At 42.6% G+C, this 69,316-nt stretch overlaps 1 protein-coding gene and 1 long non-coding RNA gene across 3 annotated transcripts; both read right to left on the bottom strand.

Annotated features, from left to right (window-relative positions):
• Positions 1–10,943: 10,943 nt before the first annotated feature.
• LOC142078231 (uncharacterized) lies at positions 10,944–12,513 on the bottom strand. Its single transcript, XR_012672161.1, has 2 exons — positions 12,469–12,513; positions 10,944–11,295 (listed from the first exon to the last, which is right to left on the bottom strand). It is a non-coding gene; the product is annotated as an uncharacterized LOC142078231 (long non-coding RNA).
• A 16,082-nt stretch (positions 12,514–28,595) lies between these two features.
• Positions 28,596–60,171, bottom strand: INO80C (INO80 complex subunit C). 2 transcript variants are annotated; one of them, XM_075142351.1, is made up of 5 exons: positions 59,896–60,171; positions 38,751–38,861; positions 35,787–35,898; positions 34,018–34,085; positions 28,596–29,311 (listed from the first exon to the last, which is right to left on the bottom strand). In XM_075142351.1, the coding sequence occupies exons 1-5, from the start codon at positions 60,028–60,030 to the stop codon at positions 29,180–29,182; spliced, it is 558 nt and encodes a 185-aa protein (XP_074998452.1). In that variant the 5' UTR covers positions 60,031–60,171; the 3' UTR covers positions 28,596–29,179. The 2 variants fall into 2 exon arrangements, with proteins under 2 accessions (XP_074998452.1, XP_074998455.1); XM_075142354.1 differs by lacking the exon at positions 35,787–35,898 and having other exon boundaries at positions 38,747–38,861; positions 59,896–60,134.
• Between the last annotated feature and the right edge of the window lie 9,145 nt (positions 60,172–69,316).

A 69,316-nucleotide genomic window follows, 5' to 3' on the forward strand; every position in this document is an offset into this window, starting at 1 on the left:
AATAATAGTTATATGCTTGGACGCGAGGTCTTCGCAGCAGCTGTGGGTACAAACAGAGAGGTGGTGATCTCAGTTAGGATCTCTAGATAACACCGCCTTGTCTCCATGTCCCTGCCTGGGACTGGCAGCTGTGGGCTTGGGGAATTAGACCCATTAGGACTCTGGCGAGGGAGGAGGCCGCGTCGTGGCTCCCAGCTGTGGGCAGCCAGTGGCTTTTCTGCTGTCCCCAGGGTGTGAGGAGGAGCTGCTGCTTCTTGCTAGGGCACACAGCTGTTGGTTTTGGTGTGTTTTCTTAGGCTGCGAAACAGACAGGAGGGAGAGGGAACACAATCAGAGAAAGGTTTTGAAAACATGAGGAAGGAATAGGAACAGCCTTTGCTAGAGATGGGAGCAAATGCTTCGATCTAGAGAGGAGTTTGTCTCTGGCATTAAGGTCTGACGTGGTGCCACCATCTCCCCTCTGCCCACAGCGCTCCGTGGGGCAGCACCGGGCGGCGGGTGCGTGGTGCTGCCCACAGGGTCTCCTCGCACCCTCGGTGCTCCGAGGACCTCCCAGGGTTTCCACCAGCCCTTGTGAGGAGCTTGGGCTTGCAGCATTTTTGAAAAAGGAACCGAATGGCTGAAAACTAGGTCTCGCCTTCTTTTGGCAGCTGTGCTGGCTGCCAGTGTTGTCCTCTTAGTATCACCCTGCTCCACCCCAGCACAACATCCAACCTAAAAATCATGAAGCTCCAGCTCCATGTTTTGTAAAAAAAAAAAAAACAAACAAACAGAAAAGAGAGAGCTAAGGCTTGGCTTTTAAAGTTTTTTTTTTAATGTCACTCCCAAGAAGAAGAGAAAGTTTAACTCAGAGGTAGATAATGTTAATGATTGCACAATTACATGAATAGCAAAGTAGGAGCCCATAAGATGTATTATAATGTGAATGTTTATCTGGAAAGAATGTCAGGATCTTACAGGAAATCTGTCTATGACAGAGTGTTTTCCCAAACTGGTAAAATTCAAGCAATAACTAATAGCATTTTCTTTTTATCTAGTGTTTACTTATACCACGAAAATAAAATATAGCACAGGCAATATTGACTGTTCAGAAACATATAGCTACAGCCATCAATATAGGAAGAAAGAATGGCAGGAAACTTCTCCTTTCTTGACTGTGAGCTTTGAGTGGCTGGAAGATATTTAAGGATGTTGACACTCAGATGGTCACAGTGAAGCTTCAGCGTGAATGTCTTCTGGAGATGGATGAAGCTGCTTATGATTCAGAAATATTATTTCATAATATGATAGGTGCTGTTTTCAGACACCACATCAATTACACCTTTTCTCACAATAAAGATTTTCCTCACAAGCAGAAGTGTAAAGATTGCACAAACTATCAACCAAAAAAAAAGTCCTTATATTCCGAAAAAGAAATAACAGTGCCAAATGAAGGGGGGAAAAGAAAAGTTTACAGAAGAGTTTTATTTTACTCTGGATCAAAGTTTTGGTTAGCTATAATAAATGCTGTGCTAGCAAGTATTTGGGGTTGTTTAGCCTGGAGAAGAGGAGACTGAGGGGGGACCTCATCGCGCTCTACCCACCGCTGTAGTGAGGTGGGTGTTGGTCTCTTCTCCCAAGTAACTGGCGATAGGACAAGAGGAAATGGCCTCAAGTTGCGCCAAGGGAGGTTTAGATTGGACATTAGGAAAAATTTCTTTACTGAAAGAGTGGTCAGGCCTTGGAACTGGCTGCCCAGGGAAGGGGTTGAGTCACCATCCCTGGAGGTATTTATAAGACGTGTAGATGAGGCGCTTAGGGACATGGTGTAGTGGGCATGGTGGTGTTGGGTTGACGGTTGGACTCGATAATCTTCGAGGTCTTTTCCAACCTTAATGATTCTATGATTCTAAGTATATTCTCTGCTTTCCTGCTGACACTGTCTCCCCTATTTTACTTCTCTGACCTTCAACCTAAAACTTTGTCTGTATGGTTTTGCCTTGTTCTGTAGCTGCTCCAGGTTGTTGCAGAAATTGTGTGTCTGCCTATTTCTGCTTAGTAATCCTATGCCACGTGGAGCAGGTTCACTATTTATTTTTTGCAATTCTTATTGTCTGTTTCTTTATAAAAACCAATTTACAAGTTAGTCATACAAAACATGAACTTACGTAAAATTTTTGAAAGACAGTGCCCTGACAGCAGCAAATATCCATTGTCCTGCCCTGCTGACTCAGTGTTACTCACCGGTGCAGGAGGGTGTGAGGTTTTCTGAAGAAAAGGGGACATGCTGCCTGCGACCTCCACCCCAGCAGCCGCTGCCGGAGGGCTTCAAGGTGCTCATTCCGGGTGTGTGGAGGAAAGTTAGACTCCTAACGGCTATGAAACACTGTAAATGTGGTGTGAATATGGCCATGTTGCAATGGGAATGTATCTCTCCTTAGGACAGTTTGCCAAGGAGGAAAGCGGTGTACAGAATTGCCGGAGCTGGCATGCACAAGAAATGTCGCTTTGAGGTATGCCATGAAAACCTGAACTGAGCAGCTAGCCTGTCTGCATATCACAGAATAAGCAATTAAGGTGCATTTTGTTTTCATTTGTCTTTTTCTGGGTATTCCATTTGGTTTTTTTTACACAATCAGTGCAGCTACAAGGGATTGTATGCTGATGGTCGATGAAGCCGTATTTACATGATTACTGAAATTACTTATTCAACAGGAAGGCGACCTAACCAATTCATCATTGTTTAAATTTTAATTCAGTGAAAATGTAACCTCTGGAAAACACTGTTCGCATTTGTAATTAATAGGTTGTTATGCGCTGTAGTTTTCAATTTGATATACTTTTCTCAAACTTGGTGAAGAAGTGTTTCATGTGATCTCTTTCTGAATTCACAACAGATGAAAATGGCCTGGCTGGTTTCGTACAGGGAGATTCATTTGCAGGGAGATGCAGATCCAGCTTGCCGTTTGCCGTCTAATACAATTTAGGCAGAGCAGCGCAGTGCTCCCTTTTTCTCCTGACAGTGATTCTCCCTCCAAAATGAGGTTCTGGCAGTCTGCTTTCGTACAAAGTAGACACAAATGTAATTATGCTGCTATGACAACTTAGTCTTATAGCACTCACAGTCCTTTTTCTTCTCATCTTTGTAGTGCTCCTACGGGTAGAAACTGATTCTGTTTTTTCTTCTTCCAGTATAAATAGAAATGCACGTCAATGAAGTCCAAGTTGTACTGGTATAAGGTTGGGGTCAGCCCTACTATATTAAACACTTCTCTCTTAAAAATGGAAGAGTGAAAAGAAGGAAAAAATGTAAGGTGCTCGGTCCCCCAGCCCTCACTTAATGCAAGCCATGTTACCTACCCCTATCTGCACATTGGCACGGGGAAGGAAGCCTTCTCTGTTTGAGTCTCCACACTCACGTGGGAAGAGAGCAGCCACGGCCACATCTCTCCCCTCCTCACCTTCCCTCGGGAATAAGCCACATCATTTCTTCAGAGCCCCTCCGTGCAGTGTTTAGTCCTTGCAAGGGGGTCCTGTGCATGCTCTCACCCAGGCTGCTCCTGGGGCTGGGGTGGCTTACAGCATGAGAGCGAGTTACTGCCATGCAAGGAGGCCTGCACTGAAAGAAAACAAAACCCAAACAAACTTTCCTGGCCACTGCACAGTGCCTCTGAAGGAAGGCCGACCAAGGGGCTGGGCTGCGTATGGGAAGAGCCAGTGAGGGGAAGCTGGATGGAAGGACCGCGCTGGTCATCCAGGGTGCTGGAGGGATTAGCTGCTCTGGTGGGAGAACATCACGGGAAATGTTCGATAGCTGAGGAGTGTTGTGTAGAGGATGGGCACCCGCTTTCTGTTCCCTACTGCCTGTGCCTAGTCCTTGTATGGGGTCTCAGCCTGCTGCCTCCTGCTATGAAAGCAGAACCTCTGTTGCAACAGGTTTTAGCTTCCCCTTAGATCTTCTCGTCCAACCTTTGAGGCAGGCAGTAGAAAGTGTCTTTGGAGGGTCACTTCAAAATTTGGAGCCTGGCGCAGGCACGCTAACGCAGAACGCCCAGGGCCAGCCCTGAGGGATCGTGCGGTTTCTTCATGAAGACGTCTCCGTTAATTGCTACCAAAGCCAGAGGTTTTCCATGTGTTTACCTTTGATGAGTTATGTTCAGCAAAAAATTGTAAGTGTAGCCAACATAACTTAATTCGCAGTGACACCCAGGGAGCTGTGGAGAGGTGCCAGAGGTGTGATAGAAAGCATTTGAGTTTCATGTGGCTTCCTGAAGCTCCCCAGAGCACACTGAAAAGAGTCCAGCCATTTTTTTCTTTTTATTTAAGGCAAAAAATGTTCCCTTTCCAGCTGTGAAAGCAACTGCATAGGCCAGAACAGAAGGTGTTTGCGGTAAAAAGACACACAGGCTTAGCCAGACTATTTTGATCTTTTTTTTCCTCCCTGAATTCTCCAGGGAGGAGAGGAGCCGGCATCAGATGGCAGGAGAGAGACCCAGGACTTCTACTTAATTTCTTCCTTCTGACTCGTGCCCTGAAAGAAGTAGGTACTTCTGTCGCCTGATGTCCCCTCTGTCACTTAGCCTGAGACCTGAGGTCAGAAAAAGACTGCTCCTAGTCGGCATGGCTGAGACAGCTACCAGTGAGGGGCAGGAGGGAGTTTCTGGGTCACTGCTTCTGAAACAGGCTCTCGTCTAGAAGCGATGACCCACACCTTACCTGCTCCAGAGCCCCTGATGCCCCATGGCCCTCACCCCCGTGGGCTCCCTCCTCGCCGCCATGCAGTCACCTTGCAGTGGAGATGTCATTCCCCAGCTCCTCCTTTCCCGCCGCACCCACCCAGCAGCTACCATTTTCAGAGCTGGGGGTAAGCAGGGTGAGCACACGGGGTCTTACCGGGTCGGAGGAAGCCACCTCTACAGCCGCCTGGGGTGCTGCAATACAGCCTCAAAAACAAGCTAAGGAAGAGCGTTAACGGTGAAGAAGTTATGGGCCTGTGTGAACTGTGTGGATTGCCACCTTGCCTGCGCAGGACTGTTTCTAGGTTTAACCCTCTGAAGCCCTGGAGCAGAGGTGGGACCTAGTTCCCCAAACGAGGGAACCGTGACAGCCACAGTGGGTCTGGACTTCTTCTGACATGCTCCACCACCCCGAGTGCTTGATTCTGGGTGATTCTGGGTGATCCTGGGTGCTGCAGCACCTGTGCCTCCTTCCCTGGCTTCACCCTTCAGCAAGGTCTGTCAGAATAGGCATCGCCTACATCCAGGGGTGGCCTGGAGCCCTGTATGTCTGGTAAAAACAGACACAGAAAAGCTGCTTTCAAAATGGCATCTGGCAACCCCCGTCTCTTCCCCTCTGCCCCTGCCTCAGAAACAGAGAACAGACACCACCGAAGGTGTTTTCCCTGTGTCGCTTCAGCGTCTTTGAAGTGGCAGCCTCAGAGAGATGTCTTTTCTGTGAAGAAACGCCTCCTTTTCCGCTTGCTCCTTGACATTTCCGTGGATGAACTAAGAAGGTTCTGGCCTCTATTTTAATCAAGTAATGCAGATTTCATGTACAGGCTGGTCGCCCTAGAGCTCACTACAGCATATGAGAGATTTCTTGTGGAGACCTAAACCCAGCACTGACTTCACAAACACGGTTTGTGCCTCAAGCCCCACATTTGCTTGTGCTCCTGTTTCTGGCCAGCCGTGATGCTGTCTGCTAAGCACCTCGTGGCCGAGACCTCACCTTTTCTCTGGTGGGTGGCTCCTTTGCTGTCTTGCTGTCTAGACTTCTTGTGTCTTGCAGACTAAAAGTTTGTCTGAGACTCTCACGAAAGCCGAGGCAGATCCCTGACAAAGTAATATTGTTTGCGGGACTTGTCTGTAGCTGAGTGAGACGAAACTAGAAGGGGAACTTTCTGTGTTTCCATTGACCTACTGGTAAGACGGTTGTCAGCTACAGCCTTCCTGCTGTAGAGGTTCCTGGGGAACCTTTCCTGGGGGCAAGTCTTGCATCTCCATATGCATGGCAGCTGTTCTCCTCTAGGCAATCAGAGTGTTCCCAGGCTGATTTTATGTCATGTCCATATTCCACGCAACCTCTCTCCCCTCTTGCACATACTGCTCCCTACACCTCCCTATTCCCAAAGGATGTCCTGCTGAACACCAGTCTGCTTTATCTCTCATCCTCTGGCTCTGAGGGTGCTTGTCCTGTTGCGCGCTAGGTCTCCCAGCTCGGGATCCCTGTGTGCCTCCACTCTCGGTAGCAGGTCACTGTCTGCTGTACTGCAGCCGCCGGCAGCCCTGCACATCAGCCCCGGGCATTGGCTGCTTCAGCCGGTTCGCCCAAATGGTCCTTCCCTCGGAAGTAAAAACCCTGCTCCTGCTTCTGTCTGAGATCAAAATACCTGAGCACGTTCATTACTAAAAGTAAGCCATGTTCACAAGAAAAAAAGGCGTATGAAAGCTTTACGTTCTCACAGTCTTGATTCTTCCACAGTAAACTGTCTTGTACCATCAATCATATCCCTGCAGAGAGTGCAAAACAATGCCCAGTGCTGTCTCTTGTATTTACTTTGTGAAGATGCTAACGACTGTGGGACCAAAATGAAGTGGGTCTTCCCTAAGGAGATAATACCATTTTGTTCTGAGAGGCAGGTCGTAACAGACGGGATGTATGTGCATGTACTTTCTCATTTCTTCTTTCCTGTTTTCTTACAGAAGCGAAGTTAAGAGTCACTCATATCAATTGATTGTTGTCAGCACGACAAATATTCTGTTTTGAGGGTTTCATAAGAGAAGAAATGGGAATCACACTCTTTCCTCCTTCTCTGTAGCTCACATCACAGTCTCTGGAGAAGTGGTGGCTTTCTTCCAGGTGATGCTCATACTTAATTTTAACAATAGCAATTTGTGATCAATAAATTAGAAGTCGAGTGATTCAGCACCATAAAAAGAGCTTGGAGCTCATTGGGATTCTTGTTTCATTTCCTTTGTTGGCTTATATAGTAGTTGGACAAACAATGTTTCCTGGTTCTGATTCCATATTAGATTCTATGGCTCTGTATTTCACAGCTACCATAAAAGCAGGTACAGCAGTGATGGGAGTCATATAAGTACGTAGATAGATGATAAAAATATTTTTGCTGAGCCCTTCAGGGTGTGCTTTGTGAGAGAAGACACTTAATCTAAAGAATAAGGGATTGTTAACTTTTACTATATAGCATATGCAATGCTAGAATTTATTAGTCTGTTGTTCAATACAGTAACTGATGTGCTGTTTAAGTTTTTTTTGAGATACAAGAAGTTCCCAAACTCCCTGCCTCAGTTTTCTTGTTTGCAACATGTGAATGCTGGTGATACTAAGTGAAAGTACAGTAAATTAACCACCAGTATACATATATAGCACACAGGTTGAACATGATTCACGTGTGTCCTTGAAAAAATTTGGCTTTTCCCCAGATCAATAAAGGATCGATTTCTAGCTTAGCTACAGTAATGTAACTGTGTAGAGTGGACACCGCTTACAACACTCCACACTTGCTGCATCTGAGAGCGTCCAGGAGAGCTGGTCAGGGTGATATGCACTGTGGCACTCTTCAAGCTGTCTGTAACAAATAGTTAATGAAACGCTGTTGTGTGGATGTCCAAAGCTGTCCCCAACAAAATAACCTGCATGAAGGATTAACACAATCCCTTTTTGCGTTTACACAGACCCTCAAGCGGGCTAGACCTCATGCACTGCCAGGTGTGGTCGCTGCTGCGGGGAGCTCACTGCTGCGTGTGCAGTGCAGTGACGAGGGGCAACAAATAGAAAGAAAAGAAACATAAAGGAAAGAAGGTGGTGTTACCGCTAAGTAATGCAGTCTCAGAGAGCTGTACATTCATTACTCGCTGTATGTAACGGTAATTAGTAGAAAGTATTGCCAACCTTTTTTTTTAACGTATGTCATCCAACACATTTTTGTATTTTTGCATTTACGTTCAATTTCTTTTTTAAGCTGAGTATGAATTGACAGCTTTAGCCCATAGCTGCTTTCAGCGCGCTGGGGGGGGAGAGTGCCATTTCTTTACCTTTCTGCCATTTGAGGGAAAAGCAGTCATTCTTTACACAAAATCTGCATCAGTGGCAGCTTTTAAAGACTTCCTTGCTTGATGTCTGAATTAAGTTTTTAAAAATTTTGAAGTGCCAGCTTTTTCTGCATAAAAGCTGCTTATCCCTCAGTTGCAAGAACCTCCAACAGTTTGCTGACAGCATCTAGACAGCCCCAACTGAAATAACGTGAGATGGTTATAGCTTCTTTTGGCAAGTGGGGGAGATTAAGAGCAAAATCCTACGGTGATGAAGATCGTTACACTGAAGTCCCTCTCTGCTGTTGATCTCTACACATCTTCAGGCACGATCGCCACTTTCCACATTTCCCCGCCTTGCAGTGAGCGGGCACTGCCGCTGTGCAGATCCAGCTGCAGGAGCAGCCTGCCCCTCTGTGCTCTCTTGATGGTGGACCTCGGCTCAGCCAAGAGGCAGCCTGTGCTCCGCAGTGGTGCTTACACATGGCTGGTGGTTGTCTCACGCTGCTTCATGCTAGTTTGCAAAGCCAAAGTGGCTGCTTCATCTATTTCAGTGTCTGACATTAATTCATCCCTCCTCCGTGCCTCCAGAGTAGTAGAGGAGCACACTGCATTTATGCTTTGTTAAATCTGCACAACAGGCAGTGAGATGCATTTTAATTATTTTCATCTGGATATGTGCAGCATAGAGGGACAGTGTATAGATTTTTCTGTTTATTTTCCCATCTCTGAATGAATGCTTTTTGCTCAGCAGCTGTAGGCTCGTAACCTCAGGCTCACCGCTATTTGTCTTTTCAGTTGACTCTTCCTTCCAACTTTCACTTACCTGTTGCAAACCTTGGGGATCCACCTTTACTCTACATGCTGCTCAGAGACATAAAATTAAGGTATACATTGATACCAGCCCCCTGTTTGCTGGGATCTGAAAGGAGAAAGCCATTACAGGAATAGGGGCCCTCAGCAGTTAGGAAGCTGACCCCTGTGACGGGCAGCGTGTACAAAATGCCTGGGTACCTTTGGGAATACGAACCCTGGTGTCTGTGTAAATGGTCTGCTGAGTATCAGGGTCTATAGCATCTCTGTCTGTCCATCCGCACCCAATTTCTACTGGAACAAGCAGAGGCTACATAGGTCAGTGGATCTGGGCAAGGAATTTTTTACTGAGGGCTTTTGGATGCAGAGCTCCACGTATTAGAAGAGAATAGGGCCTGAACTGACATAACAGAATTCCACGCGGCAGGTGCTGTGATCCCTCTGTGCCTTACCATCCTTTCAGCGGCTCAACTCTGCACGCGTGCACAGGCAGTGGGTATCAAACAAGCATTGCGGGCTCATGGCAAGCTGTTTGTCTCCTTTTTAACATAGTGCACTGTACGTCTAAGGAAATGGAAACTCCTTTCTAATAACTGGCTCAGTCTCAAAATACTGTTTGTATGGATCCCCATTTTAGGAACCACATTTTCACCTGGCTTCCGGGGAAGGCTGCTTTACCACTGCAGGTGGAATGAAGACAGACAGCTTCACAAACCTCATGAAAATTTTACTCAGCAGGCGGATCAAGGCTATCACGGAATACAGAAAATATTTTTTGAAAGGAGTAAAAACATATCTGCTGGTTTTTGTGCTCAAGCTGATAGGCTAGGCTGAGAATAGCTGATGGTCCCTGCCTGGCTCTGAGGGTCCCTGCAAGCTCCAGCAGCCTTGCTGCAAGCTGTTGCTTTAAACCTGGAGGAAACCAGCACCTGCAGCCTTTTGGGGCTTATTTTGTAACAGCTGCTCTTTGCTGGGGCTCTCTCTCTTCCAAGTTGCAAGTACTCCTTTCCTTTTTTCCCCCCTGAGGTTACTTTGGACTCCTTTCTTCCTCCCTTTTCATGCCCTCTGTGATTTAAAAGAACTGGTCATGAGAAAAGTTGGGTGGAGGACTCCATTGACTTTCTTCCCAGCACACCTTTGTGTGGCAGCATGCTTGGAAACCTTCGTGAAGCCCCTTAGCCCTGTCAGAAGGTGAAGATTTGTAAAGCACCAAGTCCCACCATGCTCCTCTGCTTTATCTTCCTCTACCCTGTGCATGCCATGAGGTCTTTGGTACGAAGGTGGGCCCACGAGCAAACCCTCTTTCCCTTTCCCCCCTCTTTGCTGACAGCCCCACATGCAAACGTCCGCAGGCACAGCTGCGCCAGTGCCACCACAGGGGAAATCTCTGCGCCGGCAGAAGATGGTTCAGCAATGGCTTTCCTTGCCAAGCCCCTAAGCGTGCCAGTCACTGGTGGAAGTGAGGTTTTGATTTGCTTTTCCTCTCTCTCTGCCAGCTCAACATATGAGATGGTGGTACTTTTTGTGGTATTTTAGTAGTTAACCAACATTATGTGCATGCTGTGAGAAAAAGCCTACACTGAAATGAGATAGTGTGTAATGTCTTCAGTTACAGCACCTTTTAAATGATTTTTTCTTTTTTTAAGAAGCCTGTGAAACTGGAGCATAACAGAGGAAGACAGGACAAGCTGAAAAGCAACAAGAGAGAGGAAAATCTTCATGTTTCTGGCTATCAGAGCAAAAGGCAAAAAGGTAGGATTGCATCTATGTGGTTGATAATCTTTCACCCACTCGCGCTGGCTGTAAGGTAGCCCTTGGCTCAGTTTGTGCCACTGCCCATATACTGTCATTGGACCCTCACCTTCTAAAGGTGGAAGGGGACATTAGAAAGCTCCAGAAGATCAGGGAGATGGGAGCCAGATTAAGGCAGGCTTTGGCAGGCTTGTACTCCAAATGGCTTAGCTCCAGGCAAGTGAGAGAGGGGTTGTACGGCTCTGCAAGTGAGTTGGCCCTCACAACCCCTTTTCCCCACCCCAAAGTGTCACTGCCTCTTTGAGACCAGCCCAATTTCACCACCACCTCACACACAAGTACATGAAAAAGAGTGAAACCTGGGTTTATTTGCTGAAGCAGCTACCTGCTTAGTGTTTAAAACCGTGGTTTCGTTTCCATAGTATTATATGGCAGCATCATAACCTTTAACAGTCCATGAATCAAAAGTTGTCAGCTTTTCCCCTTCTGCCATGAGCCTTGTGATTCTTGCCGTGTGCTTTAGTTTCTTGTGGTTAGCCGAAGCTTGCTTGCAAATTTTTCCGGTTTAGAAATGTCCATCATTTCCTGTGCTCTTTAACAACAGAGGAATGCCAGCCAAGGCAGGCAGCCTTTCCACGCAGCTCCTCGCTCGTATGCATCGAGGGTGCTCTCGGTAAGCAGGGTCACTGCCTCTCCCTGTCTTGAAGCGGACCACAGCGAGACTCCGCATTATGCCTTTCTCCTGGCGGGAGTGCGGGATTGGGAGGCTAGAGGGGGAAACTGGCCCGAAAATGTCAAAAAACAAACCAAACCCAAACCCCAAACAACCAAAGAGAACCCCACAACTTTTTTTCCAGTTGTTGAAAAAAGTCTTACATACTTACATGGAAATTTTCCTATTATTGTTATTATTTCAGCTTGTAGTTGGCCATGGGAACGTTTCCAAAGAAACCAGTACTCTGGGAAACCTTTTGTTTTCCAGAAAGGCTGTTATTCAAAAGCAATTAACATAAAAACATTAAAATTGTCTAACTTCAGAGACAGAAGAATGGAGGAAGGAAATGTGAGAGTGTGTGTGCACGCAGGAGGGAACATGGCAGTCTGGGGTAACGTGAGAGGCAGAAGGGGGAGACGGGGGGCTCAGGTCAGCGCGTGGACGGGCACAATTGCCGAGGAGGGTCGGGATGGGGAGACCGGGGGATGCAGGAGCAGGGAGGACAGGAGGGGGCTGCTGTCACCTTGGAGGGTAGGACAAGGCGAGGAGAGGTGCAGGGCCGAGGGCAGCGAGAGCCCCAGGAGTGAGGGTGGAGATGCCCAAGTGTCTCTCTGTTCTTCAGGCCAGGTATGAAATTTGGGTTACGTGTTTTGGCAGCTCTGAGTGCCTGTTGAGATGAGGTGCAGCTGTGGTTTCAAAATCAGGCTTGCGCTCTGGCAGCCCGGGGCAATGCTCCCGAATCGTCTCGCTTCCCACCATCAATGCTGGGCGAGGGCACCAGCAGCTACAGTGTTGGTGGTTTTATTTTACATAGGTACGGTGCAAGTTTTCTCCACCAATTCTCCAGTGGGTTTTGAACCAGCTGGCTGATTTCAGTCTCACTTGAGAGGGCAGGGGGTCACTAGATATTACGGTACTGTCTAGTTGTGTGGAAATGGAGGTCGACCAGAGGTAGTGTCCAGCTGCCCCAAGGCAGGTCTCTCTGCCTTTCTCAGAAAAGCACAACTGTTTTAAAGTGTGAGCCGCACCATATGCAGCCTGAAGTAAGGCACTTTCTTTTGCAAGAGGGTGCAACAGCTATAAATTCACAGATTATCTCTTTAGGCCTTTCAACCTTTCTGTCCTTCCTTCCTCCCCCGATTTTCCCTCATCTCTTACCCGGCTCATGTCCACACACGTCGCTCTCAGCCAGTCGGCGATGCGGAAGAGAGCTCAGTCCTCCTTGGGGGGGGCCTGGAGGACTTGGGGGGCAGCCAGAGGTAACGTTGCAGGCAGGAGACCTGTGGAAAGGAGAAGTGGCAGTAAATACTGTGAAGGCTGAGATCACCGGGGATGGGAGACATGAACTGGAGTCACTGGGCTGGAAGGGAGGGACGTGGGAGTTGATTAAATATCCCAAACCAGCCGGGATTCCCGAGTTCAGCAACGCTCGGAAGAAACTACCTGTGTCCCAGAAGCACATTTGAAACAGAAATCCACAAAGACCTTGGCTGAAATAAAAGTCTGAAATGGGAAAGCTTGTTCTAAACTAGACAGTGGTCTCGCATTCTGAAAAACCCAGAGAAATGGGGCAATAAGCATTGCACAAAAAGGCAGAAGGCGTGTGAACGGCAGGGCCGGCAGAGCTGGAAGTGACTCCCAGCAGGCGGAGGCTGGAGGGAGCACGGTGTGCCGGTGGCATGGGAGGAGGTGTCCAGGCCTGTTCTCCTGCTGCAGAAGGAGGCTTTGCAGGTTTTCAGGGCAGTGTTCCTGTGCTGGTGTTTTCCTGCAAGCCTTCCCTTGCATTCAAAGTGCAGCATAAACTTTTAATAGATCATCAGTAGCTGGTACCGCAGGGTCCCCCCACTTGCATCCTTCTGTCTTGCTTCAAGATCAAATTTTAATTGCAACAAGATGTGGCAGACAGGATGAGTTTCTATAAATAGGCTTTAAAATGTCATCTTAAGAGGAATGTGTGTGACCCAGTTCAAATACCGGTATGAAGGAAAAAAGTGTTAAAACACATAGCCCCATTAGACCCAGGAAGGTCTCCTTGTAAATTGTTTTATTCTTTGGCAGGTATTTATTTAGGCTGGTTCCAGCAAATGATAACATATTTTCTGCTTTGGTGCCCGGTAAATGTATTTTGCTAACAGTTTCCATTCATATTACACTTTGTATTGTCATTGAATTTGTTGCACAGATAATGTGCGCTCTTACTAGTTTCTTCTTCTTTCACAATTTCTAAAGAGCTTAATTTATGTCATCTATTACCTGGTATGCCGAAGAGATTTTGTTTGGGTTTTTAACCAAATCCTCATTTAAAATGTGTAATGTTTCATGCTATAATATTCTAGGATGACCATATGATTTACCTGAGAAACCATTTAGAACATTGTAGAGGTGGTGATGGAGGGTTTGAAACCCACGCGGGGTGTTTAAACTTCCAGTTGCATTTACGTAACACAGTATTTAAGTTCTGAGCCCCCCCCCAGAAGATTACCTGTATAAGTAGCAGAGGCAGCCAGGATTCAGCTTTTCTTATTCAATCTCTTTTCAACATATGAAGTGCTCTCAAACAGCTGGTTACGTAAGTCAAGGTTTGGCGAGGTTCTATTTTTCAGTATTTGACTCTCTGCACTGCATATTTTCTCATTTGGTTTGGGTTTTTTTGCCTCGCTTTCTGCGGGGTTGCGTGTATCATCCTTATTGCTGAAGTTCTGCAGTAGCATGTATATTTTGAGGAACATATATATTAGAAGAGTAAATATGTTTTCATTATAAAAAATATAAAGCTAGAAGTGGCTAAAATTAGAGCCCAATGTACATTTTTTAAGCATGCTTATGCAAGTTTAAATAAGTGAAACATAGACTTTTAAACATTATCCATACTCACTGAGCTTGACACAGTATTACTATAGATAGTCAGCGCTCAGAGCCAACTACCATTTAAAGACCAGTAACAACAGTACTGTGTTTCTAGGGTTATATTAAAATGAACCACTCCTTATCTGTTCCATGAAGTTAAAACAACCTTTACCCCATACAGCAGTGCTAGCTGTTTATGTACATGCTGCAGAACTTTTCAAATATTTTGAAACCTGTGTTATATCTGTGTGAAAGCCATTTATATTACATCAAGAAACAACATAGTCACCAGTCATAAATGCAGAGTGCAGGCCTTCACATTCAAAATATAGGTGCTTTTTTTCCTTCTTTTTTTTTTTTTTGACTGGTGGATTTAGACATAACACTTACACTAATGGAAGTTGTGAGTTTAAATATCCTAGGCAGTCTCTAGCATGAGAAGTCACAGAGCTTATATTACAAAATGAAGTATAAAGTTGCCTCAAGCCACAGACGCAAGCAGTTTGTTTTGATAAGGTTTTTGGGACAGGCTGACAGCTTAGTTCATTGTGACACTGCTATTGCTTGAATTTGGGCATTAATCTTGCTGTCTAGTGGATACATCTTAAAATGTGTTTTCAAACTTGTTAGCCTGAGTACCAGGGTACAGGAAAGCAGGATAAGGGGTTGTGGTTGTGGAGGAGCAAAAGAGAGATCCTCTGCCTAAAAGCACATGGTGTGTCTCCTCTCCCTCGAGCACTGAACACACATTCTTCAGCAGCAAAATACCGAGGACAGACACCTCAGGAGAAAACAGCGTGCTGGGCACAGGCCCCCTGTTTGGCTTTCTCGCCAGTTTGGAGACTCCTCTCTGGGAACAACATCAAAGGACCTCAATTGCTTCCATCTCATCGTAGTTCTTTGTGGTGGCGATAGAGGAGGACTTTTAGCTAGGCGAGGCCTGAAGTTCCCAGGAATCAAGAAGATCCACAGGCTCCTGGACCATCTTGTGCCCTTTACACACCTGGAGTGCTGTACTTAGCCAGCCACACCACGATATAAAGCAGACACGACCCATTCATCGAACCAGTAGGTATGCGAAATAATATGAGGTACGTGCCATATGAAAGTAAGCATCTCTGTGAACCTTCAAATTGGCATTTAGATTTGAAAGCAGTAAACTGAGCCAAACTTGAGACCTGTCCACACCTTTTGCAATAAAAAACTCAAAGCATACGTGCACAAGGCAGGACTTGGTGTAGATGTGCTGAGTAAAACACCGTCTAGACATGTCTATCTGCAAGTGGAGAAAGAACACGGGTATTTTAAAGTCTGAACTGCACTTCTACAGCCTTATATGAGGTACTTTCTTTTGCAAGAGGAGAGAAGATTGCTGAATTTTCTAAATTTGCCTCTCTCCCTATATCCCCTTTCAATGCCTTTTTGATTTTTTCCAGATAATCCTGGCCTTTGTAGGAATCTGGTTAGGGAATAGAAACCATATTGTTCAACATGGGTGACCAGTCACACAGCATATTTGAATCCTGAACAAAAATACTTGGAGATATTGGTACCGTTCAGCAACCCATAGGCAAAAATTGCTTTCATTGAACCTCTTCACTACATAGTTATAAGAAAAGACTGAAAATGTTATCCATTTGTGGTCAGAACAAGTATCAAGTACAATAAATCACTCTTACTGAATACTTCAGTAACTGTAGTTGGCAGTGAATTTGCTTTAACTTCAGAAAAGCATTGCAGAAGAAATCTTTAGTAGAGGTGCAAACTGATTGTGCAATACTGGGCTTTCTGCTCCTCACGCCATAGTCTTGCTCACAATCCCGGATTCACTATGCCTACCAAGAAATATATTCTATTGAGGCAGCAGAAAATTTAAGCAGCTTCTAACTGCAGAAGCCAGCATAGCAGCTGAGCTATTTGGGATGAGAGCACCATGAGACAACTGCCTTTCCAGCAGGATTTGGCTCGGGGATCGTGTGGGAAGCCTTTCCGCTGCCAGACCAGTGATGAAAAGAGAGAGGGGGTGAGGGTGACACGAGCTCCAAGTTGTGAATCACCACTCGTGCTGGCCCGGGAGCCCGCAGACGGAAAGGGGAGGGAAGCGACCACTGAAGCCGAGCTCTGTGGACTCGCCTCCCCTGCTCCCCACTAGGAAGAACTGCACCTTTTTTCCCCTCTCTGAGATATATGCCTTCTCATACGGCATTCGCCGACATTAACTGGAGTATCTCCCTCCTTGCATCCTAAGCAAACGGTGCTGACACTGCAGAGTCGGTGTTAGGAGCGACTTCTGACATGCTGGCCAAGGCAGCCGGTGGGTTGTTTGCCTCAGGCCTGGCGGGTAGAGGTCTCCATCTAATTTTATTTAGGATGAAATGATTAACGGCAACGAAGCATGTGCAGACTGTCCAGAAAAGGAAGGAGCCTCTATGGTTGAGAGAGAGATTGACTCTTGGCTTTTCTTTTCTCCCTCAAATACATTTAAAATGTTGACTCTTTCTCCCACCGGAGCAAAATACCACCAGTAAAAGATGGCAGTGAACACGTTAAAATGGATGTTACACCAAAAATCAACAAGAGATGAAAAAAACAGCTGAGGAAGAGGAGTTTAACGTCAAAACTGCACGCATCCTGAGATGTCCCTCATTCTAGCAAGTACATCTTTCAGCCAGCTACTTTGGAAGTGATTTCCTACTGCCGAGGACAGGTACCCGTCCAGCTCTGTGCCAAACCCAAAAGTCCTGCAACTGACTCCACTCGTTGGCTGGGAGTGGGATTTTGGCCGACTCTGCAGTGGAAACGCACGTCAGCCACAAAGTGACTTCCAAGTCTGGGTCGTAATTTTCCCCAAATATGGTACAGAAGTGAGATTTTGCCTCTCCCTGTTGTTGGGGCCTGGGCTGATTTATCAAGAAACGCCAGGGAGCTGCACAGGTACTCATGGAGTGAACTTTAATATAATTTAATTCCAGCGAGGGGCCTGCTTTTCACCTCGTTTCCTGGTCCCTAGGGAAACAACCGGGGAAAGTAGGACCCTTTGCAGCAGGCTTGACCCCGTGTCACAATAGATGGAGCCACCTGTGTCTGTGTCACTGTGCCCGCGTCCAACTCAAACAGCTCGCTTCCTGGAGTCCCCGGCCGGAGGGGAATGTCGCGGTGCGTCACCGCTTGGAGCGGAAAGCGGATAGTGCTGTGGGGAGCACAGGCTGTGACCGGCTGGGATGTAGGCATTGCTCCTCTGAGCTCACGGCAGCAGATGGCTCGTTCCTGTACTTGATGGCAGGAGAGAGGCAAGGAAGCGGGAGGGGGGAGGGGGGGCAGTTTTTCCCCGGAAACCTATCTGTCTGGCAGATATCAAGCCCAGCAACTGTTGTGTCCTGCGAAGTTCGGATAGACGTGTTGCACCGCTGATCCAGCCCCTGAGCTCCCCAGCAGCTTGGCTGGGCGGATAGTCCTGCATGAGCCTGTTGCAAAAGTTAAAGAGTTATTTTCTCAGCTCTTCGCTGTTCCCCACCCCCTGCCGAGGCACCAAACCTCAGGTTCCTTTCTCAGAAACTAACTACAGCTTTGTTCCACTAAAGCTTGGCCACCACGGGGAAAAAAGGTATAAAAATATAACGGTTAATATAATAAAATGGATTTTCTCTAAGAAATACGTTACAGATTGGATGGCAGTCAGGTTTCTTTCCTTTTTCTGTATTTCTCCCTTTTAGCAGTGCACACACATTTCCTCTGTGGTGGGGTTCCCATCACTGCAGTTTCAGGCAACCTCCGTCGTGCAGCACTGTGCTGGGGCTGGGCTGGGGCAGCCGGCAGCAGGTGAGCCGTCTGGGACAGGAGCTGGCCTTTGCCTTCCCCTTGTGGGGGGGGGGGGGGGGAAGGGGGACGACATGCCTCTCTACTTGTCTAAATCAGCATATAGATGGTGATAGATAACGATAAGGCACGCTGAAGAAGTGTGTTAAGTCTTTTCATGCAAGATCACCGCTATGGCATGTGCGAAATAGTGGCTTTAATGAGCTATGCTGGCTCTGGGTGGAAGGCAGGTTTTGCAGTACTTCTGCCTAGCCCCTGTTCTCACAGCCTGGCTCCCCACCGGGTCACTTGTTTTCAAGGTGTAGGAACAGAGATGCCACCACCTTCCTCCAAAGCTCAGTAGCTGGCTGATTGCTTTTTTAGCGTGAGTGTTCAGAAAAACATTCTTAAACCATGGTGTCTCCAGAGGTTTGTGGTAAGAAAACAATGTTAATTTGCCCAGTCTAGAATCAGAAAGATGAAAACAGAGTAAAATACACTGCGTTCTTTGTTCCAAATACCTGGAACTAGCGTCCTTATTGGAAATAAGTGCCATAGTAGTTTTTTTTCGCTTATTCATGGAGCAATGCCATATTGCTACCACAGCACTGGTGCACTATACAGCACAATCCACCTATTTTCACTTTTTAATGAGCAGTGACTCTAATTACTGTAGATACTGCATTGGGTGTGCACCCATGCTTTATTGCATTTTCCAAAGGGGAGTGCATCATACCAGCTTCTAGAAAAGTTCAGGATCGCTGCCTGTGTCATGGAAAAATAAGACTTGATTAACAGAGGATGTAGGAAGCCAAAGTAAATACTAGAAATGTGTAAAGCAGTTAAGGTGGTGTAGATTAGTACATATGAAGGGATTTGTAAATCTGAGCGCTTGACATGATTGATTTTACATTGAAAGGGAAGTCATTGTGTACATTTTTAGTTGGAGGTCCCTGCTGACGGTGTTGGAGCTATTTCAATGTCCCACTCAACTCAAAATCTCAAATATCTTGAAGATTTAGACCTGCATTCAGGTCTTTCCTGACTTGCAAATATGGAAGGACGAGTAATGAGAGAGGAAAAGTGTCAGCAAAAAGCGCTGGTGTGCACACACGGCACCTCTTGGCTGAACCGCATACCCAGCGTGTAAAAAAATCCCTCCCCATGAAAGCCAAAGGTGATGGTAGCCGGATAACAGGACTGGCTAAAAGGCAGGAGGAGCGCTTTGCAAGCCTTTGAGTCTCGCCTCAGAGCTGCTCTGACCCCTTTTTGTGGTGGTGTTAGTGGGCTGACACACACAGCTGCAATAAACATCCTGCTGACAAAGAAGCAGGTGAAAAGCTGCAGTTATTTGAATCAGTCACTGAGACACATCCAGTTAACTCGGTTATGCAGAAAGCATGAATTATCATGTTCTTACCCTGTCATTTAAAGACAAATGTTTTACAGCAACAAACCCCATCATTATGTATGTGTACATATAAAAAAATAAAAAGTTGTTTTTTTCTTTTTACAGCAATCATAAGACTTTTAGACTTGCTAAGAGGTGGGTCCAACTTGTGGTTAAATCCTGCAGACGATAGTCTTGCTGATCTCAGGATTTTCCAAAGATTAAAACGCAGATGTCTGGATTTCTCAAAACCCCACGAAACTTCAAAAACATTAGACCCATTTCACTCTTCCCCAGATATCCGAGATGGCCATAAACCGCTTGAGCATCCTGGCAAGATTTCCTGTAATAGACAATCTGTTGAATAGCTCTTAGTGGCTTATTAGCAATTTTAGGTTTTATATTTTAGCAAACGAAATCAAAGTTTATCCCTTAGCTTTTGCTTAACTACGATGAATTATTTATAAGGTGCACCCCCACGTGTGTGCAGGTACAATTGTTTTTCCAGTTGTGCTATTTTTATAACAGAGTACCATTCAAAACGCATACATGTGGGGGTTGTTCTGTACAGAGATACATATAAAGTCTGAGCCAAGAAAAATAAAGCCATCTCCCAGTAAGCCCTGGCACTCGGGTGACGGTGATCACCGTGCCATGCCCAGCGCTGCTCACGGGTCCTGCTTCCTACAAGGCGTGGAGGTCGGTACCTGCCCCTGCGCGGCCCTGGGCGTGGGCTCGTCTAGAGGAGAATTTGTGTTAGCTGAATCAAATGGAAGTCATTAGCCAGAGATAAGCCTGAAGTGCTCACGCGCTCTAAGTTCCTGGCAAAATCTTTCCAATGCATATATTTACATTAAGGGTTTGTAGATAAAGTTACAGTGTGGCAAATATCCGTGATCTAGACAAGTTGGCAGGAAAGAGGCAGTATTAAGACGAGAAGAAGTGCCCGCGTGCCTGCCTGAGTGAAATCTGGAAGGTCTCAGTGTGTGCGTGTGTCTTTTTCATTTACTTAAGTTGTTTTAAGTTTCTCAAGTGGTAACTGCGAGCCTTGGGTAGCCATACAGTTCGAGAAACAGAAATACGCTTGCTGATGGAAAACGCTTTGTATATTGGGATAGCTGGCTGGCTCCCTGGCAAGCCAATTTTGTTTTTTGGGTGAACTCATTCCATTTTAAGCTTTGCTTCAATGGCTCTTTTGAAGAAGGACGGCTGTAGAGGATGCTTTTGGTTTTGGCCCACCCTGGGGTTTCAGTTATCCTTTGCAGAAGGCTGCCTTTTTGGCAAGGTGGGCCATTAGTTTTCCTCTTGTCGTTTCAGCTTTTCTTCTTGCTTTTCCACTTGGGATTTTTCTTCTTCCAGTGCTGCTTTTTTGTTTTCAGTAAGCAGTTTCTGCAGATCTCCAGGTGAATTCTACTGATTTTATATAAACACCTTCCTTTGATTAACTTGGTCATTTATTTTTCAGTCCTCATTTTTACGATGGATATCACAGGGCTGTGGTGGTTTGAGGAGTTTTGGTGGGTTGGTTGGTGGGTTTTTTGGAGCAGGGAGGGGAAGTGGGACGTGGAGGGAAATACATCTTCCAGGGAAGGTGCTGTTACTAATTATGGCTTGGAGATTATTTCTTAGTGGCTCAGATATAATTACTACTTGATCAAACTTGTATGTGCTATTTAGGACAAAATAAAGCCTCTCCTTCTGTATGACCCAAAAACCAAACTGTTACTTCAACTACTCATTTTTAAGGGGTCAGGAAACTGCATCTGTAATTCTTATGCATCCTACAGACCCTGAACCTCTTCCCACAGAGGCCAGCCCTGCAGCCCCCCTCCTACCAAAACCTTGCCACCTACACCCAGTACAGAGGTGCAAAGGAGGACTTTTAGGACACCTGTTACTGCTGGATTCTGATTATCTTTTGAGAACTGCTTAGAAATGTATGTTGTAGGACAGGATTTTTAACCTTGTCCAGTGTCTTGGCTTGAGCTTGTGATCTAAGTTTGGAAAAGCTGGAGGTTGACAGTAGTGTTCAATAGGTCATGAAGGTAACAGAGACGTGGCCTGAAAGGCAGAGAAGTTCTGGGAAAATGACAAGAGGACCCCTGTCTGCCCTTGATTATTTTTTTTTTTTCATGGATGCTCATGCTTTCACCACTTCAGATCCAGTACTGGCAGCAACACCAGGTACCTTCTGGTGACAAGCAGTACGTGCTATGTGAGCTGGTCAGATGATGCGGGTGTTGAGTCAAAATCCACTGAGTTGGTAAGACTCATTCCAAAGTCTTCCAAGAGGAAGCAAAGGAAGAAGAGAGGAGCAAATCCCCAAAAGGGATCCAGGCTGAGTTTAGACAGTCTATGCCCAAACCTGCAGTCCTCCGTATCCTCACACAGCTGCTGACGGGATCCTGGATGATTACCCAGACATCTGAAGCTCTGCCTTTGAGCGTGCCCAGAGGCATGTCAGCCTCGACAGAGCCGAGCAGCTTGGTGCCAGCCTCCTGCCCACGTTCTGTCCTGCAGCAGCAGATGCAGCGCCCTTCCAGATCGCACTCTGCAAAAAGGCTATTGTAGGCTATTGCCTTCATTTGAAACACAGCCAGTACAGGGATGCTGCTGCAGTTCCTGCTCTCCTTATCCAACCGCCCAGGGGTGAGGATGCTTCCTCTCTGCTCTTTGATATGGGCTCAGGCTCCTCTTTCACCTAACAGATTCAAAGCACCTCTCCCATTCCCTGGAGAGTGTCCGAACTACCAGAGCCATGTAACTGTTTTGCAGTGAGTGCGATCCCGTGATTCGTAGGGCTGGAGGGATTCATTGAGAGACTGTTACGTGCAGTGAGCAGAGCATGTGTGTGAAAGGTGGAAGCGCAGGGTTCCGCTGCTTGTTCCAAAAATCATCCATGTGACCTATGTGTATTTTTTATGAAAGATATAAACAGACCTTGGGGTGAGAATCGCTGCCCAAAGGCTCCGGAGAGGTCTGCGTGTCCCAGTGGAGCTGTATACAGGAAATGTACAGGATGAATGGCTTTTGCATCCTCTGTCCTAGCGTGATCTTTCAGGACTTCTCAAGGTCCACGGAGAATTTGGCTTCCAATTCATTATTAGGTAAATTGTAAGAATAGTCGAGAGAGCTGCTGAAATAAACCGTTTGCAGATGGGGTTTCACGGTGGGGTTCGATGTGCCATTTCCCAAGGGTTCAGGACGCATGGGGCCAAACTAGGGTACCGGCTTGGAACATCTTGTACTTCGCTAAAATGGGGGTAATAATTCTCAATTTACAAAGCTCATGGGAAGGGCTCACATGCCACTGGAAAGGAGTTGCTGGTATTTATTTCTTAGCTCTCTGATTTTCCACAGCCTGGTACAAGAGATGAAGTGTGACAAACAAACAAATTCTTGCTTGTTAGAGGCTAAAAATATTTGGTTGATTGTGCTTTGCCATCAGCTTCAGTAACAAAAGCGCGTTTAATATGAGGAGAACAAGGCTTGTGCCTATTAGCTGCTGTCACTTGTGCGCGTGAGACTGATGGCAGCCATTGACTCCACATCACCAGCTATGACATACCTTCCAGAAAGGCACAATTTGAAGTAATGAGTTATGCTCTATTTATGTTCTCTATTCCAAATATAAAACCACTGTAATGCCAATGTGTTAGTTCAGACGATTAAGAATCACCCACAGAGCGTTTTATAAATTATTTCTCTTCGGCATAGCCTTATATTGTCAGGGCAGTTGCTTCTGCAGTCCCAGTTCCAGTCCTCTCACCTTACTCTAAGTCCAGCTCTTGTTGAAATTCCTGAGATTTCCTCTTTTATTAAGGTTATTATCAAACCCCACGCTGCCTCTGTTGTCCCCCATGCAAGAACTGCTATTCAGGCACACTCTTAGAGGCTGCGGGCTGTTGCCAGTTGTTTGAAAGTGGGTGCCTGCATTTTGGCCCTGAGCTGGAAGGCAGACTCCCACCATGAGATTGCCTGCACGTACTCACCACGTTTGCTTAGCCAGCTGGTGAAGGATGCAGCTGTAGTCCCAGGACAGGGGAGAGGCACGCTGTACAGCCAGCCCTCCACTGTCTGGGTAAGCAGCCATGGCCTGAGGGTTTCACACAATTAACTGCTCTAATTGTTTGGGTGGAGTTCAGACCACGGGAACACTCCTCCGTGCGGGTGGGGTCACTCCTTCACTCCCTTCTGTGAGCACGCAGGGGTTACCAGCATCCAAGTTACCTAAGCTGGAAGATGAGAGAGGATTTGGGCCAACAGACAATTACATTAAAAGGTCCTTAATTCTGTCCCCTCTATGTCGTCTTGATGCATTAGTCATGAAAGTAATGACCTGACACACAGTGTGTAGGCAATGCACGGGTGTGTTTATGGTGTCGTTTTAGAGGCATCTCCTTCTCCTGGGAGAAGAGAATCAAGAGAAGCTGTCTTGTAAAACAGACAGCTGTCCCTTGGGATATAAATGAGATCACAGCCAAAATTCAGACATTCCCTATTACCCTCGCATACCCAGAGCCCAACGCCTGCCAAGTACTGACCGAGCAGACCAGGCCTGCATCTCTGCTCATACGGGTTTATTGCTGTAGATTTATCAGATCTATACAGAGGCACTGAATGTGCACAGATACCAACTTATTTTGATAGGATGGGGCAGGAAACGCTTTCTTCCCCTGAAAAGGTAGGCAGCTGTCTTCAGAAATTCCAAAACCTTATTGCTTGTGTGTGACCTGTGCTGAAACAGAAGTACCCACACAAGGGGCACCTATTCTCCTTTTACACAAACTATGCTTTGGATTCAAGACTCTCAGAGAAAAGAGACACCGTTCCCATGTGCTGTGCATGGTTAGTGGCTTGTGCTTAACACAGGTGACCTCATAGGTCATAAACCGTGTGCAGTTACACAAGCACTACTTACCAGCAGTTGAAACAGTGTTTGTTAGTTGTTATTCTCTCTCCCAAGAGATTACTGCCATTGCTGTCTGTAGGTTGTGATTTACAGTAGTGTAATCGTCTGACAAGACTGGATTTGTTAAGCTTCTCAGATAATACAAAACCAAGTCAAGGAATACTTACAGATACCAAAAGGGCTTAGACAAAATGTTTTTCTTCCCTGAAGATGTATTATTTTATTGTGTCCCACCCATCCACCCTCCAACAGGCAGAGAAAAGTGGTTTTTAATTGGGGGACACATACTAAAATGAGAAAAATACGAAGGGATTTCTGTGAATTCTAGTATTAGTGGTATCATCATCTTAGTGTGACAAAAGTGTTCAGTAACAATACAGATACCGCTTGACTCTTCTTGTTTAGAAGAGCACTAAGTCAGGGTTTTTCTCCCAGAACCTGACAGCAAGCCTGTGAGTGTCTTCTTCCCTGAAGAGATTCAGAAAGAAAAACTGTGTGCTATTCTGTCTCGAGTATGTAAACCATGTACATTGTTAGAGATTGTAAGAGGCCTTAAAACCTGCTGGTAAGTTTTCTAGTAATAAATTGTTGTTGTATTAATTTATTAAAAATTACTTAGTCCTTCAGGAAAGATTGTAATCATGCAGGGAGTTTGAGCTTTTTTCTTAACAGAGTGGACTTACAAAACCTTTTTAACCTTATACTAGCTTATTTTTACTTTGATATTCTTCACCAGTAAAAAGCCCTCTCCTTTGCTTACCTTCATTTCCTTGTGCTTTGGTGGGGTTTGACACTTACAGGCCTCTGTCAAAGGAGATCAAGGCACATCTCCCTGCATGTGCCTGCTACTCCTGTCCTCCATGGAAACCTATATATAGCAACTCCATAGGGATCCAGAACGCTATGATGGGAGAAAGCTGGGAAATAGAGGACAGTGAAATGCAGGGGCTCTGAAACGAGCTGGCCCAAGGCCAGTCACCATCCCTGGAAGTATTTAAAAGACGTGTAGATGTGGCGCTTAGGGACATGGTGTAGTGGTGTTGGGTTGACGGTTGGACTCGATGATCTTAGAGGTCTTTTCCAACCTTTATGATTCTATGATTCTATGAATTGAATTTTGTTGCTTTGCAGGGGCCAAGGTCATTCCTAGTAGAGAGGCAGCAGAGGGCAGGGCTGGGGCAGCAAGTTTCCATGGGTACAGCCCTGCTGTGGGCACCAGCGGTGAATAGTCAAGGCAAGAGCCCTGGAGCTCCAGCATCCTGCTCTCCCATCCGCTAGAGAGGATGGGAGGGTGGAGGCAGCAGCTGCAGCTGTTGAGAGCTCCGCTCCTCTCATCGCCCCCAGCACACCCCTTCCCTCGGGAGCAGCTGGCCCCGCGGTCCTGCAGCCCCCGCCCCAGCTCAGCACAGCGTCCCGGCAGCACCAGGGCTGTGGCCCTTCCAGGCCGTTCAGCCACGGCAGTTTTCCTGCCCTGGGCCCGACGGCTGCAGAGGCAGTTGCCTGCTTTGCCCGGGCCTAGAGAGCAAGTAGATCCACCCAAAGCATGGGGTAAATACAAGCTACTGCAGCATTAAAAAAAAAAAAACGAAAACCCCCACGGTAAACTGGAGGCGACCCCCCACCAGCAGCTTGGGGCAGGCAGCTGCGCAGGAAAACAGGAGCCTGGCCTCTGGTGAACATCCTCATTCTTTCTGAGGGATAGGACAGACGAGGCAAGGAAAATACGCTTTCCACCCACCAAAAACACTAAGGGTAAAGCTTCGCCAGTTGGACTGTACCTTGCGAGCTGCTGGACGAGCTCACTTCCCATCAACGTCAGTGGGACTTCTGTGGGAGCTTAGCAACTGGCGTGCCGCAAGCTGCTATGGGGGTACCGTAGGGGGATGACGGGAGCATATTAATGCAAATGCATGTGAGGCTGAAGCCATCCGTGGGCTGTATTAAGTAACGCATTCAGGTGATGCTTCACAGATAGTAACGGTTGTACTTAACCAAATTAGTCCTTGCCCTAACTGCTGGCTTTCTGCTTTACAGATGTGGCAGTACTATTAGTCAAAATACATTCTCCCCAAGTCTGAAATGGTATTCGTCTCTGCTTCTCTTTTCAAATGCCTTTCTTTTGTCCTCTTCGCAGTTTGAATTCAAGTTATTTATGTTTATCTAGATAACATCCTGTAAGTACTTTTAAATACAAATGTACTCCTCGATTTTCACTTCTTCTGAAGCTGGCAATAAAACATACTTTAAAACTACTCCGTGGCACAGACTAGCTCTTCACTATCCATATTTTCTCTTATACGCAGCAAGGTAGGTATTGCTCAGTTCTCTCACAAAAGGCATTGATGAGAGGAGCAAGTCCACATGCTGTTCCCAAAAAGAACCTAGTTGGACTGAACAATGATGTCGTACATGTTGGCTGCTAAATCTTTTCTGTCCTCAGCTTCCTCCTAAAACAAATCCGTTTTGATTGTTCCACATAGTAAACTGTTGTTGATCAATGTAAGGCTGAATGGTGCTGGTGGCTGACTCATCACTCGGCTTGACTACTGCACAGCCTAATGAGTAAAAGTGAGGTACTGCCGACTAAGAAAAAAGGGCCAGTAGCTAACAAAGGAAGAAACAAGGAAAGAAAAGGGAATCTAGCAGCCATCATATGGACAGAAAGCATTGAGAGAAGAGTCACTAACATTTTTGCCAAATCTAAGCTGTATTTACTTTCCTGATGCCGATTGATTCAGTAGGACACTTCTTAGGTTTTGAAAATGGAATGCATAAATACTGCACGGTAGAAATTAGCTGAGAAGCAACATCTTAATATACAGCACAGGAGTGCATGGAACACTTCTGGGTTCCTAAACTGTCATTCCCAAAGAATGTTAAAAACATTTGTAGGAGAGGACAAGCTGGTGAAATATGGTTTTCTGAGCTATTGTCTACTTACTTAAAGCATAAATGATCTTACAGCAGTTCTATGTGTTTTCATATCAATGTTAAGCTTATCTTATAAACACATCTTTAGTATGTAAAGTAAGTTAAAAACATCCATTCTAAAACTCGGAGGCAAAGAGAATGTGACTTGGATGCTTACTGGCATGAAAAGAGATATCCTATCTTATTCTTTTTTGTTCTGTGATACAGTTGTAGCATTATCTGGTGTCCAGGGCTTTGAAGGATCTATTGTAAGCATGTCAAAGTCTTTTTAAATTACTTTGGTTTTGTAAATATTAGATCACAAAAACTGAGGAACAAGTCCCACAGACTTTCATGAAACAATGTGTCCCATTATTGTTTTTCCTGTTTTGGAGTTGAAATTAAAGTAGCATTAGAAACACTCTGCATATTTATTCTTTCAATGAGAAAAAAATCTGTTCTAATAATTATAATTTCTATAGAAATATGCATTCAAGCTGCAGCTTAGACATTAACTAGTCACCACTGCCTGCCGCTTGTGCACTCAGAGAGACGAGGTGTCTTGCACGAGATCCCAATGTCCACGATGGAGCTCAGGTGAGAGGGGACTGCTGTCCCGAGATCAGTGTCCCACCCCCTTAGTGACCTGGGCAAGCCAGGACTAACAAGCTATGGGACAAGTCTTCCACTTGGCAGTTTTGCCCACGGGAAGAGAGCATTCCCACACCAAGTGGTGACTCGGCTAGCCGCCTTTCTGGCTAACACCCACTGGCTCAGGGAGCTAAGGGAGGTAAGTGCCACAGCTACAGGGCAGTTGGTGGAGTATGGGCATGAAGGCCACATGGTTGGAGGCTAGGAATGGCTGAGCCTGAGCCTGGAGTCCAGATTAAAACTTGACAAAAGTCTAAGGGGCTGGGACAAGGACGCGGAAGTGAGAAGACAACAAATCAGCAGCTTGTCGTAAGAAAGAGGACAGAAAGAAAGAATGGCCAGAAAACCCTCTGCCCCCTTGCCCCTTTCAGGAAATCATGGTCATTCTGATGTTGGCATGTACTTGTCAGTCCCCCCCAAGCAAGAGTCCAAACTCTCCTTCAGTCTCCTTCCTCTAAAGGGTGACAATGTTCAGTTGCTATAGGTTATTCTTCTGGTACCTCATGGTGCAAGGGTCAGTGTCCTGACATAGGAGGTCTTGCCTTGCTGAAGACCATCTGGGTGTCAGAACACCACTAGACAGTGGAATTCCTGCCTTTTTTAGCATAATTTTTAAAAAGTCTGGGAAATTAGTCCTTTTTTGTACTAATTAGTACTAATATTGTACTAACTAGGAAAGATAGAAGTCAGGTTGTGAAATGAAGCACTCAAAAACTACAAAGTGTCATGATTAAGAGTTACCTGGTGATTTGATTTGATCCTGTTACGCATATTCATTAGGATATTTTAAAAACAAGTTTGAGTCCAACTTTATTTATGCTGACAGTTCTTCAGTGCAAATACTTGTGTGAAGCTGTTCATTTCTACAGTGCTCAGGACCATAAACAGTCATCACAATAGCAGCACTTGCTAGGTATTTTAGCTTCATTTTACAGATGGGACAAACTTGTTCATAGCCAAGTGGCAAGCACATCTGGCACAGCAGGTTTATAAGTTGGGATATCTTGGTACCTTTTCCTTAATTCAAATCATTGTTTCTTCTGAGCCAGAGCAGTACATAAAATATACAAGGTGGAGATGAAATCCTGTCTCTACAGAAATTAATATAACTCAGACATTATGGTGCAGATGCGTATCCTTAAGGTCTAAGTTACTCTGTTCACCAAACCAAATTGTTACAAATTGGCAAACTAACAAATATCAGCATTTATCAAAATTAAATCCATATGTTCTTCAAATCCATGTATCATCAACTACTTCCAGATGTAAATATCCATGGATAGTTTTAAGGAACCTCAGTCCCGCAGTCAGTTTCCATCATGATTCTCAAAATTAGCACTGTTCACAAGCGATATTTGGTCTCTTCAGGAAACAATACTTGTTGCTTTCCTTAGAGCCAGGTATCCCGTAACCACATCTGAAGGGAGCATCCGAATATAGGCAAATTCTTCAATAGTACTAAATCTCAGCTTGCTCTGGGGATCTGTGTAATTTGCCTGAAAAAGAAACAACGGCAGAGACACTATTCAAAGAACATCTCGAAACAGAATACTAAAAAAGTGGCTAATTATAAGACCACAAAATAGTGAATTTCTTTTCCCAGTAACAGCGCTGCTGTTCTACCACGTGACCAAAAGTTTGTACTTTTTTCTTTCTCCTCATGTCAGAACTTACGAGGAGTTAACAGACCCCTATAAAATCACATTAGAAATGCATTAAATGTAACAGAGGGCTGAAATAATAGTTTCATACAAAACACCGCGCAGAAGAAATTTCTCAACTCTCTAAACTCACCCTAGCAACACTGTGCCTTGTGCAGTCTCTCACAAGGCAGCTCTCCAAAGTCAGGCTGCTGCCAATAAATTACCCACAAAGAGGCTGAATTATGGGTGCTCCGATAGCTGTGGACTGATTTTCTCTTCCTGCATACAACTTAGCTTTTAATTTACTTTAAAGTGGTTGTTAAAGCAGGGTGTCTCAGCTTATGGTTCTGTGACTGAACTGATAAGAAATTTGAACTCAGCGTAGTGCTCTGCTACAGACGCCTGCTTTCAGGATAGCAGCCTGGCCAGCTAACCCCGGGCTACGCTTGTATCCTCTGCTATATTTGGAGCCTGGGTGCCTGGGAGCGGTGCCAGTTTCCTTCCATCCTCTCCCCTTCCCTGTTGCCACAGAAACCTTGAGCTCAGATGAGCTCCGGGGCAGCGCAGGAGGCTGGGCTGGAAGAAGGCAGGCTGCGGGGTATCGCCTCTCCACCTTCAGCCTCCGGGACAATCACCACCCCTTCAGCGTTGAATTGCCTGCCAAGGCTCTGAAAGTGTCTTCTGAACCTTTCTTTAACAGGAGATGGTGGCAGGCTGCAAGGCACAGGCAGTTGAGATCCCTTAAGACATTGCTGCTAAAAAAGAAAAGGCCAGGAAGGGCTGGAGCATTCCCCCCATCCACGCTGTTGAAGTGCAGAGCCCTCTACCATTTCTATGTTGGAAAGGATCTGTTGACCATGGTAACAATCCAGTTAATCGTCTGGCCTGATAAGACTTAGCAGAAAATTAAGTGTTATTTGTAGCTTGTTTCTTTAGAAAGAAATGCTACAGGGTTAATTAATTAAATGTAGTCAGCTAACAGTCAAACCATCAATTCATTTTCAAACAAATGGCAAAGTTAGGACATTAGGAGTAAATTATCCCTGGTGGTTACTTCATGGTTATAGCAGGTATAAATCTATTTTTATTTCACACTTTAAATCTGGCCGCATGTATCTTAAGAAAAAGCTAACCAAGTAGACTGCTTTTCAAATGTGCATGATTCTGTAACAAACTAGCCAAGCAACATCTGCAATTTGTGTTGCGCATCAATCTAGGTTAAAAATACTATGGCAGTTCTTCACCATTCTGATACTTCGTATTGGGCTGTACTGTTTGCACACACTAATGTACGGTAACTAGTCATTTATGCCATGACTTCAATGTGAAAACAAACTTCACCGCTAGTTCAGCAATAATTAAAACAGATTAGAAAAGTGAAGTGAGGGGATTTTGCAAAGAAAAAACTCTGTCGTGTTTAGGAACTAAGTCAAAGGCCACTTTTCAAATACAATAAACTAGTTATATCAATCTGTTTCTATAGTAACAAGGCTGATCCATTTCAGAAAAGGAAGAGAAATACAAACATTTGAAGGTTTGGGGTTTTTTTAATCTGCTTTACAATAAATTACTTTGTTTTGCGTGTTAAAATACCTAAATACTCATCTTGCAAGTTTGGAAATAAAGTCTTATTTTGCAATGCCAATATAGTAGATAATAGCTTTTGAATTCCAGGCTGCCTTACAAACATAAATCGGCTGCCCTGCTTAGACCATTGATAAATTTAATTCCACTTGTGTTACACACAGAAAGAGAAGAGGATCAGTAGAACTTAATTGTGGCATTTAATGTAACTGCAGGTATACTGACGAGATTGTTTTAATACACTTTTCTTTTTTAGTACCTGTCAGACCATTTAATTCTTCCCTAAATGGTAATGCTAAGGAATTTATTTTACTTTTTTTTTTCCATGAGGAATCCAGCATTCCCATAGAAAATATATTCTTACACAAATGCTTTCAGATTTTACACAGAAAAGACAGGGACGATTTTCTTATACTAAATTTCTAAAATATTCTATTACCCTACATATCTTCCTACTAGGAAATGATCTTGAAAATAAATTTAGTGCTTCTTATGAAACATTTCTGGCTTAGCAATTTAAAGGACACGCTGCCTCAGTTACGTTCATAAAAAAGATTATTTTAAACATGGTATTTTTATCATAGTCTGGAAAACCTTGCAGGCCAGGTAAAATAGGAAACTTGACTCACAATGCAATTAGAGAATGGAAAATTAAGGGGAAAAAAAAAAAAAAGAAAGTGGAAAGACAGAAAAGGAAACAAAAGCAGCACCGAAGGGATTCATATAGAAAGGAGAGTATTTATACTGAGCTAGAATAGTTAAAGTACATAAATCACTGATGGAAAGGAGGAGCTGGTAAAGAAAAACTGAGGAACTGAAAGGAAGGCTCTTATTTTTATGGCTAAACTGACCCTTAGCTGGCAGGGGCACGGTCTTCACTCACATCTATAACCTGCATCATCATCTCGCTCCAGGTGCAAGGACTGACTAGTTTTGAAATGCATCAAAGGCCATGCTGGAAAGCATGATTTGGTTCCTTGGAGATGGGGCAATGGAAGGGACTTACGCCCTTACGCCATCTGCCCCACATAAGCCCCTCACAGGTCACAGATGTTGCTGCAACGCTAATAACACCCGCTAGGAATGCTACTAATACTTGCAAAGCAACTCGAAGGGGAGAGGGTAGGAAAGAGGTGAACACCATTAAGTGACCCAGTATGCATTTTTTGCTATTTTGGTGAAACCTACTCATTATTATTTCACATGTCCACCTATCCCCCCCTTCCTCCATCCACTGCATCTTTATATAGAGTAGGGGTCCTTATGCAAAGTTCCTTATTCAACTGACCCCTGCTCCTTGTCTGGAAACAAGTTGCTATTATATCAAAACAATACTCTCATGAGTACAAGACTGTAAGTCTCCCTGGGTTTGGGAGCAGTCTCTTCCATCTGCTGTCTGCCAGATCATCTGCGAGAGAGATGTTGCCTTCCCATTCCCTCTTGAACACTGAGGGTTACCAGCCTCGAGCCGAGCAACCCACTCCACTTCCAGATCATGTTCAAAGGCACAGGCTGGAAACCTCCTAGGTGCCTTATTTAAATGTGTTACTTAAAAAATAAAAAAGTCAAAGAAAACATACACTGCCAAATCAAGAACTCAAATGTTAGGATGTGCAGGATTACAGCTGCCGCTATAGCTACTCTCTGATCCTTTGCACTGTGTATCCACTATAAGGCAGTCCTTAATTAAGGGCTCACCCATTTTTTTTTCCCAACAGGGACTTTCACCTAATTCAGTGTATAGAATGCAAGGTGCTGTGTTAACCTGCATCAACATAACAAATATGTATATTTACAGGCATCTCTATGAGGTGATATCAACCCTGTGAGGTGGGCTACTGCCCTATGGATGAGAAACAGATTAAACTGGGAGAAGGGCCCCAGAAATTCTGTCTAAGGCTATGTGACATTACAAAGTTTTCATTATTGTAGTTAGTTAGTGTAACCATTGCTTAACCCTTTTTACAGTCCAAAATACAACATTCCCATTCATTTCAATTGTAATAAATGCATAAGCTTCTGCAAAATAAACCACTGGGGGCTGAAGGTGAAAAGTTATATGCTGTTACTAACACCTGTTTTGTTTTAAGTAAAATTATTCATGTCACACAGGAACAGTGTCAGCAACAGATACAAAATTTTTGTTGGGCAGAATTCAATGACTTTACTCCTGTTTTGTGCCAACAGAATCTTTGGGGAATTCAGGTGCCAAATTGTAACTACCGAGACTTTTTGGAGCATGTGCAAACTGTATCTATGTCAAATGTGGGGTGTTTTTTTTTTTCCTTTTCATTTTCTGTTTTCTTTAACAAAACCATGTAAAAGAGCCCATCTGTGACACACAGGCTATACATCTGCCAAACTCCAAGTTCCAGCTCTGGAACACGGGGGTATTTGAAATTCTCACAAGTCCATGCCAAGTGTCTGTCTCGGGCTGATTTGTTTGAGGGAAAGTTTGAGAGTAGTGATAACACGATTTTTTTTTTTAACCTGGGCCAATCAATATAATTTTGCCTAATCTCATTCTTGGAAATTGCTGAGCCATCTTTTTGAAACTTTCTCTAAAAGATACAATGAAATAAGTCAGCCTCAGGCAAACATTCAGCATGGGAAGTTTCAGTCTGTGTGGTTAAAGCTTGGCAAAGTTAGGAGCCGTGGAGACTGTGGGCCACCAGCTTTCACTGTAACAATCAGAACTGACGGGGACCAATGCAGACTCTACAGCGGGGAGAGTGGTGTGACAGGAGCCACCTGGCAGGACAAGGTATTTAATCTGTCCTGACATCTATTAACAACCTAAGGATTTTGTGATGTAGTGACAGTATTTGGGGTTTGGCCCTGAATCACTAGACAACTATGAAGTGCAAGGCCGAATAGGAACCTCAGCAAGTACAGCTTTTAAAAAAGCATGCACCAGCTTTATTTCATTGTGGAAAGTGAGATGCCAATTTTGAAGAGAAAAATAAAATACTTACCGGAAGTCCTGAAATGTCTGAATACTTCTTGGCAGGCTTAAAGGAAGGAGGAGCATCAATATTAAAATCTAGCGAAAAACAAAGGGATAAATTCAGTGTGCTATACATATTTTAAAACGCAAACCCAAAATGTAAATAGGTAACAATACTTCTTTAAAATGCCACTTTACTTTCTGAGGTCTCTCTTAACTAGCAGCACTAAGGCAAAGAAATATGAAGCAGAATTACCTCTGAAAACATTTAGCCTCTTAGCGCTGTAAACAACAGCCTGATTTTGCTCACCTCTCCAAATAAGAGTTCCAAAAGGAAAAATGCAAGAGAGCTATTTGTAATGTGTTGATTTCTTCCAAGTCTTAATGCATTCCCCTCCAGTCAGTCATTTGCAAAGAATAGTCATTATATGCATGGTGTATGTTAAGACCACGAAACATTGCTCAAGACTCCAGCTCTGAAATACTATAATCCAGAAAAGCAAAGTAATCTTTTAAATCAGTTAAATCTTTAAGCATGTACCACTTTAAGCCCAGTCAATGACCTAGAAAATTATCTGAATGTTTAAATTAAATGATGGAAATTGCTATTCTTTGGTGCCCTTTAGATAGCAACTCTCATTCATAAACATTTTTAACATACAGTTGGTATGTTTAAGTAATTAAATCCCCAATTTTCGATGTTTACAAAAATATCTTGTACCTGACCATTTCTTTCCTCCTTCCTGATCTCCCTTGCACCTCATTCAGATGCTATGATCAATTCAAATGCTCCACGCGTATCAAATTTCTAACTCATCATTTCGTAATTCAAAAGACACTAATGCCACAGACAGCTGGTTTTAAATACGCAACTGAATTTCTTTTCCCACCTTCTTAAAAAAAGCCTGTGAATTTACTGTTGCAAAGAGAACGTAATAGAAATAGCAACATCAGCAGATTGTCAGTTACAATAGCCAGGAACAAACAGTAGTGTGCATTTTTCTGTAACAGTTGCGTCTAAAACACTTCAAAAAATGGCAAGCTATTTTTGGATAAAGCACCAAGTCTGACAAAAAGTATATGCATATACTTAATTCTGAGATGCCTCCACTTGCTTAAGTAAAATCTGAGGATCACATTCTGTCTCCAGTTACGTTCAATAGTATCCTATTTACGAGTAGACTGGAAGTATATCTAGATTAAGACCACTGCTGCAACTCCGCTCCTGTAGATGAACACCCGCTAGCTGTAATCAGCACTGGTAATAGTGTAGTTTCAGCTGTGCTGAACTAAATAGGGGATGTAGGATTTAAATCTCCCAAGAATCTAGGATAAGGAGCTGGATAGGAAGCTTGGGCTGAGGTCTAAGCTACTGCAGGTATGTGGCTTAGCAGAATCTATTTGAAAATAGTTCATATATAGCTAATCAAGCAGCAGCCAGCTGTCAGAAGACATTTGGGCTGTATGCAGAGGAGGAGGCTCCTCAGCAGTGAAGAGGTGAGAAAAACCTCATGGGAATAAGGAGTTTCTGACCTGGTTCAGATAAATACATTTCCTGTATTAAACTCTATCCCCAAATGTGTTTGAACTTTCTCACGACACTCAAAATTATTTGCTTCCCCCTATTCTCCACTTAGGGCTGGTAAGTGTGATTGGACTAGTCTTAAATGTACTACTGGACCCTGTTCAAGCAGGATCCTGCATGCACTGATGAAATAATTTCGGTTTGTGTTAAAGATAGATATTTGTGTGGATTTTATTATTTATAAATACATGCGAAGCATCTAAGCAGCTTACAGCTAGGATCATTTAGTTGCCATGGCAATGCCCTTTCAGAAGCAAGAATTTGCTTTAGGTTCTTCCAAGTTCTGTTCTTCTTGCCAGCTGCTGCTCCACCAATGCCGGAGTGCTAGAATTAAAAATACGGTATTTAGAGAAAAAATAAATAAAGAATACTATTTCAGAGTGTGACACTTCTACTTCAGTCTTTCTGATACGTCTCATCTTGTCATGAATCATTTGTTATCCTCACTTATTTCATCAGCAGACTAATATACTGTACACTTTAATCTCGGCTGCAAGAAAAACAAAGCTTTTTGGACTGTGTCAAAGCTACTATGTTTAGGATTAACTGAAGGAAATGAAAATCTGCTTTTTACATGGAAATAGAAAATCAATGTGGTTAGGTTTAGCCTGAGATTACAGGATTCTGTATGTACTTCCCATCGTATTAGAACTTATTACTATGAAGTTGTCTCGAAAATTGTGATTACACAGCTACACCTTCTCTCTCCTTTTTATGGCATACTGCAGGTGCAGCTCTAGCTCTTGTAAATTATCTGTGACTGTAGAAAACACAACTGATCTTGCAAATTGTAATGAATACTATGAGAAACTTTCTGGAAATTTTATTTTTCTTTCAAAGGATAGAAGACAGAAGAATAGAAAAAGAGAAATAAATAGAATGTTGGCTGCCAAGACAATTTTGCATTTTGAAAGGTACACTAATGGAAGGCTTGCCACAGGTACTATAATGGTAGTTTCAGTTATGAAATGTGACTGCTACAGAGTAATTTATTTATGTCCCTCCAGAGACAGAAGTTTCACAACATACTGTACTACTTCTAAATGATCAAAGGACACAGATTTACAGCTTTACTTCAGAAAAGAAAATGTTCTTACAATTGGGGAGTAGTTGTTATTTCTGTTAATAATTACTACCTGCCACATCAGTCTCATCAAAACTCAACAAAGTTCTGCAAACACACTTCTGCTGTGATTGGTTTATAAATTAGCCTGTTAAATTGCTGAGAATGATAGGAGGAAGGATTCAATGAGAAAGCTTTTTTCTGTAGATATATTCAGAAAAGATGCTCATGAGCTGATGATATATCGGATTTCGGCAATGGATATCCAATATAGAAAGTACCTGCAAATGTTTGCTCTGAGAGTAACACCTTAGTAATCTAGAGATCATTGTAAAATAGACCCTGCTGGAATATGAGATGAAAATAGATGCACTATCACTTACTAATTCAAATTCATTACATGAATTTTCCCCCAAATCATTGCATAATGATTTTTTTTTCAGTAATCTGGTTTCTCAAAAGCAACTATTAGGTTTAGATGAACTTATGCCTCCTAGGAATGGAGCCGAGTACCACCTCACATCCCTACAATCAAAAGGCAATGACTGCCAAGCACAAATGAACCAAGCTACCTCTGCACTAGTGAAGTTCAGGGAAAGCTGGAGCTAGGACAGGTGGAGCTATTCATTGCTCTACACAATTGTCAGAAGGTCTTCCTCCCCTTCCCCATTGCCAAGGGATTAAAATTCCATTCAGGAAGTTTAGAAAAAGGTAGTTTCTTCCTTCTTCTCTGCTTTTGAGTCTATCCTCTGCAGTGAGCTAATGGTTCAAACGGGTGTATTTATGAGAGATAGACATTAATTGATTTATTTTCTTCCTTTTAAGGTAGATTAGGCTGGAAAGATGCAGAAAGTCATCCAAATTGTTACTACCAGTTCATACCGATAAAAAGCTAGTTAAAACTCAATACATTTCTTCTCAAATGAGTTACTGCATCAGGGAGGACAAAAAACTGCCTATTATTTCTGCAGCAGTTGCCAAAGGCCCTGTCCATTCATTATTATTTCAAGCATGCAGACATTAGTATTGCCTCTTTGGAAATGGTGACGTCCCTCTAGGAACTGAAGGATCAGCACACGGTCTCATGGCTATCTAAATCCTATATGGAAGCTACATGGAATGCCTCTGGGCGCAAATGGAGCTTTTCCGATAAGTCCCATTTCTCAAAGACCCTGGTGCTCACTGGAGGATTAGAGTGAGCAAAGCTTGCAGTCGTTTGAATGCCCCTCTCGTGACAGAAGTCATTTGCAAAGCAGACATAGAGCAACTTGCAAGTCAGAGATGAATTTTATACCCCCTGCCAAACCTGTGCTTAGTGAGCTGTGCAATGCCTGATCACCCAGGTTTTATGCGGTGGGATATTGTATCTTTTTCATACAGAACGAAATCTGGGACAAAATCCTTCTTTCTAAGTACTGGCTTAGGACCAGCAGTCTGAGAAGTTTGCTTGCCTAGAAAGCATTTGCACAGTGTGCCAATGAGTTGGCTCTGGCACAGCAAGATAAAAAAGATATTGAAACCAAACCCAGCAGTGACAGCATTACTAGCTGTAGTCTTCCTTCACCTTCTTCCCCAATTTAAACCTCACGGAGCATTTGCTTCTAAATCTACCAATTACTGGAAGAACAGACATCACAGGTCTGGTAAAGTTTCAGAGACTGGGAGAGGAGCAAAATGCCAGTTGCTAATGACTCTCTGGCTGATTTCTAGTTCAATTGTTTTGCAGCCTGCCTTGGCTAGGAGCTGGGAGCTGGGACTCCTTACATTCACAGCAGTATAAATTATTCCTCTCTAGCTGTGGTAGTTTGTGAGATACCACACCATAAAACTTCTGCACTTACCTTCATCTAGCAGGTTTTCTGACTCTGTTCCAGAATTTAATATAATAGTTCTGCCTCTGGACCGATGCCATTTGCATGTTATAATATAGCGTGCACTTTGGACCATAGTGTGGCATGGACTTGAGGTGAATTTCTTAAAAATTGCCGACCTTTTATTTGGCTGTTAAGCTGACTTTCTTAATATTTACATTAGCAATATGGTTAAATAGAATCCTAGTTAATGTTTTATTTGAAGAGTTTAGTATTTCAAATTGTTAAAATAACATACTTACGATGAAGTTTGGATCTTTAAATGGTAACGGCTTGACAGTTGTTTCCACTGATCCTGTGCTGGAGTCTGTGTTCAGAAATTTGTTTTCATTCATGGCCTCTCCACCTGCACTCTGAAGAAAAAATACAATCTTACTGCTTGTTACTCTGAGCAAGTTTAACCTGAGACGCAGCCGTCAGCTGTATTACCTACCTGTTGCCTTTTTAGCCTTTCTCTCTCTTTTGAATCTTTAAAGATGTTGCACGCCAGCAGTGGGGAAGCATGAAACAAAATATTTGTCAAGCAATTTACAACTGACACATAAAGGGGAGGAGGGGAACAGAGTGGCCAAAGCCTCCTGAGTAAAAACAGCATTGAGTTTATTTCAGTATTGATGAAAGCCATCTCTATAAAGTGCAAGACAGCATGTGAAACCAGAAACAGCAGCAATGTACATTGGATTTGTTTGAGAATGTTCAGTATTAGAGCATTAACAATAATATATAAAATTTATAAAAAGTTTTTTGTCAAGGTTCTAAAGAATAATTGATTAATCAGCTTATTCTCCATAGTTGGCTTCAGTCATGCCTAAGTGAGGATTGAGGGGAAAAAAATATTTTATTATATATATTATTTTTATATACAAGCCTCACAAAATCTACATTGGTACTAGTTGGTGTTTTCTAGGCTTTTCTTTATGGTTTATTTATGTAGCAGGAAGAGCAGTTGGAGAAGGTGTCTGTGTGATTGGAAAGCTAAAAAAATGGTGTGGCAGTCTAAACAATTTCTGATAGTTCTGCATGGCTGAGTCGATGCTGTGTTTTTATTTTGCGAGTGCCCTGTAAGTCTCCACACTACCAGAATTAGCCCACGCTACATACATAGATGTTCCTCGTGAAATCCTGATCCATACTGAAGCCAATGAGAATTTTGCCATTGAGTTTGGCAGTTCAATCAATAGGATTTCATACCTTGATTCTTTTTTCTTGAAGAAAAAAAAGCTTGGCTAAAAGCTAAATCAATATTTACTGAAGGGGTGGTTAAAATGTTTCTTTACTTTACCTTCAGACAGATAATACTTAGGGAAAAAAAAAGTTGTCCTGTGAAAAACCTGCACTGCAAAACCTTCTGTGTTCATACAATACACTCTTAAGTAGGTGAAAAAAGAATCATTATTATTAGTGAATTATGGGAGTACCTCTAGAACTGAGGCTATGTAGCAAAGGCCATGATTCAGCATATCCTTCTCCATGTGATTACAAGGGAAGCGTTTGTAGTCTTAACTACATGCATCAGTAATTACAGGCTTAGGAACTAGGCAAATTGAGCTCTTCTTTGGGGAAATACATCAGTTATTCAACAGTGCCTGTTTTTAACATAGCAAAGAGAGGTCTTAAATATTCAAAGTATTGTATAAAGAAGCATTCAAGTAAAATAGTCATGTTTCTAGTGTCTTATTAAAATATATGAATAGAGACGATCTATTTTCAAAACCAGAGTCAGTCCTCTGTAAGCTCATAGTACAGGGGATACTGCCATAACAGCATCAGTGGAAGCAGCACTGAAGTCTGTAGCTTAAACTTGATTTTTCCCTTGCTGAGGACAACATTGAAAAGCAGTGACTGTCACAGAAGCAGAAGAAATGCAGATGGGTATTTAGAAACGTGCAGTATGTAACAGTGAGCAGAGAAAATAGTATCTTCAGCAATCCTGAGTGAAGTGGCTTTATACAATGAGTTGCTAGGTTTAAAACTATATTCTTGCACATGCACGCTTCCAGCACTTCGGATTTCAGCAGCAAACATTAAAGTCAATCTTGAGAAAGACAAGGCTTGAGATACAAGATTACTTCTGATGAATAAATTATCTCTGATACTGCTCATTATCAGTGTAAATTCTGTAAGTGAAGGAATCAGCACTCGGTTATTCAAAGCGTTCTCGCCTTTTATTTGGTACCATTTGGTTCGTTTTAAATCCAATCCTACAATTTTTTATTAATTACTTTATCACTTTTGCCCCTTCAGTGATCTTCTCCTAATATTCTGTTGTTTATGAAACAAGTGTTGGGTAGCATTGCAACAATATCTCAAAACAGTATCTAGTATTTTGAGACTGAGCCAAAATAAGTAACAAGCAGTAAGATTGTATTTTTTCTTCAGAGTGCAGGTGGAGAGGCCATGAATGAAAACCAATAAAAATGGTTTATCGGTAAAGGAGAAGAAGCTTCCTTATACATATAGTCCTTAATTTCTGCAGCTGGGTACATTCACATACTACACTCACTGTCTTCAGTGGGTTTTCCTGTGTGGATCCAGTGCTAATCTTGCTGGCGCCTTGGGAAGGAAAGTAAGGAACTGTTCCTGGCAGGACAATTCCTGAATGTAAATTCTACACGTCGTTTCTTTTCCGGACCAACTCCTAAGGGACTTCAGGTATTAGTGCTGCGACGAGCCAGGATCACTCACGTTACGGGCCAGATGTTACTTTTGTCTGTGCTGTATCCCCCGCACAGTGGCAGAGGCAGCAGGATCCGGAGCAGCAGCCGCTGCTTTTCTGGGCCACGTGGACACCCAAGCCACCCTCCAGTCCCACCGAGACATAACGCCAGCACGAGCTTCTGGATCTCTCATCGACAATTTGGGAGCAGTGGTTTCCTCTCCAAGGCAAAGGGTGCAGGCTGGTGTGCAGCTTGTAAAGCAGCTTGCATACCACAGTGGTATGCAATTGATACCATGATTTCAGAGCCTGTGATAGACTGGGAAGCAAACAGGACTGAGTACCATGATCCCAGTCAAATGCTGGGAACTGAGATAAAGACATACTGTAGAGGCATGCCAGTTCCCTCACTCAGCATTGCTCGTATGAAAATTCTGATTTTTAGCAGTAGCAGTAGCACTATGGAAGACAGATACTCAGCTAATGTGCTTTTCTTTCTGGAAAAACATTAAAGAGTTGAGTAGAAGCACTGCTTCCAGAATAATGTGCTACTGCACAGAGGAGTGAACTCCGGCAAGTACAGAGCTTTGAAACGCTCTTTCCGTGGAGGCTGCAGAAGTCTCAGCTGATATCCTCAGCACTTTTTCAGCCACAAACTGAAAGCGTCTCAAGAATTTACAAATCTCTCCAGCCTATGTTTTAAAATGCAAGGATTTAAAGCATAAGAAACAACATTTAATGTTTCAGGTTTGTTTTTTGAAAGTTTTTTTAAAGGCGGGGGGAGATGCCAAATGAATTTTAACCAATATGGATCTACCTTTGTACTGCAAAACCCATGTTTCCTGAAAGTAAGTAATACAGTGATAATACAAAACATTATTTACAGCCTGAAAGAAGATTCCTCAGTGAACAATTACTGTACAGTAAAGGTAATCTTTAACTTTTAACATTAGTGGAACAAATCTCTCCCTAATGTGCTTGTTTGCTTGGTCGTTTAGTTTGGCAGATAGGTCATTCTTCACTGTCATGTGTTGGGCAAACAAACAGGAATGAACTCAACTCCCCTTTGCAGTCCTGTGAAGCGATGGCAGTCTCGTGAACGCAGCGAGGAAGCGCCTGTCACCAGGGAACATGTACTGCTCAATGTGTGCTGTAACCCGAAGTCACGTGTGGGGTAACTTCCCCATCCTGCCAAATCCACAACCGGTCCCCAGCACATTTTCTCTACCCAGTCCCTTCGCTAACTCCCTCACCCCCCGCGTCCTGGGATAATACCAAATGCTTTGCAGTAGGGCTAGAAAGAAAGTGGAACCATGGGCTGAAACTCTCGATAGCTTCTTTAAAGCTTCTTTTTAACTGATCTTGTAATGTAAACATCCTTTATGGGGAGCTCAATATACGCGTCAAGGAGAGAGACAGTGAAGCAGCTTTTAATGTGCACTTTAAAACTGTGTCCTTTAAACGGTGGTTTCTGTAACTAGGGCTACAGCGAATTTGTGCTAGAATAGTCACTAAGCAGTCTGTGTTCCTCCATAGGCTGCTGAAGATTATAACATCAAAGACTTTGGAGTGGCTTTACATTTACAGGGTACCTCTGCACTGGCAAATGAAGGTGTGATTTCATGCCTGCGCTAGTTTTGCCCCACATAACAATAAAAACACTACAGTAAAGACTGCAGCTAAGCCATCAGTAACTACGTTCATCCTTTCCCATCAACTCTGGCTGTTAACCTCCACAGAAGTCCACGCTGCCACCACTTAGCATGTTACCTCCCTCTGTCCTCCTCCTCCCAGTATCCTCCTTAGCCAGGCGTAGACCAACCTTGACTGGAATGGCATGTTTTAAAAGTTGTAGACAGCAGGTCAAAGGCTTCTTATAGGACCACTTGTGCAATTTTACTCCCTCTTTAAAGTTGTGTTTATGTGCGTTAGCTGAATTTTAGCTACAACCACAGGTTGGCAACCTCCTGAGATAGACGGGAGCAATAGTGAGGGGTGCCGCTTCTTTTTTGCATTTCTTTTCACAAGACCATCTATCGAGTATTCAGTGCGTCCCAGCTGGGTGGGACACTGTCCTCCCTGTTACGTACTAGGACTGGGTGACAGTCGCCGAGTGAGGAAGCTGGCTGAGGACTTGGTTAGGAGACAGCAAAAATTCGAGAGAGCGCAAAGACTGGCAGCAAACACTTGGGAGTCCTAAGAGGTTTGTTGTAAGAGCAGCCAAGTCTGGGGAAGAGACCTGAGCTAAGCTTTACTACCTTAACACTGGTTTCTTTTGAATAAAGCCAAACCCCAGGAATGAGCCTAGTTTGGACCCTACTGTATATGCTGCCTGTACTGGGAGAAAACACACATTGGGAGGCTGCCTATTCACATAGTACTTTCACTCTTAGGTTTTGGTAGATCTATTAATTTTTTCAATATATTCTGTTCCAAATTCCCTACCGCAGATGTATTGGTTTTCACATGATTTCCAAAGATTGCTCCATCTGTCTGGTTTTATTTAGGGAGAGGACAAGCAAAACTTGTAGACCATGGAAGCTAAATTCTTTGTTTTGGCTATTTCTAGGTAGAATCAGCATTGTGGGGTTTGGGATGGGTGTCTGTGATGGGACTAAATACCAGGTGGAATTAGCTTATAAAGTGCTTGTCTGAATCATCATTCCTTCTTTTCTTTTTTTCCCCCAGCAAGGATTAAAACTGCATAACAGAATAACTGATATATGCTGAAGTATCATTTCTTACCTATTTACTTTTGGATTATATTCTATAGTATTTTTTCATTATTTTAGACTAACAGGATTTTACGAAGTATAAAAAACATAAAAAAATATGAAACGTAAAAGTCAAAGACGTAAATTTGTGCGTTTCTGGCATCCTATCACTGCATACCATGCATGTCATGGCTTAGAAAAAAATGGATTTGCACATCACTGAAAGTACACTAGAATTGTCAGTAGCCATTTTCGCTAGATGTTACAGTTTTACATGGAAAAACAGAATTTAAAAATAGAAGGTAAACTGAACAGTGTGTTGGTAAAGCAAAACTTAAATGCATAAATAAATTCCCTAAGAACTGGAAAGGGAGTTTCTAGTTTAAGGGAGCAAAAACGATACTGTAAACATTGATTTTCTCTGTCTGCTTTGTTTTCTGCAAATCATTCATTCATTAGTCAGTTTTAACACTGCATTGAGTACAGCAATTGTAGATGAAGATGATTACATATGTAGTTTTTTGGTTTGGTTTTGCTTCTGCATTCAGAATTTCTGATACTCTGGCTTTGTCTTACAGTGATGACTAGGGGGTTGTATGTCACTATTGAAAAATAAGTAATAAGAGGGGTCTGGTTCTAAATGAAGCCCTCACACTTGGTGATAACTTTGCCCCAAGCACCCAGTTTAGCTTGCTGAGGAACCCACTTGTCTCACACTTTTGTTTGTGAAGTTCAATAAATAAATTATTTTTACTTACTTTTGGCAGCTGATTTTCATAATCACAATACCACAATGACATTCTTAATTTCATTGACACAGTTGTTTTAACTCAGCCTCAATAATCATGTATGTCGAATTATTCATGTAGGAGGTTACTTCTTTAGAATATCCACCTCGTAGCAACTTACTCAGCTTCTAACTGTGTGCAAGTTCTGTGACATCCTTACGAAGCTGTGGCATGCAGCCAGGGAAGAAAATGGTAATTTATAAAATAGATGGATAAGACCTGTATTTTCACTAGCAGCCAATTACAGTGAGTGAGAATGCCATGTGGAAATAGAGCACGAATGTCACTAGATGACAGCAGTGATGATATGAGCAGACTTTTCAAAATTGGGAGTAGACTTTGAATGTCAGCTATTTAACAGAGTCCCAGCTAATACTGCTCATACTGGAACATATATTAAGCTGTTTGATTAATACATTAGCTCTCACTGTATAACAAGCCTGGTACAGGCTCTTGCACATTCTGAATATTTAATTCATTTAACTTTGCATGATGACATGACAGGAGCCATTAAAACTTGAACACGTACACTCTGGCAGACAAAAATGCAGCTCTTTACATTGCTGGGAACAATTCACAGAGAAAGGTGTCAGAATTAGACGTGCTTATGCTCAAGTTAAAATGATAGCTAAAAATTTCTCATCACCAACATTATTAGCATAGTGTATTTCTGAAAGCAAACTCACCGAAGACTCAAAACCAATGTAAGACTGAAGAAATAGCACTCTCTTGAACAAGATTAACTCTTGTTCAGAAAGGTTTGCTGGAAAGACTTATTCAGTAACGTGTATATACATGTCTTCCCCATCTGGTTGCATTTTACTGGTTCTTGGATTCAGCAGGAAAAACTTTGTCCCTCGTCCTTTCCACTCACTAAAATGAAGCCCGATAGAATTTCCCCAGCCTTTTCTCCCTCAGCACTCTGGTACATGGTAGCATTTTAGGAACATTCTCCCTTCACAGGAGGTCCTACCTTATTTTGGGGTAGGACAAAAATGATTTCAGCTTGAAAATACTCAAATGCCAGGAAGGAAAAAACCAAATCTTCCATATTCACAGCAAATTTTGTTCCACAGAGTACTGAAAAACTCAATTTACTAAACAAAAAGCCCAAGTAGTAGCCAGCTGAAAACAGGTATTAAGTACAGTGCAGATCAATGTCCTTGATTTCAAGCAGCTAGTAAGGTGGGCAAGACAGTCATGCATATAGTGTAAATTGGGAGTAAATCCATTTAAGCCAATGGGTTTCATCATTGACAGCTCACCTTAAAAGACAAGGTTCCTGGTACAGGTTTCTGCTTCCATTGACATCAAAAGTAAATCTCGCAAGTGCCCGACAACAAAAATATTTTTGTTTAAATTATGACATTGTCCTCAGATGCTGCTGGTGCTTTCACTTATAAAGCAAGCTGAGGGAGGGTTGTTAAAAACAAACATAACAACAAAAAGCTTGAAATTAGATTGTTGAATTATTGTAATAATAGTTTATAATTCCAAGTACGTGTCACTAAGTGTACTTCAGCTTCTTCTAAGCATTCCCCAGAGGATTTCTGAGTCACGTGTCAAACTACTTTGCTGTGCAAGACTTGCAAAATCTGCCCTTCCTAAAGCAGCAGTTCTTTCCCTCTAACTTGTTGAGTATTTCCGCTGAGCATCAAGAGTTAATCAACTATGCAAATTAACTCCAAACATATGACTAAAATTTAGAAATAATCTCGCCTGCTGGGTGTATAAGAGGGAGGGGGGAGGTGTTTGAAGCAGGACATGGAAAATGTTTCAATTGCAATCTAAATAAATAAAGATAATACATAAAGACACATATGCTGTCCAGAAAACAATTCGTACATTATGCTTTCAAACTTCTACGCTGCTGTTTTGAGGTGAGTTAAAACATCTTATATTCCAACTGCCTTAGAAAGGCTGAATAAAATTTTACTCATGCACTAAAAGATTGGACTGTCACAAAGTGATGGATGGCTTTTCTATGTTCTCTGTAGGGCATTTCAATACCATAGACTCCAAGTGCTCTTGATTAAAAGGCGACATTCTCATTTAGGGTCCCGTCACTTGCCTGAGCTTCAAACCATTATCATTTACCTGCACTGGTGCTTCCAGTGACAAAATACTTACCAAAATGTATAATATACTAATTACTTTAGTCACTTTGATAGAGGTATAAAACACCCTAAAGCAAAGCTCTATTATGCTGTGTGAGGGTTTGAATTCAAAATTAAAAAATGCCGCCAAAGGGAGAATAAGATTTTAATTACATTCCCACCTCTCAAACATTTCTTGAAAACCCAGGGGAAAAAGACCTAGCAATTTCGTGACACAAGAACTCCCTTCTTACTGGTAGTGCTCACTTAAGAAAAAAAAAAATCCAGAAAAACTCAAGTTTACTTTGTTCTCTTCAAAATTATTAAACTTTCAAACACAGAAAGAGACTAAAAAGCTTTGATTTCTTCTCAATAGATTTCAGATGCCAAACATGTTTTTTCATTTAAAAACTTTCAAGCACTATGATAGACAAAGTTTTATAGCTTGCAGATATTTCAAGGAAAAAAAAATTACTATTTTCTATGGGGAAAAGCCTCAAGTAAAATGCAATTGGGATGCAACTGTGAATAGCTTCACACTATCCCAGAAAAGCTTGGTTTAATTTGCATTTGCCACAAAGCTCCCTTTGGCTTAAATAATTGCAAAGGATCTCTCACTTTTACATTTCATTTGGTGGATTGGGATTATTCCTTGTTTATAACGTTTGACAGTTTTCTCTATTAAGAAAATTGTAACTTGGACAAATTCATGAGCTGAATAGCATGCTGAAGCAGCTCTGGAGCTAAAAATTTCAGTATATATGGAATGAAAAAGCACATGCTAGTTCATACTTTCACCAAGGGTAAAACTGAGCCCAGCTAACAGAATATTTTGATTCCCCAAGAGAAAAAAAGTCTTCTAAATTGATGGGCCTTAAGATTGAAAATGGATGGAAGCATACTAGTGAAAAAGACTGGAGTAAATCACAATTGAATTTTTATAAAAACTGCCAGTACATTCCTTTCTCTATCAGAAAAATTCAGTTCAGTCAAGGACTTTGGCTAAACCGCTTCTTAAAGTTTAAAATACATCATTTGATATAGAACAGTTAAGGTCAAAGTATTTCTGGAGAAAAGACTGGAGGATTACAATATGCTCATGCGCTGTTAACATTGTAATGCTGCTCAGGGAGCATATCAAAATCCCTCTGTCGAATAACAGGCTTCAGCCAAGGTAGGAGAAGGATCCAAGTCCATTCATCTGCGTGTGACTGAACCAGGGACAAGGAAAGCAAAAAGATACCGGCTCCTACGGCTGACAGGAAAGCAATTGCATCCTGCAAAAAACACTCAGTTTCCTGATTCTAGTTTATTCTGTAAAACATTATCCATTTTGACAGGAAACGACGATTGAGTAACAAACAAAAACAAAACAACATTTCGTCAAGGAAAGGCAATTAATTAGTTTCAAGTAAAGACAGGGTGTATCTGTCTTCCAGAGCTCCTATTCTATCTATTTTTCGTAGGAAAAATAGACCTGAATTAGAATAGTCAAATTTACATTCAGATATTATGGACTAAGTGGTAAACTCATACAGAAGACAAAACTTTCCTTTTGCATTTTCCCTATTTTTGCACATTTTAGGACTTCCTTCTGTCTGTCTAAATTGTCACTTTAAATAGATAAAAATTCTATTTCTATTACGTTTCTGCTAACTATACCTACTGCTGCCATGATGCATTAGTAAATGCAGTTGTACTGCAAAGGCTTAGCACTACAGTCTAAAGCTACTCAAGAGGTTTTTCCATTTGTGTACGGGTACTTAAGACTGTCATACCCAAACACAATGTCGGAAAGACAACGTTAGGTAATGTGACGTATGGAACACTCCACTTCTAAAGCAATTGAGAATAAAAATATTCTTTCTCCAAGCCTTCAAGAAGTTATCAAAGCCATAACGTATCAGAGAGCACTAATCGTGTCAGATGCTCCAAAGGTCTTTAAAAGCGGACAAGAAAGAAACTATATCTTAGTTTATAAAAACCTTCAGACTACAAATGTCATCTTTATTGTTTGTTTCATATTATGGGACAAAAAAAAATCTGGCTGTACATGCCCTGAATACTACATCCACTTTCCTTCCTCTAGCAAACTCAATACCAATCATTGCTGCTTCGAACAGCACACTAGGTCTCCTGTACTCAGCAAAACTGTAGGTGCATTATCCTATGGATACCTACATTTAACTGGATAATGAGAAAAAAATGATGACTGAACCAAAATAAACATATGGCAAATTCTAATTTAGATGAAAACAAGGTAATACAAGTATCTGTTGTAAACTATTTTGAGGCTGCTCAGGAGGAAAAGGGAGGAGAGAGCTGTATACTGATGCTAATTTCAAGGCAAATTTCTGAAGTATTTCTGCGGAAACATTTGTAGAAGTAGGTGGTTGTTTACTCAACTATGTAAGTTCTGTGGCCATACATTTCACCCTGATACTTTATATTGAAGTTGAGGAACTGCAGCACATCTGAAGAGCGCCAGACAGTTCAGTGTTTTGCATATAAACTTGTATCCCAACTGCCTTTTTTGCTGGACCTGAAACAGAACAGAACTATTAGAAGACTTGACTTGTCCACTACATTAGAATTAGTGAAGTTTTGGTATCACATTCACAATCGTACGTGAGAGGGAAACATAGTATTTAATATTTTGTGATGGGTTTAACAGGGTATTTTAAGAAGTTTCCCACAATGAATTATTTAGCAAATAAAAAAATACCTTTTGGACAGATGGAAAGGAGGAGGATAAAAAGGGCAATTCCGTAGCTGCAACAAAAGGCAATTCTGGCTGCAACAAATAGGTTTAACAAAAATTAAGGAGAAAAGGGAAATTCTGACTTGAGAAAATTTAAGGTCTCTAATGTGAGACTCAAACTAGTGTTGCTAGTTCTAGACTATGTAAACAAAGATAATCAACTTAAGGAATAAGTACTTTCCAGTACTTTGGTTTGAGGAGCCTGAACACACTGTGCATGTGTCAAGGAAAAATGGCCTTCTCCTATTCCAGTTTGTTGATTCTAAGAGTTAATTTTGCTGTAAGAACATTGGGCTGTTCCTCGCAGGGAAAAGCAGTTCTCCTAAAACATAACTATTGTTACAGTGTAGGGAGAATTAATACTGTCTAAATGTAGTCATTGAGTTTTGGGCTTCATTAATACACTACGGGAAAAGTACCCAACTGAGGTACCCTGACCTGCCTACGGAAGGAGTGCACGACTGCTCGTCTCGGGAGAGGGCGCACCCATCTTAATCACATAAATCAGCTGTCTGAAATGAGACATGGTAACACTGAATCATAGAGGCTAGAAGGGGTCTCGAGAGGTCACTGGCCCACCTCCTGCTCAAAGCGGGGGGTCAAAACTGACCTCGGACCAGGCTGCTCAAGGCTTTGTCCCAGCAGGTCTTAAACACCTCCAAGGACAGAGATTCCACAGCCCTCTGGGCAACTCTCCATCTCCCTAGTTAGAAATCAATATCCTATAAAATAGAAAATACTGGTTTTATTAACAAAAAGCTCTTTTGGTCATGAGCAGTCACATAACTCACCTTAATTACTGCCCTAATTTCTGCATGTTCCATTTCAGCAGTATTTTGCTGTAGTCCTGATGGTTTCAGGGCATAAATGTAACAAAGTTTCTAGGCAGAGAGGTCATCTTTTATCAAATGTACCTGTGTATCTGGAAAATTAAGACAAGCTTCTGGATGGACTGCATACCAATACACCACTGACTCAATAGAAAGACTGTTTTTATGGCACATAACTTTCACACAGTTTCCTACAGGGTTTTAACTCCCTCCTCCTTTCTCCTAGATGATGAGTATTTTCATAATACTCCCTCCCTTCCCTGATTAACAACCCCTGTACTCCTGGGATGCCACTAACCTTTTCTTCAAAGATGGTCTACTTGATACATACCTAACCAAACTCTAAGCAGTTGTTCTGTATTTAGCTTGGGAAGTTGCCGTTTCATTTTCAGATTTGAAAATAGACTTAGATGCTTGAAAGCTTATTTGATTTTTCCAGCTGTACCACTTAAGTGATATTATCCCTACCTGTAAACCTTGTCTAACTTATGCAGAAGCTATCATAGGCATCTCAGCCTTTTCTACCCCTCTTCTCATTCTTTCACTAACTCAGAAAAGCATAAATCTGAGGAAGCAGTAAATAAGGCTGTCGTGATAAGCACATTGCAACCTTGTGAACACAGGGGTAAGTAGTGCTACAAGCATGCCAACACTGCAAGGGCAGAAAAGTAAAAACCTAACTTGCTTAGAACTGTGTAGACAGTTTCACCCCTAGGCCTGTGGATGTTTGCAAAATGAGGTACCTTGTTAAATTATGTCAGATTTTATGTAATTCACATATTAGGCAGGTTGTGCATGGAAGCACACGAAGTGCGATATTTTGTCTGTTTAATGAAAATTAAGGACATATGATATACAACAAATAATTTGTTTCTGTTTAATAAATGATAAAAGGACAGATATGATTCTAGAAGTCTCTCTTCATGTGGTAAATCCTAGCAATGGCCTGCAATGCTTTACAGAAGGATTTTTCTTTTAATTCCCCAAAATGCTCTTTATCCACAGCAGGGTCTTATAATCAGCAAGGACAATTTTTTTTCCTGAGTCAGCCAGCACTTACATCCTGGGGCAGGATGATTACAAACCATGTAAGTACAGATATTTACCCCTCCCAGAATGATGGACTTTACAGTTTAATTACATATTACTCACAAAATAGTTTCCTTCTATCCATTTCAAACTTGTTTCTTGAATTAACAGTGATGCATTTTTATTACAACATAAATGCATGATATTAGATGGCATGACTATATAGCTTTTTGGCTAGAGTTTTGAACGGAAAAGATTTCTGATCCCTGTTTGCACAACTGTGTATTTTGCATTAAAATTATCATTAGACAAAACATGTAACAGAAATAAATACCTAAAATACATAAGCAGACCATTCTGACAACTGTGTTCAATACCAGACTACGGAGCCGTTCTCTTTGGAACTCCATCCTTGGCTGTAGCGGAGAAAACATTTCCACACTCCCCTCCCACACCAGACTGGCTTCCAGCCTGGTGGTTAGGGTGCGCATGGGGAAAAAGAGGGTTTGAATCCCCTCAGGCAGTGGCAGGAACAGGACTAGCTTCAAGTGAAGGACACAGCAAGCACTTGTAAGGACACAAGATATAAAAAGCAAATATCGGTGCCGTAAGTGTGACTTCTGTTCTACTTTTGAAAGAAAGGATTTAATATCTGCTTTCAGGAAGGCAGATGTTCATGGTTCTGAATCCCAACTGGAAAGAGTTGCCTAAATCTTCAGGGGGAAGTAGAATTAGGACCAGTCCTTAGTATTTCCTGCTAGCCTATTTTGGTGGCATCTCACAGAGCTTGCTGGAGTTTGTAGAGTCATTTCTAAGGTACTCGGAGACTCACAGACAAGCAGCATGACAGCTGAAGCTGTTACTCTCCAGGTCTTCCCACAGGCAGTGACACTGGATCTACTAATGAATCAGATCTTAAGCTGCTGCAGTTTTCTTTTAGTTTGTTACTGTAAACTAACGAAACCCGCAGTTAAGAGCATCTAAGCTCGTGAAATAGCTTGCTTGTAGTGGAAAAGTGGTTTTCCTTGCCACGTGAACCTGTTTCTTCCTTGTGCTACCCTCCAACACCTGTTAGACCTCCCTGTGAATCAGTCCAGTTCACCAATGCAGCAGGAGACAACGCAGCGTCCTGGGAGAGGGGGAAGGTTTGGTAAGTCAGTCTTCTGACTGATGACCTCTATCAGTGGCTGAGTAGGTCTGGCGAGTACCAAAGCTGGTGTGATGCAGGCAGCAGGTGCATGCAGCTGAGACTTGTGGAGGTGGGTAAGACTGAAGAAGACAGGAGGAGACTGGGACTCTCCTTTTGGATCATGAGAGGCTAATAGGTTGCCTAATTGTGCCTCTTGAAGTTGTAGGTGTGCTTTGCAGTGAGACAAGACATACTGTTGATGGACGTGAATTCTGCTGTGAGGGCCAGGTATATTTCACACCACCAAGTGTCACAACTTTTATGGCTTTCTGCAAGTCTAAATAAATAGCCAATGTCTCCATTCTGGCTTCTTGGAATGCTTAAGAAAATGTGTTCAAAACCCTCCCAGGCTACCAAATTAATATTTCTATTAGCCCTTCTAATCCCAAATTAATACATTTATAGAACTACTAATGCCTCGCTAAAGCAAGAACTGAAATATTACCTAACACAAGCATTACACTTTACAAAAATGTGAAAAACAGTCTGACACCTCTTCAAATCTGCAGTATCTAGACAGTTAAGTTATTCCAAGTTTTCTTCTGTAACCTGAACCTTTTAATGAGCTAACTGGATTCTGAGATTGCTTTTTAGGAGCTCTACTTCTCAGACAAAATGTCACGCTAAAGTACATGCATACAGTGTTTTAGATTATTCTTTCTCTTTCAAAAAATAATCCATCCTATTTTATCTCCTTATGATAGAAGCAGTGAACCATATTTATTATGTCTCCTAAGTTTCTTGTATGTTTATTATGAATCCTGCAATTAAGTGTGATCCTAGTAAGACTCTCCGTTTTCTGTTAGCTAAAGGAAAAATTAAAATTCTCTACTAGGATAAGGGGAGAAGGGTAAAAAATATGATACCAGCGTACTGACGCCTGTAGTAAAAGTCAATACACATATGCTTTTGCCTTTCTCTCTACAACATAACACATCTGTGTTTACTCTAAATCTAAAATCTAATCACATTTGGTTGGGGGGTTGGCAATTCTCTGAGACTGGCATAGACTGGTTTGGAAATTCACATACTTTTATGATTACAGATCATGTAAAGTCTTCAATATGTGATAAATGTCAAGCAAAGTCAATTCTTAGCTCTGTTTTGACAGTCTCCCTTTTAATCTAGATTGCTCTGTAAAGGCAATTCCCTTTTTTAAATAAAGCTAAAATTAAAACACACGTATAACTTTTGCCAGATTTCCTACAAAATCTGCTAATTGTCTTTTAATTACCGTTTTTGCCCCATCAGGGACTGGAGAGATTATGGTTCTTTAACAGATTTGACTTCAAATGAGCAAGTGACAAAAACTGGTACCTCAGGATAATCCTGGCTCTCATTAGTGGACTGCTTGAAAATAAGCTGGTTTTTTGGAAGGAGTACAAAAACCCCATGGAAGACCTTAACATTGCAGCTGTTCACTGTCTGCTTTGTTGCAGGACGTATCTTTGTGGTCCCTTGTGTTTGAAAGGATTAGGAGATGTAAGCGGTGACCCTCTGAGTGCTTCATCCAGAGAACTGCAAGTTTGGGGGATTTTCAGTGCTCTGTGGTCTGGTGTCATGCAGTGTGATGCCACAGTATGTTACCTATCTGTGGGGTAGCTACCCCAATTTAAACACTACCTGCTAAAACTCTTGTTAAGACATGGCAATTTGTTTTAAACTGGCTGTGTAAGAGCCAAGACTCCTGGGTAGGGTTGTAAGTGTGCAAGTGGCTGAACTTGAAGAACTCACCTCAGCAACTAGCAATCAACTATCTATACTTTATCCAATGAAAGTGTCATTTAAATCAATTTAATTAGGTTTGAGTTAACATCCCCTGGGAGCACATTACATCTTTTAAAGATATTGTTCCAGGCGAGCAGTAGCTTTAGATTGGCACTGCTTCATTGGTTAAATTCATATATTTTCAGTTACTGTCATAACCTTAAGGGCTGAGAGATGTTTAAAAAAAAAAATAGTAGTGTAGTCTAGAGCGTAATGACGTGGTAGCTTTTTAATAAACTGGCAAATACATATGTACTTACATCTCCCTACTATCATGCTGTATCAGGGTCCTGCTGTCTCTTTCAGGGCAGGTGGATTGATGAGAAACAAAACTTGTTTATTAAATTTCCAACTAAAAGGAAAATCATGCTTCTCTGTTACAGAAAGTCTTATATGGAATAGTGTTATAATACTTAGAATAAGTTTAGTGTTATACTGATTGGAGTAAACAAGGTCTGAATTTGTAAGTAGGTAATTTTTAATTTCAGATCAGAAAGTTATTATACTGTGACGCACGAGAGGAGGTACTTATCCCAGAACATGGTGAGAGCAGCAGCTCAGCTCAGTAGTTGTAGTGGTACTCACCAGTTCTGTAGTTAAACTCATTCTCCCTAACTTCATTTTTCAGGAAATTACAGCCAGATCAAGTGGACTTTTTAAAACAAAGTTATTTTAAAATTGATTTGATGGTTTCCTACTTAACAGTGATAGGCTTGGTAAAATAGCGTATCAGGACAATTGATTAAATTTACTGATGGTTTAGAGTCCAATTCCATGCTATTTATGTACAAGGGTAAGCCCTCTGTCTCTAGTGGACAGCTTCTGAATACGTAACAGTAACCATGTTAATACGTATATATTTAAGTCTTCTTGTTGAACATACAGCTGTCTGTCAGAACTCTAATCCGATAATCTTCAGTTTACGATATAAACCATCATCGTTCAGTTACATGTAAAATAAAAATGAAGTTTTACGTGTATCTTAGAGTCGCTCCTTTTATTTTCATGATGTGCATGAGAGGAGCTTATTTAAGAGGACGATTAACTTTAAACCCTTTCGACTTTATTTTCTAATATTGTTGGATAGCTTCTGTTTTTAAGCATAGAACAAGAAATACAGAAAGTGTTAAGTACACATGAGAGCTAGTTACGTAAAATGAAGGTTGCCAGTAGTACTGCTGCAATATTCACAATTAGAGATAAAATCAATATATTTAATAATTTAACTCTTAAATACCATTGCAGAAGAGGAAGTTCAGTATTTTCTAATTGGTACCAAGACCTGCTGTTGCTGCAATGATGGAGAGGAAGGAAGCAAAAGGCGCACTCTGTGTATTTCTGTAGTTTACAGGGCAGTTTACATCAATTCAAAATGTAAGACAAAACATGATGTCATTCTCAAAGTAAGGCATTTCCTATACTTCATTATGCATGTCTGAAGTTGTTTCAAATAATGTAAGCAAATACACATTACCATAATATTTAGCATATTTTCTCTCTTTAATTGCCTTTTTTTTTTCCAAATCATTCTCTTATCTCACTACAAATTTTATTTTTAAAGCTTGCTAGCTGTCATGGGCAAGCATTTTGTTTCATCAATTACATCTTGATGTAGAATATACTCTTTTAAAAGCTTCCTGTTGCTGTATAATCTATAAAAATAATGGTGTGAACATTAAGGTGGAGGAGCTGGTAGCATTTTAAGATCAGTGTCAAAGATTCTATCCCAGGTTAAGTGACAGCAATTAAAAAGACGGGAGACCTGGAGACAAGTCTGCACAAGAGCCAGCGATGGAGCTGAACCAGCACAGCAGCTATTGGGAATCATTGGGCCAGGACATCTGACTGAATGGTGCTATGTAAACCACTGAACAGCATTGGTTTTGACACATGAATGTTACCGTTTAATATATATAACAATCCTCAGCATTAAAAATCTGCTGCTGCAGCAAAGACTGAGGTATTTTTCAGTGGCACAACTGCATGGGAGGAATAATTGTGTAAGGCTAATGAAAGTGATGTAATCAATTTGCAGTCATGCTTTCCTGTAAACTCGCTTTTAATTTCACATTTGGTAAATACAGGCATTATATCCAAAAAGCATGTGTCTCCTTCTGTAGACATGACTGACAAGCCCTACATGCAATGTGCTTCCAAAACAAACATGACTCAATACCTTTGGGTCAGTAACTCATACAAATGATGAAGAATGTTTTTTGGTCATGTTCCTAAACTGTATCTTAGAGAAAGTAGCAATTCATATGTTGGAGAAACATAATCAAAATTGGGTTTATAAAAATCTGTGTACTGTGTGATAATTGTGCCTTCTTGTAGGATACATACAGTTACTCAAACTAATTGATTACATTGCTATACTTAAGCAAATTTGTTATATAAAAAAATAAACACATTTTTGAAACCTACAGTTTTACCAGACCAGCATGTCTTTCAGGGCAAGCACTATGATAGCTACTTGTGACATAAAGCATGCGAAAGAAAAACAAACTATGTAATTTGCGGAACTTACAGAACCCGCTTTTTGTTTAATATCACAGTGATGGAATCACAGATGTGGGTAAGTTCACAGCTGGCACAATGCGAAGCGTATTTTCATGAAGGCCAAGCACAAGGTTCTCAGCAGAAGTTACCAGTTAATATAATGGGGAGTCCCCAGATCCTAAGCTGACCCCCGCAAGTAGTTACAATGCTCTCGGTACGGATCCTCTTACCTCTAGTTTGCTAATTAACCAAGGAAATAATTCACTATTTCTTTACTTGTTTCACAACGTCAGTTTACTTAAAATAGAAACCATTTCGTGCTGAGCTATGGCATGATATATTTGGCTTCTGAAAGACTGACAATAGGCTGTAAAAGGCTGTTAAAAAACGTCAAAGGGGTTAATTAGGAAAGTGAACAGTCAGAGAAGTAAAAGTGCTGCCTCCAAATCTGTGCTGAAAGTGGTGTGTATTAAAGCTGTCTACCTATCAGACTTCCAGATGAAGAACGTTACTTGTTTGGAGTGAAAAAATTAAAATAAAATAAAAATCCCGCAATGACTGGATACCCAGTATGTAATATATTCAAAAAAAGTATTTAAAATTCATGGATGACCCAGTCCCTGATTGGCTGAGCCACTTAAAGATTGGATACATTATAAAATAGAGTGTTAAGTGCTTGTTGACTGGCTACATTCTGAATAGCTCAGCAGACTGGAATTATCGAGTGTTTCATTGTGCCACAGGTTTCCTTATCCAGAAAAAGTACATTACTCAGCAATTAACTAAGGACTTTATAAGGACTTCTGGAGATTATGATTAAAAAAGGTGCTGCAGAAGAAAGTGCCCCATGATCAATGTTTCTAACTCAAAAAATGCAAAGCCCCCATTTCATTTGTTTGAACTAGCTCGCTCCAGAGCTAGTCAGCAACATTGAATGTGATTGCTAGAAGATCAACGAGCTGTTTCTTCTCCCATTCCTGACGTTACGCATTTTCTGAGACTCATTTTTTTCTTTTCCTTACGGGATTGATCTGCACTGCTGAAGTCAGTGAATGCGTACGCTGACTTGGACATAATGCTGAGAAATTACTCCCTTCTCCACTGAAATCACTTTTGAGAAGAATTTCAAAAACTGTTTATCCCACACTATCAAAACCCAGTTTGAGTAAGAAATCATGGATTGTCTCATAATACTGGAAGCTGCCCACAGGCTAAAGTTTGGCGTGAACTTCAGAAAACAGTTTTAGAGGCTGAAGGGTTTGGGGAAGTTTTTGAAATATAAAAGATTTTATAGGCATTTAAATGATATATAAGTACACAATTATTTGTATCTGCATACACATTGCACACAGACATGCACACCTACACAGAGCAGTCCTCTCCATGCTGGAAAATCCAGACTGTTATCTCTAGCAGACCTTGAAAGAGTTGTCAAACGTGATCATGCCAGGCAGTAATTCTTCACAGTCACAGTGCAGTTTGTTAGCTACATTAAGCTACTGGCTCATACTCCCTCTCCTACGGATGAGCCCACCAGAACAGGAAAAGAAACTATGTAAATGCCACAGGGTGAAAACAAGTGTTACAAGAGCATCATTCAGAATGAGGAAGGGTTTGCGTCTGTGCTCTGGCGTGTGCACAGTGGCTTTGAATTGTCTGGAGAGAAGATCTGCTGAAAAATGCAGAAACGTTCCCCTGATCTGATGGCTCATGTGAAAATAAGCAACCTAACTGGCAGTAGTGCATACTTTGTAGCTATGCTACTATTATAGTTCATGAAATATTACTGAGAAGAATCACTTCTGGGGGAAAAAAAAAGACAGACAACCATTTTTTCCAACCCTTTTTTGACCACTTTAGCTACCGAAATCTTTCTAAAAGAAGTAATCAAAGACGTACTGCAGATGTCATATACACACTGACTCTCAACCTCTTCCGGGGCTGTTTTGGAACATGAGATGGTACTTCATAATCAAAGGACAAATGTTATCAGCTGGGGATGGGTCTGTGGAGCTGCACGGTGGTATCAGACGATGCAGAAACAGACACTGCACTACCCGCTGCGACTGGGGGTAGGAGGTTAGGAGAAACTCACATTAATAGCTCTTCTCCCTCCCCTGACCCTGTTCCCCAAAACTCAGGCTCTGAGGTTACATCTTCAATTCACATTTAATTCTTAGGTCCACTCAGCTCAACTGAGAGGCGGCCGTAATGCAAAATTGTATTTGAGCTGCACACAACAGAACCAGCAGCTGTTAAATTGTGCTCATTTGAGCGCTAGTCCCTCCTCCGTGATAGATCAACAATGTCAAATTAAAATCATCGTCCTGCACAATCAAGAGGTTTATGCATGTAGGTGTACATACAGGACTCAGGTATGGCATAATGTCAGGTATAAAGGAAGCTACTAAAGTTAAGCACAGAAAAACCAGAGCAACTCCCAGGACAGTTTGATCAGAAAGCATCAACACGCACAACGCCGACAGTTAGGTGATTTTAAACACAGCTTTAACTGAATCCAGGTTAAGCTTTGCTTCTTAGTTACACACCCGACGGGAAAAAGCATTAAGAACTGTACTAGCGGTCTAGCTGTATACACGGAGGGGACACAACCTCCACGGTACAGGGGAATGAAAGAAGAGGCCTGAAACTCGACGTTCAAACACCTAGAAAGAAACCACTATCCCGACGGCCACCGGAGCCCCCCGGCTCAGCGGCAGGCACCCAGCCGCCATCCCTTCCCTAGGGCTCGGCAGCTTCCAGCCCAGCCACGGGCCGGACAGGCGAGGAGGAAGAGGGGGAACCGCGGGAAACCAAGCGGGAGGCAGCAGCAGGCCCCGGGGCCGCCGAGGGCACAGAGACGAGCGACGGTCCCCGCCGGCAGCCACACGACGCCCGAGGAGAGGTAACGGACACACCGCCCCGCTCGCGGGCACGCCCCAACCGCCCTCCGCAGGCGCACGCGCACTCCTCGCCCGCCTCCCGCGAGCATGCGCGCAGGGGAGGGGAGGGCAAGCTCGCCGCCGCGCATGCGCGCTGGGCGCCCCGCGACCATTACCTGCGAGCTGCCCGGCCCCGTCGCTTTCTTTTTCTTGGCGGGGCCGCTGCCGGTGCCCGGGCTCGCCGGGCGCTTCTTGCTACGGGATGGGGCGCCGGCGGGAGAAGAGGCCGCCGCGGGAATCAGACTCGCCATTTCTCCCTTCCTCCCAGCCCAGCCCCTCCGCGCCCGGGCTGAGCACGTCGGCGGGGCGGAACCGGGAGAGAGCGCTCCCCCTCCCCCCCACCGGGCGCGACGGAGCCCCGCGCACGCGCAGTGGCGGCGCGGGCGCTTGCCGGCGGCGCTGGGGGCGGGCATGCGCAGTAGCAGCGGCGCGACCCTCCCCTCCCCCCGGCCGGGCTCTGTGAGGGAGGCCGTTAGTGAGGGGGCGGTCACGGCGGTTTGGCCTCTGCTTGTGAAGGCTTCCACCACGGGCATGTGAGGCCGGCGCTTTAGCAGCTGGGGCGAAGCTTGTAGGAGGCAGCCTGCCTCCTCATTGCTTCCCCCCTCCCCGGCCTGCGGTAGCCCGGGCCCCTTCTCGGAGGCCTGGCTGCGGCGGCAGAGCCGGCCCCCGGGGGAGCTCACCTTGCCTGGCTGCTCGGCCTGTCGCCCGTGTGCGTGGGAGGTGACAAAATGTGGCAAGCTTTGGGTTTGCTAACCGTAGGAGGTAGTAAGTGTGCAAGGCTGGAAAGGGCGCTGTCGCTGAGTCCCGAACATCACAGAGGCGTTTGAGTCCTGCAGCGTGCAGTCATTTGGGAAGTGTAAAATAAAAAGCTGTGTAAGACTCGACTGAATACAAGCTGTAGTTTGGGATTTGGGGGACCTAGCCCATGCACAGTGTGAGCACTGGAGGACAGTGCTGTGTATGCAGGCAATTGCTGTCTTAAGCCTGCCCAAAGTGAGGTAAAGTTTACGCAAAATGCTTTCAGACCACGAGAAGGGTCTGTGAGTCTCAAATGTGTCAGCTTTTTCCAGTTGCCTTGATAAAATATGCGGCTGGTTTTAATTGCTCCCTTCAGCTCTAAGATCATGAGCCCCAAGAAGCCTACTGATGAGTGTTCTTGTTATCATCCACACTTAACAGTATGATCTTTTAAATGCAAGTTGTAGGTAATTACAGTTGTCATTAAAGTTTTCAGAATATGACTACAGATAACTGATAGTGAATGTCTTTCTGGATAATTCATACTGTTACAGATTTGGTTGCTTCCACCCCGTTTTGACATGGCTAGGGAACTGGTCCAGCAATTTTTCCTCTTGTTGGAATCTGGAGAAATTTTGCACCGGACAATGTATCAGAATAGATTTGTGGTGCTTCGGCCTGTGCTCCAAAGTGTTTTCACAGTCCTCTTACTGTCTGTGCTGTTTCATACCCTACCCCAGAGAACTGGTTGGTGGTCATATGGGGTTGCAGACAGTTCTCAAGCTGCTTGATGGCTGATAAAACTGTTTTTAGTTTCTTTATGCTTGCACGCACCTGCATTCAACATATCGGCCAACTTACTACCATATTTGTTTGAGCGACGTCTATGCAGTGCCTGACTACTAGGTTTCTAGCTGCAGCTGTATGCGATCCTGCCCCAGCGCATGCCTTGTGGAGAGGCAGAGGTCCAAGAAGTTGATATTCAGGCATAAAAATTAGGTCACGTTTATAGACGGTGCTGTAATGAGGACTGAGCTTGGTCACAGTAGGGGTGCCAGGCAGCGCTGTGTAAAACAAAAGCTTTGAAGGTGGCCTGAAAGAGGGTTGAGGACAAAAGCCTGGACTTCCAGGCTGTGTTCCCCAGGCACCTGTGTATGTGGCAGAAAAGCAGGACAAGATTTGCTTTCCAGGGGGGTAAGCAAGGCCTTATACAAACATCCAAGCCCCATCTTCTCCTTCCCAACTGGAGTTGCTGTCTTTCTGTCTGAGCGTGCAGGCTGCCAGCAGCGCTGCAGAGCAGGCTGGTAAACACGATTGCGTTTGACGTTAGTGATTGTTTTAGGCTGATGTGTGCTATGCAGTATGTGTTTCTTCTCGCTTCAGGTGACAGCCTCCCATGGCATGCTCAAGATGGTGACCTGAGTTTGAAATTAGCAGGGGTGTTGGGAATTGCAGGGTCGTCATGTCCCCTGACAAAGCCAAATCTGCTTTGCTGTGTGCTCAAAGCGTTGATCTTGTCTTAGTCAGCCTTTTTTCGTTCCCAGGGCTGGGTCCCATCTCTTTCCCACGCACATGCTGTGTGCTCAGCTCCCAGGCATGCCTAGTGAAAAAGAAAGCATACCTTACTATAGGAATGTTTTTACTGAGAGGAACATCTTTAATGCTGCTGCAGAGTAGACGTTGCATGTGAATCATGCAGAGAATTAATGTGCTGCATCAGTGAAAGTTTTTAAATGGCACTTAGCGAGGCATTTTCTTATCTGTACCCATTTGTATCAATTGGTTTACTAAAAACAAAATCACAAGGCCCATGTGTATTGCAGCAATATTAAACACAGTGCAATTTTACACGGTACCAAATGCTTTACAATCCCAGAAGGCCTACAACTCATTGGTAATAGCAATAATGGCAATGTAAATGGTGAGAGTGTCTGCAGGGGATGAGTAATAGAATTAGGGACGTGGGAAGGGCTGTGGAGTTGCAAGGCTGCTTTCTCCCCACTCCTTGAGTGGCTGTCCACACCCAGCCCTGCTGAAAATTAAGAGGTGGTGTTCTGGTGAATAAGTGCAATACGTATCTTGCTCGGTTGCTGTTCCACACTTAAATGGGCAGTTGCTTTGTCATATGGATGAGGGTTCATCTGAAGAAGTGCAAATTGCAGTTGCTAGTCTGGCTTGGTGTGACATGGCTCTTCCTGCTGTTCATTTTGAACCTGGCTCGAGGTGAACACTTTCCCTCACTAGTACTGCAAGGTCTATTTTTTATATGCTGCCTCGCTAATAAGAAAATTAAATACAGCTCAGCAATAGCCCTGCATGCTCTTTGATGGGAGCAGTCACCCACCTGCCTGTTAGTAATAGTCTCAGTGAACTGGAAAGGCTCCTTGTACTTTTCTCGATAATACATGAGGAAAAATGCAGCAGTCTTCTGAAATAGGGAAGATCTCAGGCTCCTATCCCAGGTTTATGAGGTGGGTTTTTTTTCACCCTTTGACTGGATGAAAATTGACCACTAATGATGGTTTTCTCATCATGCAGAGGGGATTACTCCAGTGTGAAGCTGTCGAGGCATATGAAGGGTGGTGGGTGCCTCATGATTAGGATAATTTAAGATTAATTATTTTTTTTTCCTTAATGGAGGAAAAAATGATGAGAGCAGAAAATGTTTGGAAAACCAGCAGAAGGATCTTTAGCATGAGTTAGGATAAAGCAGAGTAGAGAGGGCGAGGCCTCCCGGCAGCCACACTCTGCCCCTGTGCAGGCTGCGTCTGGGAGCTGTGGGGGTTCTGGGAGGGCTCTGCCATGCAGGTGGCTCTGCTGTGGGCTGCGAGGCATGCCATCAGCTGCCGGGACAGCAAGGACCGACCTGAAATGAAGGAGGATGATCTACCATTATGAATGTCAGTAATGTGTATCTGGAGGTGCAGGGACAGCAGATGGAAAAGATCCACAGGCAGAAACAGTTGGGGCAACATACGCTTCGTCAGAGCTGCTCCCTGCCCCAGCCCCAGGAGCGACTTCCTAGTCAGTAAAGAGTTGTGCCAGCTCCCTTCCTACCAGTACAGGTGAACTGGCCCAGTGGAACGGCTGATTGCGGTGGGACACCCTCCGACTGCCACGTTCAGGCTCTGCGGGAGCAAATGCCTTGGATTCGGACCAAATGCATTGGTACTCTTCTGCTTCCTTTTCAAAAGGAAAAGGCTGGTCTCTGCAACTGTGAATTTATTCTGTTCCAAGCTTTGAAATTACATCTCTCTCAGTACCTAATTTACATCCTACCTGGCTGTTTAGCTTTCAACATTCCTACTATTCTTACTTCTGTACTACCAGAAAAATGGGCAGGTTAAAAATGAAATTGTCTGTGGCTTCCTCATTGGACATACTGCAGTTTATAAGATCATTAGGTATCTAAAATAGTGCGAGACAATATACATAATCCCTCTGTATACCACTGAATTTAAAATTCTTACAGAACCTCTTTCTGCATTTGTTTTCATATCTACAAAGTAGGAATAACTTTTTGCTAGATGGCAGGTTGAACTCAATGTAGGAAGTTGTGGCAGTTGAGAAATACCTCCTAGTGATGGTTGCATAGTAATTTGTACCATTACAATTTCCTGGCAACAGTATCAGACAACTTTTCTGTTAATTTATCCATCTTCAGCAGCATTGCACAGATGCAATTTGTGCTATAATTTGTAAGTTTTTAACTCTGACTTAAGTTTTATTTAAAAAAACCCCAAACTTTTCTTTTAATTGTGTATGTGTCTACTGGGTGTCATTTGCATTTTTATAAAGGTCTGGAAAAAAAAAGGATTGAAGTTATTAGCTTCACCGCTCTATCAGGTAAAAAGCAGTGGATTCCTGCAGGGTAGCTTCTGAGGTCTGGTGGCATTTTGTACATTATTCTTTAAAAGTACTTGGAGGCTTTGATGACTTTTCAGAGCCTGCAGTGTGAACTCTTGTGATTTGCATTTGTTCCCTGCAATTTGCAGCTGCAGGCACTGCACTAGCTTTCTTTAAATATAATGCCGAATGCCTTTAAAATAGGTATTTGAACTTTGGATTAAGGAGACTACTTTTGTAATATTAAAGGCCTTTTTACTGCACACATCAAATATCTAACTTTCAATGCAATCTTCCTGTGAGAAGTTTTGAAAAAGCCATTTCTATATTCTTCGTAACACAAAAAGAGAAGCAGGGTCTTTAGAAATGCCTTTTGTGCCATTTTCCTAGTAGCCTTTCCTTCTTGAAGTTTATTTTAAAATGTGATGAATTTGACACATCCGAAATGAGTAGTAAGAGAAGAGTCAAAGTGTTGTTCTGTATTTGCATTTTAGTTGTACTTTATTTGAAATTTTTGCTACTAGCTCAGTAAAATTATGTTGGCAGCACACTTACTGTTTATCAGTGTTGTTACCTGAAGTGTGGACTTCTGACCAAAAAGTGTATGCATGGTGTGTCTAGCAAGTTTAACCAAAATACTGCATAGGCAAGAGAAATCTAACCCAAAAGGTTATGTTAAATACAGATTTCACTATGGTAAAATAGAGTTCTACACTCTATTGTATAAAAAAAATTATGACGTAGTATTTGACTTTGATTTTAAACATTATTCTGCTTGCATACACTGTGAAAGGAAGAAACTTGCCATTGTGTAGTTAATAGAACCCTGTATTCTGTATATCCTGGATAATTATTCATTACGCAATGTTTAACATGTTTACCCACTGTCTCAAAAGATTTATGAATTAATTTATCACATTAAATTTAATCTTATCTTTTTGAAAGTGAAAATGGGTTAAGAATTTCCTTATTTATTTTGCATTCAGATTCTGATGAATGTTTTCTGCAGTTATTCATGCGAACAAGTTCTTGATTTCCAAAATGCTCAGCTGAGAAAGATAAAAATGTCATGATACTCATTTGCATAATCCTTAATGCAGTAACCACCTTGAAAATGCTGTAGGTTTGTAGACTGAAAAAAATGTGGATTAGCTAAGTAAGTAATCTGATTTATGAACAAGGTCTTGGTGGGATGGCAAATGGTTTGTGAGCAATCTGGAGACTGGGCATGGTCATATAATCAATTTATTAATAATTCTAAATAAAGAATAAATTCACAGAAATAAAAATGTCCCATTGAATTCGTTAACAGGAGAGGGGTTGAAGTCACTGAATAAATTGCTTGCAGGGATTAGCTCATGCGTCTCTGCTTGTTAGAAGAGCAAGACTTCTAGTGCTATAGCACTTTTAGTTCTGTAGTAATTTTGCATTTGCTTGTAGATTAAGGCTGTGGTATTTTTATTGCAATTAGGATATAAATTTGAGTAAGTTAATATTGCCAACAGTATCGCTAAGTGTTAGTAGGCCATCTTTGAATGTTATCTGCTTCGCTTACTATTATTTTCTCGATGCAAAAAAAAGGAGCACAAAACATGAAGATGCAAAGTGCAACCAATATGTGACATCTGCTTGATAACATCTTGACTTTGGTGGTTATTTGTCAGTCTCACTTTTTTTTTCTTTTCCAAATGCAAACTAGGAATTCAGGTGGTAGATAAACCACTCTGGTGGGTGCAGAACTAGTCAGACTGCACCCAGTGTCTTAGCCAAGGTCTGTGAGAGTCTTTGCTGAGTTGCTACTGTGCAAACCGATGATGGGATAGACAAAAAAAAAACCCTAACTAAATTTGCAGATTATACCAAGCCAAAAGGAGACTGTAGTTAGAGGATACAATTAGAATTTAGAGAAAAGGTGGGGTTGTTGTTTTTTGTGGTGGTGTTTTTTTTTTTAAATATAAACGAATCAGCACAGACAAGCACAAATTCATACTTTATTTTTGTAGCCAGTGATCTTTAAGAGTCTGGTCAGTTAACCCTGGGAAATCCGTAGGGACCATGTGAGGTGACCAAGAGAAGCAGATTGCTACTGCTTAGCATTAGTGTAATTTTTGTGGAAATCCCCAAAAGATCATCTCTTTTTGGGGAAAAAGTGTCCCACAAGACAGAAAAAAATGAAAATGATTGCAATAACATAAATCACGGGGTGGGGTAAAAATGAGTGGATAACAGTTGCAGTAGAAGGCATTGCAGAGCCCGGGTGAATTATGAGCTGGATATGAATCAGCGGTATTGCAGTGCCTTGAAACATAAACGTCACACAAGCAGGAAGCCTGCAAGGCACATGCTGTAATCCTTTCACTCGTCAAAGCTTTGGTGAGGCTCAATTTGAATGCTATGTCTAGCTTTGGGCATTACGCTTCTGGACTCTCTCCAAATCTTTCCTGTCTTTCTTAAAGAGAATAAGAGGATGCTCTGAGGTCTAGGAAGCGTGATCTGTGAAGAGTTATTGCGAATTTGGATTATGTGTGTGGCATAAGGAGGAGAAGGGGGCTGGAGGAGATTTCTGCAGAAAAGGAAGGAGTAAACTGTTCTCTGTGCCCGTTGTAGATGAACTCAATTTACTGAGCAGTATAGGCCATTCTTTATACGCTAGCTGTACTCCACACGAGTTGTGTTTTTTTTTTTTTTTTGCACTAGTAATGACCCTACTAGAAGAATCTGTTTTGTTACTTTCTGTGATACGTTCCAGTGGGTAATATGTAGAGGAATTTTGGTGTTCGGGGGGGGGGCATGGTGTTTGTTTTTTTTTCTTTCAATTATTAGTTGACTACAATTTGAGAGGGCTTGGTTTTTCTTTCTAGGTTTTGGTAGATAAGTCAAAGGATATGAAAGGCCACTGCAAGGGTGGAGGGACCATTTCTCTCTGTGTCTGTAACAAGGAAGAAATAAAGGGATTAACTTTGCAGCAAGGAAGATTCAGGTTATATTACAAAGAGCTTTTTTCAGAGGAGGCCAGCTTTGCACTAGAATAACTTGCTTTTGAAGGTTTTGAAAAACAGGTTAGACATCTGCCACAAAAGATCATGCACAGCTGATTCTACCGAGAGACAGGAGAGTAGATTAGATGACCTCTCAAGAATTTTTCCAGTTCTGTTTTCTGTGATTCTGTCATTCCATTGTTACTCGTAAAAGGGATGTGCTTTCACACAGAGTGTATGGGGTCAGACTGTTTAACCCAGTACACCAGCCTCAATGGGAGCTGAAAGCAGATGCATGGGGAAGACTGTACGAAGAGGGCAACTACACAGGATGATACTTGTTCTGTAGATGGTTTCTGTGTGTTTAGTAGCTCTTGGTAGATTCCAGTTCTATGAATTTGTCCGATGCCCCTTGAACAAGTTTGAGCTGTTGGTGTTCACAGTATCCCACAACGTGAAGTTCCTGCAACTGAATCCCATATGTGAAGACCTACTTTTTTCTCTTGGTTTTGAACCTGACTCCCTTCTAGCTTCATTTGGTGCTTTTTGGCCTATGTTTTTGGAGAGACATTAAAGATCCACGCTCTCCATTGCCACTAAAGACTTTATAGACCTTATTCAGTCTTAAATATTTCTGTTTCTAGACTCAAGAGTTCTAGCTTACTTAGCTATTTCTTATATGGAAGATGGTGCTTGGATTCTCCCTGTTGCCCTGTTTGGAACATTTTCAGCTCTATTGTACATTCTTTGAGATGGAGGGAACAAACTGCACACAGTATTTAAGATGCAGGCACTCCATAGGTTGCAAAGAGTCTAGTTGTTCTAGTCTCAATTCCAATACTTGTTTTTCTTTTTCTGACTGCTATTGAGCACTAAGCTTATATTTCCATAATCTGTCTGTCATGACCTCAGGGTCTCTTTTCCTCAGTAATACTGGTCGACTCATTGTATATTTGAAATTTGGACAGCTTTATTCTCCTGTGTATCTTTTTATGTTTATCTATATTGAATTTCCTGTGCTGGTTTATTGCCTAATTACTTAAGTCGCATAAGGTCTGTATGTAGGTCTTCATTATGAGCCCTCACCTTCATTACGCTAAATAATGAAGTAGCATCAGCAACTTTTGTCACCTTGCTATACCTCTTTTCTAGCTTGCTTATAAATACAATGAGCAGCATAAGTCCTAGGACAGATCTCTGTGAGGACTATTTACTTCCCTAACTCTTTTAGGCAATTATATCCTATTTTTTGACAAGTTGTCTACCTGTGCAAGAACCTTCATTATTTTTTGGTAGGTGCTTAGGTTCCTTACGCCTTCTGGAAATCCAGATAGATTGTATCAACTGGATTTCCACTGTCCGTGTGCTTGTGGGCATAAAAATATGATGGTAGTAGCAAACAATGTGATTTTCTTTTCCGTGAGAAACTATTCTTTTCACCAAATACAAATTTGTTAGTTTAATCACAGTATTACATTTCTAGTTCTGACGCATAGACTTGCTGTGCTTTTTAGTGCTCAGAGTACAATGATTTCATCCTCTGTGTCTTCATTTTTGGAATACTGGAATTATAAATGGATGCATTTTACTGCTTGAAGAAAGATTTTGATGAAGAACATTGTTAACAGAGTGCTGTTGAGTATGTCATGTTATACAGTAAAAAGATTTGCAAATGCATTTGAAGCTTTTCAATAGGCATGATTAATATTTAAACAAACTAGATTCTTTTTCAGCACTGTTTAGTGTTATATTATTGCTGAGATTATTGACAAAAAATAAGCATGACAGCCTGTTGTAGTGTCCTTTTTATTTCCTAATTTGTAGTTGAATACGGCTCAGCAAACTTGACTGAAAGGAAAAAGAAAAGGTAGCTTCAAGTCAGGGTTATGCTCTCCTGGTCGTGTCCTTTGCTCTGAGTTTGGCAAAAGGGCTGAGTTTACTTGCTTGCATTAGATGGATATATACAGCCCTTTGC

This window comes from Calonectris borealis, chromosome 2 (assembly GCF_964195595.1).
Source record: "Calonectris borealis chromosome 2, bCalBor7.hap1.2, whole genome shotgun sequence".
Taxonomy (NCBI): domain Eukaryota; kingdom Metazoa; phylum Chordata; class Aves; order Procellariiformes; family Procellariidae; genus Calonectris; species Calonectris borealis.

What these genes read in the sequence shown, in the direction of transcription:
- INO80C (XM_075142351.1), bottom strand. Translation starts at nt 60,030, where the DNA reads ATGGCGAGTCTGATTCCCGCGGCGGCCTCTTCTCCCGCCGGCGCCCCA. An exon ending in CGGGGCCGGGCAGCTCGCAG is followed by an intron (nt 38,862 to 59,895) that starts GTAATGGTCGCG and finishes TTTTTTCTTCAG; the next exon opens with AGTGCAGGTGGAGAGGCCAT. An exon ending in CAGACATTTCAGGACTTCCG is followed by an intron (nt 29,312 to 34,017) that starts GTAAGTATTTTA and finishes TTTCTTTTTCAG; the next exon opens with GCAAATTACACAGATCCCCA.